This window comes from Epinephelus lanceolatus, chromosome 17 (assembly GCF_041903045.1).
Source record: "Epinephelus lanceolatus isolate andai-2023 chromosome 17, ASM4190304v1, whole genome shotgun sequence".
NCBI lineage: Eukaryota > Metazoa > Chordata > Actinopteri > Perciformes > Serranidae > Epinephelus > Epinephelus lanceolatus.
Window position 1 is genome coordinate 31,675,498 of NC_135750.1, and position 72,089 is coordinate 31,747,586.

General features: G+C 41.4%; 1 protein-coding gene and 1 long non-coding RNA gene across 2 annotated transcripts; one reads left to right on the forward strand and one right to left on the reverse strand.

The window, feature by feature from the left end:
* The first annotated feature begins 10,086 nt into the window (after positions 1 to 10,086).
* hs3st1l1 (heparan sulfate (glucosamine) 3-O-sulfotransferase 1-like1) lies at positions 10,087 to 44,420 on the forward strand. The gene is made up of 2 exons (XM_033612799.2): positions 10,087 to 10,536; positions 42,846 to 44,420. The coding sequence occupies exon 2, from the start codon at positions 43,033 to 43,035 to the stop codon at positions 43,969 to 43,971; it is 939 nt and encodes a 312-aa protein (XP_033468690.1). The 5' UTR covers positions 10,087 to 10,536; positions 42,846 to 43,032; the 3' UTR covers positions 43,972 to 44,420.
* Positions 44,421 to 66,113: 21,693 nt separating this feature from the next.
* LOC117248238 (uncharacterized) lies at positions 66,114 to 67,394 on the reverse strand. Its single transcript, XR_004500885.1, has 3 exons — positions 67,333 to 67,394; positions 67,033 to 67,168; positions 66,114 to 66,246 (listed from the first exon to the last, which is right to left on the reverse strand). It is a non-coding gene; the product is annotated as an uncharacterized LOC117248238 (long non-coding RNA).
* Between the last annotated feature and the right edge of the window lie 4,695 nt (positions 67,395 to 72,089).

Sequence of the window (72,089 nt, forward strand, 5' to 3'; positions counted from 1 at the left end):
CCATGTCGATGACAAAACAGGAGGGCCTAATCTCCAATCAGTCTTTCATGGGTTAAAGATACTAGTTGCCATGGACATAGATGCACTGACTGAGTACATCAGTGGCTGAAAAATAGTTGATCACGATCATAAAGCTGAAAGACTCATAGAAACCTACAAACTATTTTTGGGTTGTTTCAGAGCGATTCAGGCTTTTTATGCATGCAGCAGCACAAGACACTAGAGTAGCCTGACTGCAACATCCAGTCAGTGGCTTTCAAAATAAAATAATTTCTGCGCTCCAGTGCAATCAGTTCTGGAGTGTAAAGCTCTAGTAGTGCGATGGGGGAATACAGTAGCCTACTTACTGCACAAAATAATGTGAAATGACTGGATAGCCTGCCTACGACAGCGACAGCCCGTGCACTAGTTGCTAATTGATAAGGTAAACTTTCAGATATATGGAACCAACTCAAAAGAAATATAGGCATATGGACAGCCATCATTGTGTTCTACTCATTTTTACTCGTTTACAGGCAGAGAATTGGATGTCTAAACGTAAAGAGGAGAGAACAGAAAAGCAGTAGAAGAGGAAGAAGCAGTTTTATTTTCTAAATTAGTACATTTTCACAACAAAAAAGGGGGACAATTGTGCAGACTGTTTCCAGGCTTCATGTTATGTTAAGGTAAGGTCTCCAGGAGCGCATCCATGTTCCCAGTCCCTAAAATAATTTTGGCCCACTCGGCATGTCAATACATCTGACATACCAGACAAAGAGCCATAAATGGATTTAGATGTAAGATTTAAAGTGAGGAGTAAGATTGCGTGTGAATGTTTCGGACTCCCTTTTTTCCTAACCTTAACCTGTTTGGAGATGGGAATAGTTAGTTGTTATGGATATCTCACTTAAACCCTTTTTTATTCCTTAATTTGTTAGTTGATTTTTTTTTCAATTAATTCATTCTTATAATGCTTTAATTTATTGGGTTGCAATTAATTTGGGAACTTTTCTCCTAACAGAAAGAGCAACTATATTTAGACAAATTTTAGCCCCCTGACTTAAACCATGTCATATTAAGCAAACACAGAGCTGGGGAACATCTTTCTCAGGTTCCAATTATGTGTTATATAAAGGTGGGGAACATAGGAATGACCTCTGTCTCCTGGCTATTTAGTGTACATGAGTAAATGAGAGAGGTATCAATCCAATCAGAAGTAAGATTTACAGCACTTTTTTTTAGCTCCTCAAATTTGACGATACAACATAGGCCACAAACATACCTCATAGGTCAACACTTGACTCCCCTTCATGATTCAACTTTGTTCACAGGATAATAAGAGCCCTCTGCATTTTGAATCATCCATAGTGGGTCAATGAGTAGTAGAGTGGGATGTCGCAGCTCTTGATACTGTCATCCAGGAAAATAATGTATTTCATCCCCATGCAAGGAACTGATGGGGCAGCCTCTTCTGTCACCATGGTGATTGAGTCACCTCACGCCCCACGGTGGTTCCCACTTTTAGAGTTGTTCTCTTCATACTCAGCAAGTAGCAGTGAGCAATCACAATGAATGACCTGGAGTGTTGGCTTTTCCTCTCACAGAAAATCAGAGTAAGAACCAAGCCGGGAGTCAGAGACTCTCATAAAGTCACAATGGAGCTGTGAGTCATTTGGAAAGGTTCATGTCCCTTTTTTGAGGGTTTTTTTAGACTGTAGAATATTCTAAAGGTTCAGACTGAACATGGAGCAAATTTTAGAGGTGGTGCAGTTTCATGAAAAGGCAATGGGCATTGGAGAGTTGTACAGTTTCATCTCACAGACCTAAAAACATGAGAGAAAAAAGGACAGAAACTCGCTATGTATGACAAAGAACTGGACTTCGTGGTGGAGTTATGAAACACTTATGATATCAGTCAGTGTGTATGCTGTCATGTAAACACACAGCCACACACAGTCGGTGCGTACTGTGTTACTTTGTTTTTTCCCCGTTAAAGGGTTTTTTTTGGGGAGTTTTTCCTTATCCGCTGCGAGGGTCATAAGGACAGAGGGATGTCGTATGCTGTAAAGCCCTGTGAGGCAAATTGTGATTTGTGATATTGGGCTTTATAAATAAAATTGATTGATTGATTGATTGTTAGCTATGGAATGATAACTTCTGTGCAGTTGGTACATTGGCTGTTTGAGGAAAATAAACACGGACTAGAAAAACACTAAAGCGTAAATTTGCTGATATTGATGCAATTAAATATTAGATTAAACCCCCTTGTGACTAAATCAAATATTTAATTAGAATACCAATTAGAGTTTAAGCACTCCAATGATTGAATACTACATGTTTAAAAAATGACACATGCAAAATCCTTAAATAATCTGGTCTTGTAAATGCTATCAAAAAGCGTTCTCAATTTAAGTGTGGAAATATTGCAGAAATACAATCATGCTGACTTTTACTGACTTGGAGTGTGATGGAAAATATCAGATTGGCCCAGTGTTAACCAAGAGCCTCCTCTGATTTCCAAATGTTTAAATAAACATGAAGCATATGCCTCAGTTGAAAGAAGTTTGGCAAGGCACACTGTGCCAAAAGCAATAGAAAAATTTCATTGTTTCTACTCCCACATTAAAATCTCTGAGTACGTTAGAGGCAATGTAAAAGATGGTCCAACTTTTCAAAAGTATTGGAAAGGACATATGGGAAATAGAGTTACCGGCAGGCTATGATATCTCACTGAACAAATCACCATCTCTGTCGCTGAGCCAAACATGACTCTCAAGCATCTCTACATGTCAGCATTAAATTTTAAACACACGCTTCTGCAAGGATTTCACTAGTAAACACTGCACATCAAGAAGCAATGGGGATGCTTGAATCCCTGCAGTAACAGTTGAGGATGCTTCCCACTATTACTGTCTTTTAGAGAAACCATTGTGAAAATATCGACATTGTGTGCTTCAGCACACTCGCAGAAATGAGAGTTCTGAAAGGGTTCTTCCTTAAAGCAGCTGTGCGGAACTTTGTACCATTAATAAAACTGCCCCTAGTTCGTATCACCCCCCCTTGAAGAGCCGCATATTTATTTGAACCCAACAGCAACAAAAAAGCCTTTCTCTATAAGGCTATTTAGCGTAGCCTCACTCGGGTCGGACACACAGCGGGAGTCAGCAAACCAGAATACGGCACCCGAGGCGGAAGTGATTCTGCTCGCCCGCAGCAGCCCGCAGCCATGAAACCACAGAAGAAGGAGCCGTGTTTACAGAGAGTGTTCTTCGAGTAAGCAGTACACAACGGGCATTGCTGAACACATAACACCTAACAATTTTACCAGAGATGTATCTATGAGGACTTGGTTGTACTTTTGATGTCATGGCGGATAACGAAGGAGCATCATGTAAAATTATCTGTGACTGTGACCATGAACACAAATATACAGCAGGCAGTTGTCCTCAGTTTATAAGAAATTCAGAGCTACACCAGAACATTTATGAACAGGTCTTACTTTACTACTAACTTGTGTAACGTTAGCATGTTAGCATGTTTCCACTAATTACTTGGACTGACCTAACGTTAGCTTTGCAAGTGAAGGCTGCAGGTAACAGCTTTGTTGTGTTAGGATTATGTTATGTCTTCACTGTGTATCTTCACATAAAAGAATACTCCGACGATTTGGGAGTTATGCCCTTTCGCTATCATTTTCATATTGAGACAACATGATCAATATCTTTTTTGTGTCTGTACGTCCAGTGGCTGGGTCTCAGCGGTTAGCATTGTGCTTATAGGGGGTCAGTATGTCCTGCGCTGTGATCCACAGAGGGATACACCGGTGAGCAGGCACAGACGTAGCTTGTAAACAAAACTCAGCTGTTTATTTAGCCTAGCGATTTCTCTGGATTTTAGTAGCTGCAGTGGACGACTTTGAACGCGATTTTGAAGAGTTTCTTGAAGCGGACACAGATCCTGAGCCATACCTGTTTGAGCCAGAGCATACAGATGAGGAACTCCATGTGTTGGATGCTGAGCGGGCGAGAAGAGAGGCTGAATCCTCCGCTCCCATTTTGCTGCACAGAATGGTACTCGGTGCTACCATCGTTGGGGAGATATATCATCAGGAGGAAAAGCGCCGCAGAGAGTGCATCACAAGGAGTGAAAACTTTGCAGCAATCACTAATCCTGGCGTGATTGAAACTTTTTTTCATGTTCCTAAGATGAACTGGAAAAAACGCCCAGGCCTGCAGGAGCTGATGGACAGCTTTCAGTTGGGTGAGTAATATCGTCCGTGTCGTCTCTTTGTTTGCTTTTACCAAGTGACCTAGCATACCTGTCCCAGAGCAGCTGTTGCTCACCGGTGTATCCCTCCACGCAAGATGTACTGACCCCCTACAAGTGCCATGCTAACCACTGTCTCAATATGAAAATGATAGAGAAAGGGCATAACTCCCAAATCGTCAGAGTATTCTTTTCACATAATAATGCGGACTCAGCAGATGACTTGTTAACTGTTTATTCCTCCTTACACCGAATGTACACGGCTGCTTCTCATTGTTTCCAGTAGCACAACAACGGTTACTACATTACCCAGAATAACTTGGCTCACACTACTACGGTAGCTTTAGTAGCTCAAAATACACAACAGATTAGATTAGATCAGAATAGAAACACGACAGGAGAATTTACTGAGTAATTTTGCTGTTTCCACTAATTACTTGGACTGACCTGACGTTAGTTAATCCTCTCGCTCTCCAAAACAAATGCATGCGTTAATAGCCGGCTGCAGTCGGAATTTTACGACACCAGGCTGTGGGTGTCATACCGCTCCGACCACAGGGGCGCTATAATCAACGAAAACGAAAAGTTCCGCACAGCTGCTTTAAAGCTCTACCCAAAACCTTTTGCTTCAGAAGAACCCTTTTTAAGACAGGGTTCCTAAAGGTTTCTTTGTAAGACTAAAGGTTTGATGGAGAACCCATTTCTTTCAAAGAACATTCTGTTGAAGAAAAAGTTCTGCAAAGATTGTTGAAAGCATGGATGATCTTCACCCTCAAATATTTTAATGAGTGTTGCCCGTCGTGCTGGACCACATCAGCCCCGGTTCTTTTGGAGTGTCATGAAGCCCAAGGCTGCAGGAGTTGGTTCTCTTGACCCCAGGATAACCTATTAAACTAAAACCATGATTAGTGGGAGATCTATGGCTAATGTAGTCAATTACTATTTTAGAGTCTCTCCTGGTTGGGTTATAGATGAAACCCTTGGAATACAAAAGGGTTCTTGTTAGAACCCTCTGACTGGGTTATTGTTACCCCTTTAGAAGATAGAAAGGCTGTTTAGGGTTTTTGGAACCTTGGTGCTCTCCACCAGTTTTGAGCAGAACCATCTTAATCAAGAATGCATCATGAGTGGAGGGTTTTGTACAATGCACCGCAGAAGTAAACATTAGTAGCAAGATGGTGGATTGTATTGATTACCTGGGAGCTTTTGTTGTATTATTATAGATATTTGTTTTTTCCAAAAAAACAATCATGGACCAACTATTAATGAGACCACTTTTTTTTCACAATGATTTCTCACTTGACTTCTCCATTGTCGCCGTCACCATCCTCTCTTTCCAATCTGTAGAATATGACACGACCACTGATGGGCTGACTGACGACTGATGGCTGATGACTGTCATCATGGCTGACACCATGGTTCAAAATTATTTGCAGGAACCAGAACTGAACCAGTTTATGTTGGTGGAAAAGTGGTAAGAGAGATGGTTCAGGGTGGAACCATTAGCACCACACCATAGAAGGGTTCTCTGTAGACCCTCTCATACAGGGTTCTGGGTGAAACCTTTCACAGATGCTTCTAGGTAGAACCTTTTATGTGAAAGGATTCCAGGTGGAAGCTCTATAAAAGGTCCTTCCAGGATCCAAATAGGGTTCTCCTATAGGGCTAAGCCAAAGAACCCTATTGGATTCTAGTTAGCACCTTAATTTCTAAGAGTGCAGCAGAATCCTTGTTGGGCATTTCAACAAAAGCTGGTCATCCTGTAGTCACTTCAACCACAGAGCATTGTTGTATTGACAGTTAAAGCACAATAAATTGCCACAATGATCCAAAACTATATCTCAGTCTGCATGTATTCCAAAGCTCCAACACACCCCAAGTAGGATCATCCACAAACAAAACATGTTCCCTCAGCTATCAAGACATCAAATCTGCTCTTAGTGGGTCTTGATAGAACGATATCAGCACAAGCTGATGCAACTCACCAGAGAATTATGAAGCTACGCTCCGCTTCATCTGCTCAATGAAAATTTCATCAGCGGGAGTCTTTTCCAGGCCAGGATGGGACACGTCTGAACAGCACCGGTGCAGCTCTCTGGTTGCACATTGTGTTGTGGAAGCAGATTACACAACACTCAGCAACACAGAACACTCAAATTACACCAAAAGACTGTTGTATTAGAGCTACTGGCAAGCGACTGAATGCCTGTAAGGGTCAGTGTCACAAATAATCCATCGGCAAATGAACGAATGAAAAAAGAACAAGCTGGGTAAAATACCAGTGAAATGAATATGAAAGTCATAAAATCCCTATTCAATAAATAATGGCTTGCACAGCACATTTAATGTAAGATCCTCCCCTGAAAAGTTAACAGTATTAAGGATATGATTTGAAATATTGCCTGTATCAATCTATCAAAATATCATTGAGTCAGCATGAAAAGTTCATTTTGAGCCTGAGACCTCGTGACTCAAGGTGTCTTGCCGGCTGTGGGCTGTAGGTTATCACTGCTGCTTGGAGAACAGGCGCCTGATAAATTATCAAATACATCTGCACGCTGCAAAGTACAGCCCGGAACTATTCCATCTCTTACACCCCAGCAGTCCTCAAAGTAGGGTCAGAAACCCTTGGGGTCCTAGATTTCCCATTTCCCAACATTTTTTTTATCTAGCACAGCATTATATTTTATTAACAAGGGCAGAATTTTAGTTTCCACTCCCCAAACTGTTACCCCATCATTTGAAAGAGCTCTTTTGTGCTCAATTAAAGCTAAAACTGACTTTTTTAAGGATTCCCATGTCAGCCTCGCTGGTGCTGACTAGGCTTCGACTTCTTCATTGGCCCCATTTCTGAGCAATGAGATCTACATGCAGCTGCCATCTTTTGCCGTACAAACACCATACATTTTTAAGTGATCAAATACGATATCTGTCTTTCTCCTTCTCTCTAAAGGTGGACTGGGTTGTTGAAATATAAATGCGCCTTTCGCTTGCCCTTTCTTTGGCTCTCATTTTAAGCATCCGGCCACAACAGTGAGGATTCTGAGACAGTCTCCTGTAGGAAGCAGAGAGCGTAGTCAATGGGGATGTTAGACACACACACACTTCCATTATAAATGGGGATTTTGGATTCACATGTCGCTCCCAGGCATATCTGACCCTTTCTTTGTAAAAGAGCTTTGTCTTTTTCAGACATTATGTCCCACCTGTGAGGTGATGAGTCTTTTTTTAGACTTAGAGACTCAAGCAGATGTTAACAGAGGGAGATAGAGCGGGTAAAGTTTGGTGGTACGTCAATAAGTATGGGTTAAACTTTGAATCAGACTGCTTTAGACAAAGGTAGAGTTAACAATTTCCTTTTTGTTAGGTTCAGGGAAAAAAATCAATAATTTCTGGAGACAAGCATAACATGTGGCGATATCTGTAACGGGCAAAGAATACCACCTACCCACTGCTTTATAATGTCCCGTAGCACACAGGAGCACACATTCCTGTACAAAATATGTACACTAACTACAGACTGGTGATACATTAAAGGAAAACCTGAATAAAGTGGAGCAGTGTAACAGTAATGAATGAAGATGCTTTGAGGTGTGAGAATTTTCCTGACTTTTGTCCCCTCACAGGGGAGGGTCACTGCAAATCAATACAAAGTTATTCTCAGTGATCATCTGTATCCTATGATGAGACATTTGCCGAGGTCTGGCTGGATGATAAATCATATGCTATGGCCGTTACTGTCACCAGGTCCTGACCAAGTTGAACAGAGCAGTGTTTATAGCTGTTGGAATGGCCACACTCAAAGACGTGGTGAAAAGCCCGCTGTCAAACAGAGGTGATAATCTTTTAAATATGGGGATAGCTGTTTCACACTTTCAAATGATCTTTCCTGGGAACCATTCCTTGTGATTAAACACATAGAAATTGACAGATACGGGTATGCAAAAAAAAGGGAAAAAAAGGAGAGAAAAGTTCAAATCCTACTTCACCTCAGGAGTGGAGAGGTGTGTGGGAGGGGGGATTTTAGACGCTGTTCAACCATCTGACAAGCACTTGGGTTGGTCTAGAATGTGTGGGGCTCCATTATCTCTCAATCCCACATTCCCCCTAATGCAACTCACCTGCATCTTTCATTTGACTTCTTCCAAACCACACATAAAGATTTGAATGCAGGCTCAAGCCCAAGCTGTATTAACCCTGATGACACAACCTGATCTCACACCAAACTGGTCAAATACTGTCATTTGGTCAGTGGCCCATGGCATCAGATACTGATACACTGAGGCCCCCCTTTAGCAGAGGTATGAGATGGACGTGATGGTGGCATTATTTGATGCTCCAAGCAACTACTGTAGTGTAAAGAGCAAGAAAGTCCATACAGGCTGGGCGGGAGAACAGTTGAACGGGTCAAACAAACTCTAGACTTTCACCTGTGCGAAAGCTGTTTGTGTCCCTGATGAAAACAAAAGTGTACCAAGTATTTTTTACAATAACACTGTAGTGTGCTAGTATGTGTAATTATGCTAGTGATGTAAGTCATATGAAGATACATTACGATTGTAACAAATGTACTTATTTAAAGCAAAACCATGATGTCTTTTGTGAATATTATCATGTGCTTTTATTGCCTAAACTTCAGTTAGTAAACCTAAAATCATTTTTTTTACCCACGTTCTAAGTTTATTTTGAAAACAGACTATGTATTCAACAAGTGGAAACTGAAACTGCATCCAAAATTATTGCTGGAGGGTACCTGGAGTGTCATGGTTTGATGTGCAGGGGGAATGACAAAGTGTCAGTATTTTATGAGTTGGGAGTACGAATGTCTTGGTACCCATCATCAGGGTTGTCTTACCTTGTGAGGAGTAAACTGAACTTCACATGGTAAGGCCCAGACACACCAAACCAACTTCAGAGAACTGTTGGATTTCCTCATGTTGCTCTGTCTCGGGCAAAAAGTTGCACATGAACACACCGCAAAGACTAACTAGCAGGTGTGTTCTGTGCCTGCATTAGAGGAAATAACTCTCCACACCAGCAGACAGTAGTAATCTGTATTCGTCATTCACAAACGGAAACTGAAAGACTATCTTGATGCTAGTTACCATTTAGCACATTAACAACATAGTCTGATGCTGAAAGAACAGAGCATATTTACAGTGAGCCAGTGAACAACACCACAAACCATCACGAAACATTTCTGCTGAATAGCTCAATGGCTGAAGAAAATTAATCTTACCTCATGTAACAAGTTTAATTGTTTACTTTCCTCACTGAGCTGAACTGCCAACCAGAGTGATGTCACGGCCTCCACCATTGCAAACACCCATTCAACATACTGAATCGGCCAACAACATCAACAGCATGGGACATAACGCACCATCTAGGGCAACAGACACTCACCAACGGCCCAACTTCGTGTGTCAGGGCCTTTAAATTGCTTCAATGCCCCTTCAATTTCTTGTGGCACTAGAGTTTGTTATATTGCTATATTTTTTTACAAAACCTACAGTGGAGTGAGTATTGATGTTCTGATGACCTTGGAATGCTGTTTCTGCTAAAAGTGGCTCTGCAGTTTACCGTATGTCTTGATTTCTCCATGGTGTTAATATACAGTGATATAACACGTCATAGATGTTTCATGTCACTGTTTATTTCATATGGACCAGTTACTCTTTAGGCATATGTGTACTATAGTGTATCTAATGAGTAGATCCAGTAGACTATGAAGCTGAAATAATAAATATTTATCACCTGACCACATGTAGCCTGTAGCCTACTCTCTGCACATGCATAATATAGCCAGTATAAGTGACAGTGTAAGTAGCCTTTCCCGCTGAAAGCAGGTGATTAGATCGGGATTATTGTGTTAAAGTATGGACTGCAGCTCTGCTAAGGCTGGGGATTGCAGAGTATCAGTGAGGAGAACACCTTGCCCTGATCATCTGACGGCAGACGGCTCCTCCCCGCTCCCTCCAGTCTGCTACGCAAAGCAGCGGGCTTGGGCACAACTCTCCCCGCGTTTCTACACACAGGCTCGTCTGCGTGAGTCGGAGACGGAGTCGAGTTATCCGCTCTGAATAAACAAGGACTCCGTCCCCTCCTGGTGTCTGCTTTCAAATTAATCAGTGATGAGAGTGGCCGAGAGGAAAGACGGACGCTTTTCTTCTATGTGGACCGTCAGTGCGCAAAAGTGCGCTCCGCGGCTCAGCATCATCCTCATCCTCCGCTCCTGAGATCAACCCAAACCCGAGAGGCGCGCAGAGATCTTCCCAGAAACCCCCGTGCGAGGTAACCAGATTTCCTTTCCACATTCCCTCTATACTTTCCCTGTGTGAAATGCACCTGTGTGACACGGCGGCTCACACACATGCTTCTCTGCAACACTTGAACCTCCAGCGTTTGACAAAAAGGATGTTTTATGCTTTTGAATTCACGGGCGATTAATTTATCAATTATTAAGCTGGAATAAATCCAGGATCGCCCGGCAGCAAACGGAAGCTCTGACATTTTGAAACATGATCATTCATTCATGTGCAATGAGTTGCCTGTTCCCTGCACATCACATTTAAATCCTCTGTAATAGAGTATTGATCAAACTAATTAAAATGCTACATCCAATAAATTAGCTTTATAAGCCCCCCCAGAGAACAATCTGCACTAGATCCCGTGGGTTACACCATATGACATCAACTCCATATTAACACTTTTAATGCATTAAAAGTTTGGGCTAAATTGTATTAAGTTAGTGTGTTTAAATTAGATTCAGATAACAGCAAGCTCAGACATTTACAGAAGTTCTACTTTTAGTACTGGTGGATAAAAACTGGAAGGTGTCGCTGTGTATGTGATGTGAAGCTCAAGTCAAAGGGTAGACAAATGCAACTAATGGTAATTTCCAATTCTTTCCTGTTCTCGGTGGAAAGACACAATGCACTTCTCCTGTTTCTGCTATCAGACCTGTCTGGTGAAATTCCAGCAGCCATGTACTCACGTCACAGGATGCAAATTGCCACAGGCTGTGCAATTCACCTTTAATTATGAGCATGTGGGTGTTGGCTTATGTGAGCTGGTGCTTCTGGCTGCAGCATTTCTCAAAGGCATACAGCGGTGTTTGCAAATGTGTAAACCCCACAGGAGACGGGGTGACACCGCCCCCACCCTCACATATGTGTAAAAAATGGAAATTTGTAAAGTTTGAAAAGTTAATACTACAAATACAGAAAAATAACACGTGTTTCCAATTTTTTTTACAAAACCTTTTCAAACTGTGTGCCAGGTGTGAACATAAGGATGCAAATAGTATTTTCATGCGTGTGTGTGTGTGTGTGTGTGTGTGTGTGTTTTAGAGTTCTAACTAAACCCCTAACCCGGTTACCCCTACCCTCCACCCATGCCTAAAGATGAAGATTTCGCCCCTGGATGTTTGACTGGAATAAGTTCTCTGATGAAATTCAAATGAAACACACTGTTTCTTAGCAGCAGCTGCATCCCATGTTTAAAAGTGAGCTTTAATTGGTGGGTATTTAAAATAGTGCCATTCTTTTTAAGTCTTTAGGCAGCCCCTAGCAACCCGGCTCCAAAAAGTGAGGGTGTGGGTGTTAATATTCTCACAATTACTATATGGGTGTAGGCCGCTCATTACACTGAGAGGTACTGTATTTAGTGTATGTTAAAGAGTAACACACTGTAGCTATTTTTAAAGAGCACTCAGCAGGCTAAGTTGTTATGAAATTTACTGGAGTAATTGCCTTTTTTATTCTCATTGTGGCACATGATGTTAAAAATCTTGAAAATTAAAGATCCGTGTTAAATATATGTTATATGTGAGCAAAAGTCGTATATGCAATACACTTTTAATCAAAGGGTGGATGTGTTAAAAGTGGCAAATAAATAAATGTAACACAATGAATGCATAAAAGGCAACTCCTGTAGTGAGAAATTAAACTGGACAGAATAGGGGGATACAGACTGACAGCAAAGGGCAAAAGGTCAATATGAAATGAGCGTCGCCTTCATTATTTTCATACCCGACTAATCAACATGAATGGCATGACTGTTTCTCTGTGGCTTAACTGGGACAGATATTGTGTTTGCGTTTGCTTGTCCTGGAACCAAATGTGTGAGTAATGGTGAAGTTAGATAGAAGGCAGCCTGCTGGATGTTCTGTGGGATTTTCCCGAAAGTGTTTATGAGCCTGGCTGTAAAGACAATGGCGGTCCAGGGAAGTGTTATGATTTCTAAATCCCCAAACAAAACTCAAGGTGTCTCAGTGATTTATGACTGAACAAATCTACAGGGTCAGTGGATGTTGTACTATAATGTCAGGAGAGTTTTAATGTGGGAAAGAAAGAACAGGGAAGAAGAGGAGGAGGGAAAAACTGTTTCTTGTGTACAATTTCCTGTTATTATGTTTTGTTTGATGGAGTTTAACCAGTTGGCTCCACTTGAACAAAGATGGGGGGTGGAGGAGAAGAACAACAAAAGTGCATTTTGGAAAATAAGAGAGTGGGCTTGGTATTTGATGAGGGCATGTTTGATGAATTAAAGGATGGTGATTATAAGGGTGATTGCCTTGGTTTAATTTTGTTCTCTTCTCTTCCTGAGAAGTTTTGGGCTGTAAAATGTGCGTAATGCAGTCTCAAGGCCTCAGTTTCTGTTTGAAGGGCCAATTATAATTCAGTTTTGTTGAGAAATCAGATCCCCTGTGTTTGTTTTGACTTGTATGCTTATATGTAGAGATGCCCAGATCGATCAGCTGCCATTCGTTATCATCCAGTATTCAGTAAGAATATAAAAATGCATTGGGAGATCAAGAATAATGCTTTCTAGTTGCAGATTATATGTGTTAGGGAGGGTATCAGCGGCTAGCAAACCAGTGACTACTTGGCTTTTCTATGTGTTTTAACTATTTATAAGAGGTCATTTGGACAATAGCAGAACCAGTAGTCTGTGTGTAAATGCGTAAGGAGTGTGTGATAGAGAAAAAGAGAGTGATCGGAGTAGCTGAGAGTTTAGGTTTTGTGGTGAAGATATCAAGTGAATATGCAGTGCAGTTTAAAGTTTGTGCGCTAATAAATGCTCCTCAACACCAGCACAGTGGAGTGACGTGGTTAGCTCCGCTGTGAGTACAGACTCCCGTCCTGTAAGAAACAAAACATCTCCCCATTCTTTCTGACCGCAGTCTGGAGGCTGAAGCTGGAAAGCGAACAGTAGGTACGCTGTTTTACACATTTCTACAACTAAACTCCCACTCCTGCAGCAAGAGGCAACCTCCTGCTGTCCCCACACATCACACACTGATACGCAAAAGGAGGGATAGAGAGACAACATTACGTATTTCAGTTGTCTTTCTTGATCCACTGCAGGCTACTACGTTGCATTACTCTTCTTTGTACTTGTCTGTTGATTAAATGGATGAAGCACACGCCTGTTGTTGACAGAATAAGAAACCAATGAGACTGACTTTTGGAATTCTTTACTTCATACTGTAGAGCCATAGAAAAAAAAATACTAATTGTATTTCTTTGTGTAGAGCATAGTTTACGCTGCCACCTGGTGGAGATCCCAGTCAAACTGACTGTTACTGTAATAAAACAATACCGGCTGCTATAACAAATCAAAACAACAAAAAAAGAATGGGTATTGGCTGATATGGCTAATAGACAATCGACTGCCAGTATTGTCGGAAAAAAAAGAAACAAAAAATGATTGAGGGCATCTCTACTTATTCGTCAATACTGCAATTACTGTTACTGACACTTATATTTATGTATTTCAGGGGTCGTTCCAGCTTACACAAGCAACACATGCAATATCTGGTAGGCAGGCACCAAAAATAGCTGGTAAAATTGCTGTAACGCAAACAGACACACAGGCACACTTGGGGGTGGGCTGCCTCCCTTGGTGCCACAATGTTAAAAAGAAAACAAAAAAAACAACAACACGTCACCGCAAAAGTGCCCTTTCAGATTCCTCTGTGGTTGATAATGAATGATGAATTGCCCCCTAGGTTGCTCTTCCCGTAGAGAAAGCATGATTCGAATCCCAGAGTAAAATACAGAGTAGGCGTACTGAAGTTACAGGACTGCAGGTTACTGTAGAGTGTTGACAGTCTGGTTGTTGGTCATAATCACTTTCAAACTCATGACAGAAAGACGGCTAATGCTAACTAGCCTAATAATTTTGTATAATATGAGACAAACCAATCACTGAGTATGGGGGAGCTGCCAATGATTCAGCATGTGTTTAAATAATATGAACAAAAAGTTCCGACTTGTGGGAATCAGTGAGAATGTTAGCAAGCTAGACTGTCAAGCTCCTGTTTTCAGACTGGATGTCAATCAGCCTGTCTTGCTCACTTCCACTGTGGGAGTGGAATGTAAATTTTATCACAAAAATTATCATTGAAAAAGTGCATATGTAATGGTTTTGGTCCTTCCGCCCTATCATGGATAACACACACATAGAACACAAAGAGTTTTCTTTAATAGAAGCCAGAGGTGAAGAATGTGGAATCCCACAGGGAAGTTCACTTGGCCCCTTCCTTTTTTCTGTCTTTACTAATGATCTTCAACTTGCAATTGAAAAGGCTTTGTGACCAACACTCAACAAAGAGTTGCAGACAGTGGGTTTCTAGCAAGAAACTTGTCTTCATATATCACATAACATACATCAAAGACAAAGCATCGTATTTTGTAGCTAACAGATTGGTCCTTTAGCTCTAAACCCCACATGAATTTAAAGATAAACAATATAACCATTGAGCAGGTAGAAGAAATAGATCATCTTGGTGTTATGTTTGATTGTAAACTGGACAGGGCATATAGATTCTCTTGTTGTAAAAACTGGGGAGGAAAATGTCTGTTAAAAGAGCCGCTCTGCTTTATTAACACCACACTTGACCACACAAGTACTGCAGACTCTGGTCTTATCTCGGCTGTTGCTTAATGAAATGATCAGGTGCTACAAAGAAGGATCTAGGGAAATTGCAGCTGACTCAGAAAGAAGCAGCTCATCTCGCCCATCAGTACACACCATGGTCCAACATTAACAAAATGCGTGTCAGTCTCTCCTGGTTGGAGGCTGAGGAGAGGCTGGCAGCATCATGCTTTGCTTTTGTCAGAAACATTAGTGTACTGAAAATTCCAAATAGTTTATTCAACTCACATTCAGCTCTACCGCACACACCTACCCCACCAGGCATGCCACTGGAGGTCACCACACAGTTGATAAAACTAGAACACAATCAAAGCAACACACAGTACTGTACTGAGATACGTTTGTGTGAGCTGGAAGTGAGTTCCAGCTCACACTGCTAAAGCACATATTACAGTAAGCTTAAAAGGCCCCCCCATCTATAAACTCCTAACAGTTTAAAACCTACTTTATATTATGTATACTTTATATATACTGTAAACACCATTCACACATAATGAATAAATAAAACCTAACCCAATGACAATAATTAAACCCTAAATAACAGTTACAACAGCAGCAAAACACATTTTGCATTGGGGTCAATACTTGTATCCCTACCTAGACTTAGTAGCCAGACATTTCTCCATCACCTTTTTCGGAGTGGCTGACATTGTCACTACAATGGGAATAACCGGTCCACCTTAACAGTCTACCTTAATTGAGCCTTGTAAGATTCCAATGGGAGGCTAACTTTGCTCACCATCTTTGGGACTAACCCTCTTTACTTTAATCAGCAAGTGACCATGAACTTCGACTACGCTTAACTTCATACTCTCTGCTTCGCCCTCACTGTCACCGTCACTGACTCTGTCTCTCTCTGCTCCCTACTTAGGCGGTTTTTGGGGCAGTGGCAGTGCTCTTATAGTGCCTTTGCAGGAGGTTTAAGGGGATTTAAAGTTGTCATTTGACAGTGTGCCTGTATTAGGGGCCAACAGGGGCCCCTGTTTTCACAGTTTTTTGGGGGAGCCCCAAATGTTTTCGTGGTTTGCCCCTCCTGTTGGTGCACTTTTGCTGTTGTCATGTTTTTTTATGTTTAGTGTGGACCACAGGAAGAGTAGCTGATGTTCTGCATCGGCTAATGAGGATCCTTATAAAATCCTAAATCCTAAACCTAACACCTCGATGAATTGTTCCAAATGATAAGCACTGATAGTGTGTGTGTGTGCTTGTTAAAAACAGGGAAAAAAACCTACAACAGGATTGGCAGCACATCTCATATCGATGCTGGTTCTATGTCAGCACATTCAGAGCCCTGAAGCTGAAACACTTTTTCCATAATTTTGTCCAAAAAAAAGTTTTATCCTCTTTTGAAAAAAAAAAGCAAATTGTGCACAATAGCTGGAGTATTATTATTTTATATTTCCTGACACAAAAAACAGAGGAGAACTAAACTTTCAGTTCAACTTCAGTAACTATCTCTTCTCAGAATGAAGCAGGGCTGCTGACTATGGGACACTGTGAAGGAGTGGCTTCCTGTTGTTACTATAGCGACAGGGTTCAGGAGGACTAGGTATCATCATTTCCTGGGCACCTTGTAAAATATAAGTTGTCAGCTGTCATGTGCTTAGTGATTGACTTTGATCCGAGCTAATGATGGCTCTGTTCGTGTCAGAGTGGCAGGACGTATTCATTACAGTCCTGGCCTGAGCAGAATATGTGTACGACTTCACAACTGAGCTGTTTGACCTCGTGGGTTTTCACTTTTGCTGGCTTCTTGATTTTGGATATTTACACCGCTATGATTAGGTTACGCGAGTACAATTACTCATCCAGCATTATGATGGTAATGTCATACAGAGGCTGATTTTTGTGTGTGTGCCTGTAGAGTTGGCTGGATCTCCTGTCTGCCTCCCCCGTGGACTGATTACTGATCAGACTAGCATTTCATATCAGCCTTGTGGGGGGAAATTGGAGGATTAGCAACAACTTCATGCTTATTCCCCTACGTATCTTCCAGGCTTCCAAATCCGGTGGAAGCCATTGTTATTTTAAGTAGCTTGGCAATTGAGCATGGAAGCAAACTCTAATTCTCCCAAGTCTTCGGAGATGCCGAGTGGCAGAAAGCTAGCGTTTTGAAGCTACCTCCCCTGCTATTCATGCTTTTTCATGATGTGAAAGTGAGCAACTGAGAGAGGGGCCATGAAGCTGGCTGCCAGGACCTCTTCACTCCCATCCTTGCTTCATACATAATAGATAAGTCACTGTAACTTACAGTACAGGGGCATAACTAGGCTAATGCCCAGATTTGCATATTTGTGCCGAATTCCATAATTCATGAGTGTGCAGCAGGAGGCGAACCATGGTGCAAAGAGCCACCTTGGTCCATATGCTGTACGCCATATCTCAGGTGCTGATACACACCTTGTGCACCAACAGCAGAGTATTAAAAAGCAGCATTGAAGCTGTCAGTGCCAGGCACTTGGGAGCTGCGTCTTCATCATCAAAAGCCTCTGAGTCTGAACTTAGCCTCTGGGAAAGCCTTATTAAAGGCAGGAAGAATCTGATGAGAGAATCACACAACAGGCTTTTCCCTGCTTAATTTACCGCCATTCTGAAATAATAGGAGTGCGGGGGACAGAGGGGGCAGCGGGAGTGGCGACACCTTCTAGTGAACACATTTCACGGGCCACCTTCTCATCAAGAGGTTCAAGAAAGCCTGACGCAGCCATCATCGCTGGGTGTTATGAAATAGACTCATCATCAGTTATTTATTCATTACCTTTGTTTTCCACCTGCCTCACATGAGTAGGCACACGTCAGGCACATCCCTCATTATTGGTGATCGTGTGTCATACGTCCTTATGGTTTTTAGATCACACCCATGTCTTGTCATATTTGTCAAATTAATAGTATCTGTCGCTTCAGAGAGATCGCGACCTCGTCATGTGCTGTGAGATTTGTTTTGATTCAGATGCTTCTGCTCCACCATATGTATCAGTTTATTTTGTGTGGGAGTGTGCACCTTTTTTTTTTTTTTTTGAGGCTGAGGAAGCGATAGTGATACGAGATTTCCACTGGTTTCTGATTGTGAAATATCTTAATAATCTTTCTGGTGGCCTGAGAGCAGAATACTTAAGTAACATTTTAATGAAATGATTTCACTGGATCAAGGCCTTTTCCCATTAGCATGGAGATTTTAAGATAATCAGGGATGAAGAGAGACAGCTTTATGAATGTTTTGCATATTGAAACCAACCGCTGGATCCTCATTAAAAAGAGATCAAGTGTTTGTCAGTCATTTGGAAAAGAACTACAGGTAGGGCGATGCTAATTCAGCTTTACTTTACGAGGCCGCTGAAGCCATTTCTCTCTTTTGTCTGCTTTGCCTTCTTTTTTACACATCAATGGTAGTAATTAAAGGAGCAGATGAATACTCATGAGAACAAAATGTCAAGCATTGGTCGCTCCTCCTGGCTCGCGCTCTCGCCACCACCAGGAGCAACGTTTGACATTTTTTCTAAAGGCGAAGATCTGGGTTTGTCCAAATATGAAATTTGATCTTTAGAGACATTGATTTAGATTTATTATGGGAAGGTCACACACCTAACAAAGGCAGCACAGACAATCTGTGCTTTGATTTCCGATTTAAGCTCACGGGAGATGAAAATAACGACCTCACGGTGTCCTTCAGATCAAATCTTTCAGCCCTCGTTATGCCTTTAACGAAAATTAACCATTGCTGAAGCAGTGTACAAAAATGTGTTTTACAAATAGATGCTTTGCTTGAAGTTAGTAAGAATTTAACAAAGACCCCGCCCACACACATGGATAAGTGCTAGGCACAGAGTAGTCTCCACAGAAAGCTATCTGACCAGTGTTAATGATGTCTCAGTCATGCTTACTGTGGAAGGGTTTAGCAGCCGTCTCCTGAGGCTGTGCAGGGAGCTGTCCATGGTGCTGAATGAGACTGTTCATCTTGGTTTCTGGGAGGGAGAATGCCCAGACGAGCTCCTCTCTTTTTCCCATCTCATGGGGGAATACTGCTTATCTGAAACTTGAAATTGAACTTTGAAATATGCCATTCTTCTGTCTTAGATTTCCTCCTTTTTGGTTACAGTTAGAGAGCTGACACATAGCACGGTTACTGAATTATATATGTGTGTTAAAAGTCTGATCTTAAGATAGTCAGCGTTAAAACTGCACCTTAAAATCAAGGGTTTGCTCCATGTAATGATGTGTGTTATAGGATAAACCATCAAGGGTAACATTGTTAGTGACCACATTTCACACAAACGCTTCTGCTTCCTGGTACAAAGAGGATAGTGCTGCTTATCACATCCCATCCTCACACTCGAGTGTCACCTTACTGAAGAGAATAAAACATGAATCTTTCCTCCCTCTGCCATTTCCAGGAACTCCATGACCTCTTTTCCTGTTTTAGTAACTATTTTACTTTTCATAAAGTGATTCAGCAGATATCCAGGGTTACACAAAGAGTGAACAGAGACGCAGTACACTGTCATGCACACTGTCATAAAACCCTGGCACAAACACCGCCCTACCACTATTAAAGCTGACCTGCATCAGAGAGGTGGTCACTGAAAATTATTAAGCAACTATTTTGATAATTATAATTCCTCTTAAATTATCAAGCAACTATTTTGATAATTATAATTCCTGTGAAATTATTTAGCAACTATTTTGATCATTTTAATTAATCATTTTGTGAGTAAAAATGTCAAACAAATACTGGTCCCATTTCTCAGATTTGTTTTCTTTGTCATATAGTATGATTGCAAATTAAATATTTTGACGTTTTGGACTGCTGGTCTCATCATGTGCTTTAGGAAACTGGGACAGGCATTGTTCAGTTTTAAGTTGCAGCCCAACAGCACTATGCGATGCAAAACTAATATACTGTCATAAATATCATACTAAATACTAAATACCAACCATGACAGTAGGGATGATATTGGTTTCACCTTGTGAGTCTGTGTGTGTATGTCAAAATGTGGTCATGCAGACACCTATTGTAGTGAGAGGCAGTTTTGAATACTTGTCTGTAGACAGATTTTTGTCATCATGATAGTGTCGCAACTGTGCAAGATGAGGTACAGATACAACTTAAGAGGTGAGTAGGTCCAACAAAGTACATGCTTTAATTTTTATATATACATATATACTTTATTAATCCCCTGAGGGGAAATTAAATTTTTTCACTCCGTTGTCAATTACACACACGCACAAACTGGACCTATACATGCACTAAGTGGAGAGGTGTCAGAGTGAGGGGGCTGCCCATGACAGGCGCTCCGAGCGGTTGGGGGGTTCGGTGCCTTGCTCAGGGGCACCTCGGCAGTGCCCAGGAGGTGAACTGGCGCCTCTCCAGCTAACATTACCAGTCCATGCTCCATATTTGGTCCGGATGGGGACTTGAACAGGCGACCCTCCGGTTCCCAACCCAAGTCCCTATGGACTAAACTACTGCTGCACCCTTTATGCCTGTGACCCTCATTTGTTTCTCGTGGCTGGTGTGATCCCGTAGCAGGATGGTCTCCAATTGTATTTAGGGCTAGGCTAGATATTGGTATTATATAGATATCATGGTATGAGACTACATACTGTCTTAGACTTTGGATCCTGTAATACCCTAAGTGTCTTTCCCTGGTTTTAAAGGCTGTGTTACAGTAAGGTGATGTCATTTTCTGAACTTACCAGACTGTTCTATTACTTGCCTTTTCTCACTTAGTCATTGTATCCACATTTCTGATGATTATTTCTCAAAAATTTTATCCTGTAAATAGACAGTAGTCAACACTACAATTCTGTAGCAATATTTAATGTTGATGTATTTGGTCAGAAATATCTAATATTTGATTTTCTCCACATCACACAGCCCTAGTTGTAAATGCAACAAATACAACAATGTGTCATAGCTGTTCATTGAACGCTATGGTTATTTTTTCTGCTCAAGTAACCAGCACTGTATTAGAATACAATATAGTGAAATCTGTTTTGTCCACTAAGGGGTGGGGGGATCAATACAACATAATATCCCGATATTTCTGTGTGGCAATATATCGTCTCACAGTGCCATGTATGTTTTTTTTATATTTATATAAATAATTAATATTACAAATACAAATTAAACTTTAGATAGCCTACTAGAATAATATAATGTGCCACTAGATACATTTTGCGGCAACAGCAAAAAAAAATGGCTGAATGAGATGAACAGACTGAAAACTTATTAGATAAACAGATGTTGCCAAAGTTTTCCTTTGAGGACAGATTTTACAGTTGAAAAAGTAATAAATCAACATATATCGCAATATATTTTATCGCAATACTCAGCATATTGCATAATATTTAAAATTGCATTATATCATCATTTAAGTATGGTGTTAATACTGTATTGTGGATCCTATATACAGTATGTGAAGAAGCACGAAATTTCAACAACAACAACTTACAATATAATATTGAGTTTAACTGGATTATTTATCCAGATAATAATCATTTATTGGATTAGTGAGTTTTCTGTTTCAATCTTCTCAAATGTGATCATTTGTTCTTTTCTTTGTCATGATAGTGAAAGTTATATTTTGGGGGTTTGGTGTGAAGTGCAGCGTAGATGCCTGTTCTCTAATGAGACGGCCCCGTCATTTGACCTACATTCCATTATCACAGAGTTTTAATAACTGATTAATGATACTTTTTGTGCTTGTTTTTGTGTATCACATTTGTTATGGGTGTGATAGTCTGCTCTGTATTACTTACTGAAGTGTTTGTGACAGCGCGCTGTATTATTGTCTGGGGATATAAAGATATAATCAGCATGGATGTGGTAATGAAACCATAATTTGAAACTCAGTCAGATATTGGAGACATTTAGATTAGCTTCCTTTTGATTCATTCATGTTATTTTTTTTTTTTCAGATTTGTTTATTTCTTTCTCATTTCAGTTGATAGCATATTTGTTTACTCACTCTAATCTTGTAATTATATCATTGGTTGTTGCCACAAATCTACAGTATGTGTGTAGCAGATGTTCAGCATGTTTAGCATCGAGTGTTTATTGTTTGACCAGTTAATAATTATGAGCAGCGATAAATTGGGTGTAAGAGGATAACGATGAATATTTTCATGTTTGCTTTTAGTTTTTTTATCAACCAGGCAAACAAGCCAAAAAAGCTACATTATCTCCTAATTGAGATTTAAGCAAATGCCAGTGAATAATACGCAGTCTAAAATGATGTGGAAACAATTTGTATTTAAAAAGCTCAAAGGTTTCTCTCTGTGTTGTTCCCAGTATGTTGAATTAGAACAGGATGATTCATTTACAATGCATTTGTTCAAACCTTTGCTCCTCTATTCATGTATCACTGCAGATTACTCACTAGTCCTTTCTGTGTCAGGTCAATACTTCATGCACACAAAACACATGTTCAATTTATGTGTGCATGCATATTCCATTATTTGAAATACCTTTGCTACTGGGGCTTTGCTACATATTTGCTCATATCTAAGTGTCACGGGGCAGTTTTTACACTCTATCTTTATATTTGATGAGATCTTTTTGTTGGTTCAAAGAGTGGGAGTGTGATAAAGACTGTCCCAGTTAAAAAGATAACTCGGGGAAAGCTCACCCTGCTAAGAATCGGACAGATTTTGGCCCTCACCTTCAGAATGAGTTTTCATCACCCGGCTTCCTCTTTACATCATATCCCCTTAATAAACTGCAATAGGATTACAAGGCAGATCAAGTGGGCTGTGATCTGCTCCAGAGGTCTGGAGCACAGTGGGGATTAGGTATGGCATTTGATGTCAGCTCCCGAGGTTTCAAAGAATAATACACCGTCCTCATTTCATCACTATATGTAAAAGTACAGAGAAGGTGGTTTTGGCCATTGTGTCCGCGATAGCACTGAAAGTGAGCTCAGGTTTCCTGGCTTATAGCTTTGATAGGAAGTACACAAGTGAGAGTAAATGGTTACATAAAAGCTCACATGAAATATATTAAGAGCAGAAACAATTAGGTGATGAATCGATTCATTTATTGACAGAAAATTAGCATTTTAATACATGTTATTCATTATGATATGATATAAGCAAATATGATAAAAGTTCACTGGTTCCAGTTTCTTAAATGTGAATATTTTTCTGGCTTTTTTGTCTTCCATGCTAAAATGTAATATTATTGGGCTTCAGGCAATAATCAGATTAATCAAATACAGATAGAAGGCAAATTGTGATTTGTGATACTGGGCTGTATAATTAAAATTGAATTGAACTGACAATTTATTTGAAAAATCTAGCACTTGAACTACCATAAAAGCTTTGCCTCAATTCAAATTAAAGGGATACCCTGCTGATTTTCAACCAGCTTTTCGTCATTACAATGTGGGTAGTTATGATTATTCTAATTGATCATGAAACCACAGCAATTTAAGGAGAATTCAACACAATAATTTAACACCACATAACAGTTACAGTTCTAAGAACTGCAAAATAAAATTTGAGTTGGAATCAATAATTGTCTCCTTAAATCAGGAGATACTCAGCAGTCAGACATGTCTCCTTTATATGTTAGAGCAGCTGAGATTGTCACAACAATGAGAAAAGCTGATCCACCTTAACAGTCCACCTTAAGTTAGCTGAGTTAGATTCCAATGGGAGGCTTACTTAGCTCGCTAACTTCAGGGCTCACTCCCATCACTTTAATCAGCAGGTGGCAAGCAAGACATGGGAACTGGTAATGGATGAACGATATTGGATTTTTTGCTGATATCCAATATGCAGATATTTAACAACTTATTTGGACGTTAACTGATAACCAATACCAATATCAATGTATCCACTTTTTTCCTTACCAAATTGTGTGACCATTGAGTCTCCTCTGCAGTGGAATTAACATTATATTATACATGCATGCTCTTATCGTGATGGCCCACCTGCAGATAGAGGCGTGAAATACAATGCTTTTCAATGTATGCAATATTCATTCACTGTGCAAAATAGAAAAAATCATGTTGAGCAATTCTGATAGTTCATTTTAAAGTTGATATTGGCTGATACCAATGATGGACTTATAGTATCAGCATGTTGGCCAATTCCGATCAATTCCGTCAATTTTAAAGCTAATATCGTCCGATAGTGATGATGTGCCGATCCAAGAACTTGTCTTTTTGTCTTGAGGAGTTGTTTATCTTCATTTTCACTGCTGAGGTCACTGCAGCCTCACTGTCACCACCACAGACACACACATATTTGCTCTCCCTGCTCTCACTTGCACTCTCTCTCTCTCTCTCTCTCTCTCTCTCTCTCTCTCTCTCTCTCTCTCTCTCTCACTACACACCTAAATGAGACACCAAAATCTGCGTTATGATTCAGTCCGGTAAGTACCGCTCATATAGAAATTGGTGCCTTAGGTCCCATTTATACGACAACGATTTCGACGGAAAACGATAAACTTTAGTTGCGTTTTGGCCGATCGTTTACACGACAGCAGCGTTTTGAAAAGTCGGTTTGAGAAAGTCGACCATCACAACAATGGCGGACTCCCGAGCTCTGCTTGTGCTGCTCACCCTACTGAATTTATCAACGCTTCCCCATCATAGTGTAGATTTACTGTAGCAACTCCACCTCGTCGTCCGTCCAGATAAACATTCGTGCGATTGCCATTTTGTTTCTTTATACATCGCCGCTCTGTAGAAGGAAGCATAAGCGTGTGTGCAGCGCTGTGTGCACGGCGATTGTTATCCAAACGTTGTCGTCTAAACGCGGAACTTTTTTCAAAAGGAAAATGAGAAACAATTCTGTTTTCAGTGGATCGTTTTCGTGTAAACATGGCCTTATTGGCAACCCTACTTCTTACTAGTTCTATCCACAAAGTTTCAAAACAACCAGAGAGGGGATATGTTGTGACTCACTGTTTTGTGCTCGCGCTGAAACTTCTGTTTGGAGTTTCAGGGGATGGGCTGAGCACATTGGCTGGGAAGGCGTGCACTTGATTTACAAAATAAAAGACAAAACGGTAGCAACGTTGGTGGACAACACAAAATCATTTGATCTCAATAACCTCAAATGAAATCAAGGGAAGCCAAAATCTCAATTGAAAAAAATCTAATTGATCACCCAGCCCTAAAATTAAGTATGGGAAACTTTCCTCCATCTTACCAGCCGCCAGATCTCCCAGCTTTTTTGTAATTGTAAACGTGATACAAGATTGTTTGTCACCAGCTGCCTGTCATATTGTCTCCTGTGTCAAAACGGCCAAGCTACATTATGTCACCCACCAGCGGGAGCATCTATTGGTCCAATGCGGCAGTGCATTCTAGAACTTGTAGGTTTTCTACCTCTTGAGCAAAAGTGAAATCCACTGCCCTTTTCTCTGTTTTCTTTGATCATGTAGCACCAATGTCAAAAGTATGTGCGTCTTTCTACTGCATAGACAGCCTAGTTTGATGAAAAGATCACCTTTCCTGCAGTGAAATACTTCTTAAAGTATAACATTTTATATAATATAATGTATAGAAATGTAAATATAGTCTGCCCCAACAGTCCCAGTTCCTGTTCCTGAGTTTCAGTGTTCAGCAGATGAGTTGGGGATGTATTGCTGTGTTTGTGTCAAACGCAAAAAAGTCGTTGTTGTGTCTACTTTGCTGCTTTTTAAACCCCTGGTACTCTGTAAGGTATGTTTGATTTTTTTTCTCAAATGGGTAAAGTCACCAGAGAGGTACTGTGAATTGTCTTCTGCGCAGAGAAGTTTGTGCTGCTGTATTTGTGCATCGGTGGTTCCCAGAGCAACAGATGCAGTTGCATCGCCCTGTGATTTAATGCAAGGAGCACTCCACATGGGAAAACTCATTGCCCAGCAAATTAAACCATTACCTCCCCAGTTGGAGTTAAATACGGAGAAATGACTCATTTAATGTCTGATTACTCCCTAATACAGCCATCAAAACAATGGCAACCACTCATTCCCACAAGTAAATTCTGCTTCTTTGCAAAATAAGGGCAGCAATTGGTTGTCAGGGTCACAGTAAAGTTTTATTAAAAGATGCACGCTAAGAACGCAAAAGAAGTCATCTGTTGCGATTTATTATGAGATGGCTCTCTAGTCTGAAGATTCGTCTTCATTATCCAGCCAAGCACCAGGCAGATAACGCTGCCTCATTTGCTTCCCGAGCCTCAATTTTCCCTGAACGATAATGCGGCTTCTCTTTTGTGTGGTTGTGGTAAAGACAAGCAAGCCATTTTCAATATGCACGCAGGATTACAAAGGTTAATCATCAATTTAAAGCTAATCTTTGTTAAATACCAATAGAAGCATGCTGTGTGCTCGAGACAGATATAATCAGGCAAACCCCAAAACAATCCTCTATCTGAATGAAGTGAAAGATGGTTAATCTAGGCTTTACAGCGGGGGTTGATTAGCGAGGAAGGGGAGTATGGCATCACACTTCTCAACTAATGTTCCAGCGTTCCACTTTGTGCTATATTTAGTTGTCGAATCTTTTGGGCTAACCTCAGGAACTGTACCACTCCTCACCGTGCTTTTAAGCAGAATTAGGTTGAGAAGGTCCCCAGCAAAGCATTTTCTCAACGAGGTGAAGTGAGTTCAGTCTCAACCTGCTTCAACTTTGAGGAGTCTGCTGGAGGAAACTCATACGTATCTACCCTTGCCACACTGTTGCATTGGAGTTGAGATAATTATGGAGTTTTAAAATTATGCAAGGATGAGATCCATCTTCCCAGTCTGGGAAAATGAGTAATTAATTTTCTGCTTTTTTCTCAGTTAATATGCAGGCGACTGGGAACACAGGATCCCAGTCATTATCTGGTCTGGTCTGGTGCAACATGTCTGCCAAGTTGGTTGATAAAAATTGAGCTAGTTTCCTTCCATCACACCTTGTCCATATTTGTCAAATGTGGCGCTGTATGATACCAGAACGAAATGACAAAAGGCAGTTGGTGATTGGTGTTTAACATGGGGGACGGACCCGGATTGTTTCATGGACCACCTTCTTCACATCCCAATATGAAATAAATAAAGTCTCATATGAAACTCTTTTTGTCAAATTCTCATGACAAATACAATTTTGAAGCTAGTAAAGGCATGATGACACAACCCCGTGTCACTCCGAAGTCGTCAAATAGCGGTGCTTGGGCAGTGACTTCCAGCATCAGGTACCAAAGACAAAAGCTGTCCTTTAACGTCGGCATGATACACTGTCGCCATTATTGTGTAACAGCGCCTGGCAGCATCAAGGGGAAACGCAGCGGGACAGCAACGTAAGTTAAGTGGCAAATGTTCAAGTAGGGCGGGTGGGAGGGGTGGTGGATCGGTCCAGCAGCCACTGACTTTCACCCAGGAGGCCAATGTCTGCTTCCTGTATGATTGTAAAGCCAAACCCAGTTCTTTTTTTCTAAACCCAACCATGTGCTTTTGTTGCCTAAACCCAACCACATGAGTATGTTGGCCAAACGTAACCATGTGTGTTTGTTGGAAAATGTCCTGTAAAGACAGAAGTGTATTTTGAAAGCAGTGCATCTAACAGGCTGAAGTTAACATGGCATCTCAGAACATCGACCACCAACGCACCCAGGGTACCTTGCACGTCGTATGTGGACGAGAAAAATCCATGACCAACGTCAATATGTGACGGGGTTGGGGTGAGAATGTGTTGGATGACAAGCTAGCAGCGAACACTTCTCGACTGTACTCTGGTCATAAACATTCTCTACAATTTGATCCCTCAGTCCAATGTAAGGAAACCATCAGCAACCAAATATAATTTATTCAGAATTACTAGCGCGGAAAAAGTAGTGACTCCCTACCAGTCCTTAAGTCCAAATATGTGTCCGTTTCTCAACAATTTATATTCATTTACTATGCAAGTATCCACTGATCAAAATATTCAAAGGTCTTTTTTTTCCTTTTAATCAGATTTGTGGATATTGTCACATGGAGTTCATTGCTAACTGTAGGCTAACTTCATTCGTCTAACGGGCCGCAGTTCTTCTGATATGAACCATATTTTCTCGTCTTCCTGCACCATGTTGTATGGTATGCTTGTTTTTGTTACCTTGTTGGCTACAAAATAAAAGTGTCTCCAAGCTTTTTGTGTATTTCTTACCTCTGGGAGAGCCCTTGGAATACAGCATGTGCTCCCAGTTTAAGAGGGGAGTGAGCTCTTTGTGGCCACCGTATAACACACTTTTGAAGGCCTTTTTCCTCAAACTCATGGCTCAGTGTCCTTATGTAGTGTGACATATTTTCATTGCAAAGAAGGTGAATGGTGTCCCCCCTCCAGTCACCTACTGACATAAAAAGTTCTTTTGGTTTCAAAGTATAGGAGATAAAAGTAAAGTTTTATATTATATTTGACAAACTTGTTGACTCCTAAAATAATCTCCGGACAAAACATTGCAGTTCCTATTAACCTAAGCCATTTAAGTCTCCTGGGCAGGAACTTACAATAATGGGAAATAGAATCAGCTCACCTTAATGGCCGAGGCAGTAATTCCATTGACAAGGTAGGCTCCTTTAATAAAGATAAGCCCCTGAGAAAATCAATAACCTGAACTAATTTCGAAAGGACTCGGACTCGTCTAGACAAATACAGCATTCACACCTAACCAAACAAGCCCCACAAACCCGTCTTTAAAAAGCCTTTTCATTGATATTGCTTTGAGAACAAACCAAGGCTGTTTTCTCATCTTCGCTACAAGACACAGTAACAAAGCAGGCCAACAAGCAATCCTGCAGATGCCCTTTTGGTGATTCATTTTATTCACCCATTAGGCCTCTGATGCTGGGTCCACAAACTTCTCTAATTAAGAATTCGTCTTCAGCAAATTCACCCATAAAATGGCCCTCGCTGCAGAACGTGGGGTGATAAAAGGAGTTATTGGGCCTGCGACCTCCTTTGCCTCTTATCTCCCATAAACACTTCAGTTGGTTCTACAGGGCCATGGAGGCGGCAGAATGAGCAATAAGCCAAAGGGGAATAGTGGGGGACTGATGACTTATTCATGAAGAACGGCGCAACATGAGGGCACAGATGAAATTGACAGTGAGAAGTCCTCATACTATAAGTTGTTATGTAGTTCTGATAAGACTTGTCTTGTGCTTGAAGTTGATTAATCTTCGGCCTGGGTTTCATTTCAGCAAGCACTATAGTGATGTTTTGAAGGATAAAATACACAGTGCTTGTGCTCTCTTGTGGGAGATATAAAATAATACTGCATACTCATTAGCCTTAGCAGGGCTCTAACATTAGCTTTTGGGCTCACACAAGCAGAGATGAAGCCCTGCTCTGCTACGAAAGTCACCCTGCTGAAGTGACATGATGTTTTATTCCCTCTATCTTCTTAACCTGATTCTGTCACATCCCCAGAACCGCACATGCACGGATATTGTCATTAAGTCCCAGACAGGTCTTTCCAGCTATTTAAATGAGCCTGAATTCTTCACATGCATCTCACCTAACAATTCTGTTTTCCTTTCCATGTGCATTAAATTCAGTTTAAGGCAGGAGTAATTTTTCTTTTTCTTTTCTTTTTTTTATTCACACTTCATCTCAGTTTGTGCGTGCTCTAGTGATTCAAACTGATGGCAAATCCCACCTTGCTATGCAGGCAGAACACAAGAAGTGTACGCTAGGATTGCATTCAACCTGCTGCTGGTGTTACGTTTGCCAGAAAGAACAAAGGAGAAAGTGTAAAGTAACACAGAGTGCCAATACTTGTGGTTAGCCTTCCTTGAAAATGTGTAAACAGAGCCTTGCTGGTTGTGGAAAGTCGTCTTAAAAGCAGATGTAAAGCCCAGCTGGCACAAGAGTTTTCATTTCCTGTCAGGCAACGGGAAATTTTGCACTGAGGTAACACCGACTATAGCTGCCCAGTGCTACACAGGCAATGGCGTGAAGCAGGCAAATGCTGTAAACAATGTAATGATAGAGTGTACGACAGCCGTGTGGAGCTGTGATGGCGTACATCCTCCCCCATCTCTGCCCAGTCAGTCCTCTGAAGCACTCCCTGCCAGAGAGGCAGAGACTAGGCATGAGGAAATGGAGCTGGAGATTGTTATTATAGATAAACACTTCCCTTACGATCTAGTTTGCCCTGCAAGTAGGAAATTACAAGGATGTTGCTCAAAGTTGGGCACGGAGGCAACTGATTTTATTTGCCTCTGAGGTGCCAGTGTGCGCAGTCACAAACTGGGCTCAGCCTGTCAGCAAATGATGCTGAGCACAGTTTGTGTCCTATCGATGGTCATTGTGAGACTACACTTATTTGTTGAGCTGAAACAAACAGGTTCATAATTTTTTATAAAAAGTATTTTATAGATTAATTAATAGTTAAATGGTAACAAATGTTTGCCTGATATTTGTCTAAATGTACTATGATTTGCACTCGCTGTCTTTTAAAGAATCGGTTTGCAATTTTAAAGTCTTTCAAAAAACAAATGCTGGGTGCCCATATTAATATTAAAACAGGTTTTGCTTGCATAATAATTCCTCTGGTTCATACTGAATGAAAGCCACTGTCCTCATTACAGTCATTTGTGCAAAATGTCATCTTTGTGTTTCCCTGGGCAGCGTTTCCCTCTTGAGCTGCAATGGAAGGATAGTAACAAAAGACATCTGTAGTAAAAAGTCAATAAGTTTGGAAGATAGCCACTTGATTTGCCTTACTAAGTGCTGAGGCCTCATATTCAGGGCTTGACATTAGCACCCACCCGCCCACCCACCCAACAAATCCAAATGATCTCGACAGTGGCTTGTAACACAGTCATTCTCTCTAGCCACTTTTTAAAATGCATCTGAAATGATAAACCTATTGTAATGTGACATTGCAGTCCTACAATTCCCATGAGCACTTACTGCACACAGTGTTTGCTCATTCATTTTATTTGTCCATTTGTGTTAGGCTTATTGCTTTGTGCAGCAGTGACTGACGACCTGAACTAGAAGCACAGCCAATGACGTTTGAGGACTGTAGTCTGTATGTCTGGTAGTCTTTAGTCTGTCTAAATGGCTAGTAACTTTGGAAAACCCATGGCTACAATGGCTGGCAAGCAAAAATGTTAATATTAAGCTCTGCTCGTATTAACTGACTGCTGTTCATCTCCCATCACTTACACTGGACGTACATTAAAAAGAGATCTCTTAAACACATACTTCATCCACAAAATGACCATTTGTATATCAATTAGGCTACTTACCGTGTGTAATCATGATTTGTTATGGAAACTGCTTTTCATACAAGCCTCCATGGTGAACCAAGAATCCAAAAATGGCAAACAGTCTTGAAATAAAGTAATCATGGTCTGCATCAAACAAAAGCAAAACTATATTAAAGCATCCATTTGCAAACTCTTACAAAAGCTTGTTTAGTATAACCCAAGTCTCATTTATCCAGTCATATGCTTAGTACTTCCCAAACACAAGCAACCTTATAATTAAAAACACTTCATGCACGTATGAGTAGCGTGCCTGGGTACACTCAGGGCATGCTTCTGGTAGGTTTTATATTGTAACTTTTTGGGGACAATGCACATGTTTAGGAAGTACCAAGGATACGACTGGATAAATGAGACTTGGATTATACTGCACATGATGTGTGAGAGTTTGTCAACAGACGTTCCCTATTACTTCAGTTCATGAAGAATGTTTGCCCTTTTTGGATACTCCGTTCACCGCTCAGGCGTGCGAGAAAAACAAAGTTTTCCTCATAAATTCAAGGAAACACGCTGTGAGTAACTGATAAACAAATTGTCATTTTATGGTTGATGTGTTCCTTTAATGGCCAATATGAAAAGGAGGAAAGAGCCAGCAAAACCTGTTTCAGCATTAAAATGACTCTTTATTGTTGTCGATAAATTGTGGACCCATCCTTAATGACATGTTGTGGAATGACTTTGCAAGTTTCAAACTCCTGCACTGATAAATGACTGAGGCCACTTCAAGCTAAGCGGTCGGATCCCTCTGATCATGTTACAATCAATGACCAGCATGTGAGGCGACAACTTGAATTACTTATGCAGATGAGGTAGCTCGATACTGTGAAAGTTCCAGTTCAAGGTCATTTGCTGTGGCAAAATGACGTTCCTGAGAGTGCGTGTGCTGTCTGTGTCAGTCTGACACTCTTTCCATTTCGGATCTTCACATCTCACAGTTACGCTTGACTGATTTGTCATTCGCACGTACTGCACAAACAAATTAAGCTAATTGTGGCCCTGCACTAATGTCATAGTCAGGTCATGTACACTGAGGGTCAGTCACTGCAGCCTGACTTTCTCCAACTGCATCTCACTTTTCTGATTGTCAGTAAGAAACTATAGTTTTGTTACAGTTTCTCTCTGCTCGCTGTGTGTCTGGCCACATAGTGTGCTCCCTCTTGTGTGTGTACTGTATGTGTGCCGGTGATATCCCGCTGCAGCAGCAGGGAGCACCATAACCACTACTGACACATCTAACTGTATAATGCTTTGACCTCTGATGCGAGCAAACACAGGACGCCCCTGTGGGAAACGGCTTTAAGTTGAATGCATTATTATCAGCTTGCTAACTGCAGCCTGGTGTTGAATCACTTCAGCACTTGGCAGCCAACAGCACATCACAGAAGGTCCAAATACTAAACCTCCGAGTTCTGCAGTGCTGAATACATATTTGTGATGGCAGGAAAACACTGGCTGTGATCTGTGGCGCGCGCCTACCAATAGGATGCTGTTGTGCCAGAGCGAGAGAGGTTTTCCAAGTAGAACAGCACACACCAGCTGTAGTTTGGGGAAATAAATACGAGATATCTTCGTTGACCTCCTAGAAGAAAATACCAAGCCCCCAGTGTACATATACCTTAGTTAATATGTATCACATGCTTCGCCCTGGAGTACAGCTTGCACAGTGCATATCTCAAGACTTGGCTAAGGTGGGATTACACTAGATGTATTACTTAATGCTGTTTACGAGCTGTAAGATTGATGCTATTTAATGAACAACACTACAAGATCATAAAACTCTCTAAACATTACGCATTTTTCTGCGCTTTACTCATCAGAGCTGTGATGTCTCTGTCAGCACCCAGCAGGCCTTACCATAGTTTTTCTCATTAAACTATTCATCAGATAGGCCTCATCAAAGATTAAGAGTACTCTCACAGTTCATTACAAGATGCCCTGCTTTTTATTTGATGAAGTAATTCATCCATAATGTATGTGTATATTGCAGTTTTGCAGGATGCCTGCGAGACTGGAGAACAGCATCAGCTTTCCAAAAGCTTAGACCCAAGAAGAACGAGAAAAGTTGGCACTTTTGTTTTGATTAAATTGGCATTTTCAGAGTGTTCCCTCTGCGATGAACTGTAAAGCAATTACTTTACATGGAGAAGATCAGACTCATTGTGAGAGAAGGTTTGATGGGAAGAGCTTGATAAGAATTACAGTAGCATTAAACTGGCAGAGCAGAATTAGCTTTATCTTAGTGCCAGTGATGAGGAGGCTGTTGCGGTGGGGAGATCTCGATGCTGTGAAAAGCATAGGTGCTTTATCAGAAGTGGCAGCCTGAATGAGGATCATCAGGCCACTCTCTGATTGAATTCCTTCTCATGTCTGTTGTTGTTTCTGACCGACCACGGAACACTTCCCTGAGTGAGTCAGCGTCCCTGGGATTGGTTGCCTCCACTCATCCAAGGGTGATGAGCAAGTCAGCCTATTTTATCTGCGAAAATGCCTCCTGGGAATTCAGACAATGTCAGTTGATGCTTGAAATAAATCTCTGAGCATTGACAAATGTCAAAGCTAAACTGGAGGAAGCCAGGGCCTGGGTATGCAGCAGGGTAACAGAGAGTGCTAAAGCGATCTGGTGTCACTTGAACAATAGTGATGTTTTTTAGGCTGGGTAACTGGAGGGGCAATGCCATGGCGGAATGACACTTTGTGGTCGGATGCAGAATCGTTTGACCTCTGCAATTTCTGCACAAATCATGAAAACCAAGAACATTTCCTTTGTTTCCTTTGTTGATACAGAGCTTCCTGCAGATTTTGCCAGTATAGCATAAACATATATTTGTTCATGAGGCACAGGCCTTCATCAAGTCGGGTAGCTCATGTTCTACTTGTGCACAGATGGCAGTGGGCAGAAGGATCGGTAATTGGAAGAGACTGTGTTGCACACTGAACCACTCTGCAGGAAAAAAAGAGCTGAAAAGAGCATTACACTGTGAAAGTTTAACTCAACGTATAGAAGATCACAGTTAAAACACTGTAATTAGTGCCTGGGGCAACATGCGTCTGGGTGTACTAGCAAATGACAGATCACCTCCCCTTGAAGTCCGTAATGAATGCCTCTGCTGGCATGTGGGTGTGGATTAGGTCATTGTGTTACTCATGAGCTCCCGAAATAGCCATCTATTGCTTACCATCAGAGCTGCAGTGTAATTTCTGTTCAAAACAAGGAAATGTGTGAAATGCCAGCCTGTTCTCATCCCCAGGTCGTCAAATACCAAAGCTCATCATCCCCCTCAGCATGTGGTACGGCCACCGAAAGCACCCTTTGGCATCATCTCTTCAACACATTCTCATCGCAAGTCGTCACATATTGCCGCTTTGTCAGTGGACTTTCACATGTACATATTACACACTCCTGCATCTGCTGTTAACATTTGTGGATGCTGCAACCAATGCTGGGACGTCAACAAAAGCATGTGGTTAAGTTTAGGAAAAAAACATTATGGTTTGGCTCTACAATCATACAGACACTGGGCCTCTGGGTGAAAGTCCAAGGTTTGTTGGACCCATCAACCATCCTTCCCACTGGCCCTATAGGGACTATTCAGCTCCTCATTTTGCGTCATCACCAGCAGTGGCTGAACCTGATGCCATCCAGCGGTGTATCATACCACTGTGACAGGTGCCATCTGGCTGTGTTATGAACTGACGCCACTCATCCTCATCCACATAACATACTACCGCAAAAGATGGCTTTTGGCATCAGTGTCTAACTCCAAATCACTGAGTGAGAAAAGACTGCTCTATGAGATGCACCAGTCTTTCAACTATCTCCAATGCAAACCCATCCACAGCAATATTTGACAGTGAGAGCAATGCATGTAGTATAAAGAGCAAGACAGTCCACATAGGGCGGGAAGGAGGGAACTTGGATGGGTCAAACAAAGACAGGACTTTCACCCGGGAGACCAATATTTTTGTTCTGTGTGAAACCAAAGGTCAGTGCTGTTTTAACATAATGTTATGTAACTTGTCTGTCACTTACTTATTTCGCACAGGTGACGTATTTAATCATGTTATATATATATTTTCCCCAAAACATGATGTTTTTTCTAAACTTAACCAAGTAGTTTTGTTGCCTGATTGTTTGACAACGTTTATCACATGCTAGAAGGTGTTTCACCCAGGAGACAACTGTGCGTCACATACAGGCACTAAAGGGTACATCTTATAGAGAGAAAGCATCAGTATTTGACAACCTGAGATGAGAACGTGTTGAAAATGCTGCTAAGGTGCCACATAAGATCTTCTTTTTATTTTCAGCAAACACCTGTCCTAATTTCTCAGACTTCTCAGACTCAAGGTTTAAAGTCTACTGCACCTTTCCACCTTTATCCGATTTATAATAAGTCCTATCAGACCCATCAGACAATGAAAAGTTAGTAGACCAAGCCACTTATGTGTAAGGGTGGGATGCAAATTGGGGATTCATGTACGAGGGGATGAACAGAGAATCAAATGTGGGTCTGGGGATCGATGATGGATCAGGGCGTGTCGCAGTGAGGAACTCAGTGAGTGAGACTCCAGATAGGGGCACGTCTCAGTGAGGCTCCACAGCTTAATGGCCCCCCCTCCCTGTGGTTCCTGTAATGAGAGAGAGGGATGAGAGGAGGCAGCTGTGAGATAAACGAGACAGAAAGGGGTTAAACACACCTTCAGAGGTAGACACATGAAACTTAGAGTGCAGTGTGATCTATGTATGTTCCTGAACCGAAGAAAAACTGAAAAAGATTTATACACTTATGTGATGATAAGAATTGAATTATATACCTCTATCACTCCAGTAAAAAAAAAAAAAAAAAAAGTTGATGACGTAAGTGCAGAAAGTGCTAAAATTCTATAAAATTAGTCTGATCCACCAGGTGGCCCCAGAGGAGAGTAGGTTCCAGTGGCATTGCAGTACAAACAGTTGCCAGTTTATTAGGTACACCGAGCTAAAACTAATGCAGTCCTCCCTTTATGAAGGTTATAATGTTTGTTTTTTGTTGAAATTGTTGTAGACACGTGTTGATTCCACTTCATGATCATTTTTGAGGATGTACTTTGTGGTCTACATACAAACACAGCCAACTTTTTTAGGTCATGCTCACCATCACAGTATCACAAGACCTCTGGGTCTTTATTCAGAGAAAGTTGATGATGCTCTCAGGAGCTTTCGCTTTTTTATCGTGGGAAGTTGCAGGTTAAATGCCTTGCTAACAGGCAACTAAGTCAAGGTCACCACAGTTTTCTAGGGAGGCGAGAACATTACTCATTCTCCAACTGCATGTTTATTTGACCAGTCTGGAGATTGAAAGTGGCAGCTCTCTGTTCTCCAGCTACCACAGCCTCTAACTTATATACTCACCAGTAAGTGGCTGTGATTTACCAGTAATGTAAATAGATGAGGATTAGGACTCATTATTTCTTCACATCATGGTCAATCTAGCGTGGTTGGAGGATTGAAATGCTCAGCAGTGCTCAAGGTGTCCCTTTAAAATCCCTTGCATGCTGATTTCCTCAGTGCTTTCGACACTTACTGGTTTTGTTCTGGAGTGCACATAATATGCCCCAAAAGTTAAACATGTGAATAGAGTGTCTTTTGGTTATGAGACATATGATTATGTCTCTAAGGTAAAGGTTAAGAAGGGAAGAGACGATCATCTCTATGTGTTGAGTAGCTAAAGTCTTGTAGCAGAAATTAATAAATCGAGCCAGGAATCCCACTGTGAACCAAAATGCATTCATAATTTAAAACCCATCCTGGACGTGGGAGTAGTTTCAGAGTTACAGTTGGATGTGTGTGGGTGGATAATATATTGTACTGGTTTTTTGAGGGCCTGTTGGAAAGAATGGCTGAGGAAAAGAAGAAGGAGCAAAGGGGAAAGTGCAGAAGAAAACAGAGTGAAGGTGAGTGTGTCTCTGCGTCCCGAGTGATAGTTTGTTTTTGGAGGGGAGGTCACTGTATCTTACAAGAGATCATCTAAACAATGCTGTGAGCTACTGAAACAGAGATACAAGAGGCTGAGATGGAAAAAGAAAAAAAAAACAGGAGATAAGGAGGTTTGTCTCTGCACTTCATGTTACTTCAGATTACATATTTTTCTGCTGAGAATAAAATAATATCCAACTTTTATAGTCGCTGATTTTGTGCATTTGTGTATAATATGAATAGTAACAATGATTAATACTTTTAACTTCCACACTTGAAATCAGACCATTTAATAGCACAAAAGCCAGCCTTTGTAATCAAGCTTTATTGCAGTAATAATGATTTTGTACTAACGTGTCTAATGAGGGCCCATTAGAAAAACAAAGCTGCCCTGTGCAATACCTGCTGCCCGCCACAGTTAATGGCAGGGGGCCCTGCTGAATATGAATGAGGGTTTGTTCTGTAGACGTATAGAGGCTGCTGTTTGGGTTAATTAGTGGGAACCTGGTTTTTCTGTGGCACTGAGAACCTGTGGAGCCCTTCTCTTAGCCTGGTGGGATATAATGAACGGCGTAGATCTGTCGGCTGTGCTGTCAGCTCAGGCGGTGGGCAGCACTTTTGCTCTAGTGAAAGACAAGTTTTAAAGCCCAGATAATGGTCGGCAAGTGCAGCTCTTGTGTGGCGAGGCTCGGCATCATGGGTTCAAGTGGGAATAGGTTCGATTTTGTTATATAAGCGATCATGCCTTTGTCTGCACCGAGTTCCATTTTCATTCTGACTTATTCATAGTCATACATCAAGAAGCATTTCCCAGTGTGAAAGGCAGGGAGACATCTCGAGCATCTCACCAGCCAAGAAGAATTAATGAATTTATTAAGTGAAAGTGTTTTCAAACCAGAATTAACTTCCTGTCGATTTAATTGACAACAGGGGCATGACCCATTTGCTTCCTGTCTCGCATTGATTCCCTCTCATTTCCAAACTGATTGAACTTGAACTTGGTCAGTAGCCCTTAGAGTTAGATAACAATGCACTAAGGCAGCCTTTATGGTATGAGACACACTGGGCAGTAGCATTTTTTGATGCTCCGAGTGACTGCTGTAGTGTAAAGAGGAAGTCTGCATAGGGTGATTAGGAGAGGAGATGCATGGGTCAAATAAACTCCAGACTTTCAGCCAAACTTGTTGTTGCCATGGGTAACAGTATCACGTCAATGTGTCAAAAAGTCTGAAATATTGTGACTGTCACAATATGAATTTTTCACATCAGATTAAAAATTATGCTGGTATTATTGTGAATTGTATGTGTAGTATACTGTGCTAGGGACGAAATGTCAAGTCATGTATGTGATGTATGTCACATGACATAACATCACGCTACTAAAAAACATACTTATTTTAAACCAAACCAAAACCAAACCAAAGGGACTAAACCTGAAAACAAAGTTTTCTAACCTATCCTGGAATGCAAAATCTGTTGCCTCACTGTGACTGGGCACATTTTTATTTAAGCTAACATGAAATTGCTGTGGCATTAAAAACTGAGTCGTCAGCCTGCTGTGACTAAAAGAATGCGAGTGATTGCAAAAATCTTTTAATGACACTGACAAAGATACCTGATCAGCCTAATGAGGTGAGCGTTGGCAGCCAGTGTGTAAGGTAATAAAAAAAAAAGTATTTGACAAAATGGTGTAAACGCTTCAACTTGCTGACCACTCTGTCCCTAGCATAGCCAGTTTCGTCCGCATTTCACCACAGCTAAAAGTCACCTTGCCAGCTCTGGTATGCCCGCACCGTCATGTTCACACCTGCAGGGGATTAAGATGGTTCTCCTCCACAGTCCCTGAAGGAAATGCTCAGAAGCAAAACATGTAAACAGCATATGCAAAAAAGTGACCAGAGCCAAGATTTGAATCCAGACTGTCTTGCTGTGAAGCAGCAGTGCTCACACTGAGCCCCCACACACAGATGCTGTATCCTACTCCTCGACTCAGTGAGGCCATAGTTCTTCCCTGCCAACCTGCACTGTATAACCCTCCACTGGCCCCACAGTGTTCAGTGGAAATAGTCTTGGTTAAGTGGTCTGCCGGATAGCGTGACTGCCATGTGCCGAATGAAAAGCTGGAAAGATATGCATCAAGTGCTGAATAAAGCAATAAGGCCCAGTGGAATGTGAAACAATGGCTCCTTCCAGGTGGTGGTGTGCTGTGAGAGGAGTGGGGGGAATTGGATGAGACAGAAAGCTCGTCTGGCTGCCTGGCTGTTAGCATTGGACTTGGCAGCTCTCTGCCAGGGAAACGCTGACAGGCAGGCGCGCCTGTCACAGCACATAAGTGCCTCCTTGCACAACCCCAGGCCCTGTAGGGCAGGTCAGCTCTCCTGCACTCAGCTCACAGGCCCAGTCCCACACTCAAGCCACGGATCGTAGTGTGAAGCGAGGGCATGTGTCACAGCCTTTATATGGTTGAAAGACTCTGAAAGGTGAGAGAAAGGCCACTGGTGACATTGTAGAGATGTGTTGTTCACATTGGTAGTTTTACTTCTCACGTACTCTGCTTAATTAGAGGGAGCTCTGTGATTAAACTGTACTCGAGGTAGAGTATTTCTGCGAGCGGAGACATAATTAATAGTAGCAGTTGGTCACTAAAAACAACTGAAGTGCACAGATTTCAGCTAAGTTATTTTTTACATGCTTCATAAATCAATTATCCTCTTCAAATATAATTTACTGACAGTGTCTAAACAATAAAATTACTTATTACTTTCATATCAGTTGGAAATGAGTTTGTCTCAAAATCTGTCTCGTATTATTTTTTAATTACATTTTATTTGATTTATTATCTCCGCCAGGCATAGGGGCTCAGGCGTGTGCGTATCCATCTGTCCACAATTAGTCTCGCAAACTACTGGACCAATCGGCATATAATTTTGTGTTCACATTCATGACTACATGCTCTAGGATCCTTAGTGGTTGCAGTGATTCATAATTGCTGAAAAACCTGTTTTAATGACTGTTTCAAACTGTCATCAACTGCTAACATCTCACTCCTCTAAACCAGCAGGTAGGGGCCGCAAATTTTATTTAAATTGGCTCAACTTAAAACAACACGCCTTACCGTCTGTTGCATGCTGCATTTTGGCCTTTGTTATGCATTCGTCAGCAATCCAAAGAAAAGTTTGGTCTCAGTAGAACAGGAGCATCTGCTGATTAATTCCATACCTGATATGTTAGGGTCCACTAAAGTTAGGTAGGAAACTAGATGAATAAATCACAGTTTTTGTTATCTTTTCTGCCATCTTGACTGTAAGGGAGCTGGAAAGGACAATTTCACCAGGTGCGGCCCTCCACAGTCAGGGTACAACCCAGTTTTGTTCCATTTGCTGCAGTGCGTCATACCACACTGGGAGTGGTGGAGCATTTTGCATGCACAATTATATAGACGTGCAGATTTTGTTGATTTGGTCATTTTTGCTTGTTATTTGTGCTCGTGCTAAGCAAGTAAGCAGGCTACATAGTTAAATATTTTTTTTGTTCTGTTTTTATTGTGTTTATTGTTGTTATTTTCTACTATATTGTGCTGTAGCATCCAAAGTCCACTTATGAGCGACATGGATCATAGATCTGTGTAGCATAGCTGTGTTTTAGTTATCAAAAACTCATCATCACTCATCATCATAATTACATTGAATCTGTATTTCATACACAGTGTCTGTTAGCAGAACTCAATCTGCTCTGTGTAATGCATTAGGCAAAAATAGAGGCATGTGTTTTTATTAGTTTCTGGGATGCTTTGGAAACATGAATTACAAGAACTGTCTAGAGTGGCTGCGGTCAGATTGGGAGCATGTGGCCAGCTGGCGGGGATCTACACTCTACTGAGTAACCTTTTTTTAAATTTATTTTATTACAGTTTTTAGAACCAAACTTTTTAGCCTTACTTTGGTATTTTATTGTACAAACTTACTGAGGATAAGGAACATGGAAATGTCAAAAGATGATATTTCATCAGCCTCCATTTATAAAAAGGAAACAGAACAAGCTTTCTATATTTTTTTTTACCAGGAAAAGTGGATAGAAAAAACTACAAAGAAAAAAAGTTCGGAAAAGTGCAGCCTCCCCGCTGCTATAAAAGCCACGCAGTTTCACATTGCTTTAATAATTTAGCATTTTAAACCCCAATAGATGTAATTACAGTAAATGCCATCTACAGAGAGTGACGCAGGAACTCAGCATCTGTATGGGGAAGATCACCTCCTGCATGCTAAAACCTTATCACAGTGTGTTGAAGGGAACTCTATACAAGAAGACCAGGTTTGAAAATCTATTCAAAATGATCTGTAACCCATTTTTAGCCTACAATATAAGTGATGAGTAATATGTGCTGAACACACAATCTGTCTGCCGTATGTATCCAGAACAGCACTCTGAACTTGTGTGTGCGTGTGTGTGTCTGGCAGTCTGTTCCCAGCCAGGGAATATCTGCGTTTGTTTAGATTACCTTACCGTGACCTTTGCTGTTGGAGCTGGATGTTTGCATAGCCCGGCCCCGTTGCTTTGACTAGCACAGTGTAAGCAACAGCACTCTGAGCTTGTTTTCCTCATGAAGGTATCTGAAGACTTTTGTTTATTTTAAATTAATTCCATGACATTTAAAAAAAAATGTGTTCTGCTATTTCAGCTCATGGCTTCTTGCTACAGAGCAGGGGAACATTTTTACATATGCTGTTTCTTGGTTAATAGAAGGCAAAGCATTTGACAAGAAGAAGAAATAATAAAATACAATCCTTGTAATAAAAGATAAAACAAAAAAAATCTGAAAGAGACAAGACAGCAAATTTTAATTTTCCCATGGTTGTGAGGGGCCCTTCAGCCACACTGTAAGTCTGATTTAATGCTCTAAATCCCTCTCCTTGTGTTTGCTGAATTTCATTGCCCTAGTATTGATCTTTTTTGACATGTATTGAAAATCAAAGTCACCTAGAAGTGGGAACTCTGATTTCCCGCAATAAATTTGTCTTTATAAGTCTCCAGATGCTTTGATTTCGACGCTGCAGAGAGGTATCGATTCAGGTGTGGATCTTGACATGGCAAAAGAAAGACGGAGCACTCTGGCCTCATCTCCTGGCCTTCAGCCACACTTGCATATCTCGGACACATTTTCTAACGAGCTGTCTGGCTAAATGTTTTTCAGCCAGAGAAATTACAGTATCAATTGAAAGTGACTTTATAGAGTTAGAGGAGAAAGCAGATGGGAAGAGGGAAGATGAAAAGAGACTCAAAGAAAGATGAATTGAGATTATCCTTTTGAGATGATATACTTATAACAGACATGGATTGTATTTATGGCTCGATTGCTTTTTCAGGGGAATGAGGAAAGTGCCATTTCAGTGTAATACAGACATTCATTCTGCTTTGTATGCCTGAAATCTGAAAGCCTTTTCTTCTTCTTTTTGTCTTTGTTCTTCCCTACAGATGTGCTGTGGACTGCCGATGATTTCTCCTCCTCCTCCGGTTCAAATTCAATGGCAGACAAAGACTGCACTTCTCCCTGCTCTTGTTATCACTGAGCTCAGAAAGACAGATCTGGTCCACAGCTAAACCATTGTCTGCTTTTCTTGCTCCTGTCTCATTGCCAATCTCTGCTCTTCATACCATCACCATGGCTTGTTTCCTGGCATCTGCCTTTCTTCTGGTTCTCCAGACATACGCTGCACCACCCGAGCTTGTCCAGGCCGGATTTGGCATTACACTGGACCCCATGGACCTCGATGCTGGGCTTGTCAATGTCTCTGGAGATATAACCTCATCTCCACCCCTAGGGACTAGTAAAAGAGCCCCACACAGTATCATTATTGGGGTACGCAAGGGGGGCACACGAGCACTGTTGGAGATGCTGGACATACACCCTGAGGTTGCTGCTGCTGCCACCGAGGTGCACTTCTTTGATTGGGATGAGAACTATGCCAAGGGCTTTGAGTGGTACCGTGAGTTGATGCCCTACTCATACCCTCACCAGATCACAGTGGAGAAAACTCCAGGTTACTTTACATCAGCTCTTGCACCAGAACGCATCTGTGCCATGAACTCATCCATAAAGCTGCTGCTGATCTTACGAGACCCATGCGAGCGGGTTATCTCCGACTACACCCAGGTGTACTTCAACCGGCTGGAGAACCACAAGCCAGTACAAGCCATTGAGAACCTCCTAGTGCGCAACGGAGCCCTGAATATCCGATACAAGGCCATTCAGAGGAGCCTGTACGACGTCCACATGCGCAATTGGCTGCGCCACTTCCCACTGGAGCAGATACACATCGTAGATGGGGATGCTCTGATCCGTGACCCCTTGCCAGAGCTTCAGAAGGTGGAGCGCTTCCTCAACTTGCCTCCAAGGATAGTATCCTCCAACTTCTACTTCAACCAGACCAAGGGGTTTTACTGTATCAGAAGTGACGGCCGAGAGCGCTGTCTGCATGAGTCTAAGGGACGTCCTCACCCGGCTGTCAACAGCACTGTCCTCCAGCAGCTCCGCTCTTACCTACGGGAACACAACCGAACCTTCTTCAGGCTGGTGAAGCGCACCTTCGACTGGCAATAAGGATCCCAGATCACAAATCGGACTCAAGGGAGCCACTACCTTGTCTGTGATGAGGACAAAAAGGGGCATAAAGCACTTTACAGAACTGACATTTAAAAACCCCTTTGAATAGCCTCTTAATAACTACTGTTGTGGTCTCTGGTTTCAGCAGAGCAGTTCTATATTTACACAATAAGGCAAAAAAAAAAAAGAAGAAAAACTGTAACTAGAGGCGTAAGATTAAATGGAAGAATCTCCAAGCTTAATAAGTCATTCTCTCTGTGCTGAAGGCGTTTAAGTGATCAAATTGCAGCGAAAACAAGTTTATGAAACTGATGAACTTTTTTTCCTCTCTCTTGTTTGATATTCTTGTTCTTGATAATAAATTGTTCTGCTTTCAAATGTAACAGAAAAGTGGCCTGTTTCTGTTTCTCTCCATTTTCATTTAGGCCATCAAAAACCTCTGAGCCCTCTCACCTGTGTTATTTAGGGAGTATACCAAGATAGGCAGAGGCATTAGAATAAGCCTTTGATTTGCTGTGGTGGAAGGTAGACATTAATGCAAGGAAATGGGTACCCTGGAGCAGCGCTTTAGTAGTACAGGAATCACTAATGGCTTTGGACATTGAAGGTAGCCTGTGCCTGCAGCTAAATCAGTCAAATCTCCATAGTCAGCAAGCTGAAATCCAGGGAGCTGCTGTTGCATTTTGCTGCTGCTCTCCTCAACAATTTGCTCAGGTGTTAAATGCAGTCATTAAATCATGTGCTGTAAAACATTTACAAATGATACTGTATCTGCTTTTTCCTGCCACATATTATCTTTTTCCTTAATCATACTTCACATGCAGTTTTCCCAGAAACATCTTGTCACCCCATACACAACAGATAGTCATGGGTCATGTTTCTTTCATTGATTAGGCTTTAAACAGCAGCCAAAGCTACAGCTCCACTGGGATCTGATATTCATGTGATCTCCCAGCTCTGTCTGCTGGAATAAGCACTATAACTCTCCCGAGGCATGTAGTCGTTGATGCTACATTGGATCTATATCCAGAACAGAACAGGGGAGGAGGGCATATAGCTGTGGGCTGCATAGAAAAATGCTGAATATTTATATGAATAACGTAGTACACTGGTGACCTGGGGTTTTAAATTATAATTAGACTGGAAAATTGTATGATTTTCATGTGTGTACACAAGTACTGTGTGATGGCAAAGGCAGTGCTAAATCCCCCAGAACTCTTCTTGCTCAGGGACTTTTCTCCCGTCTGCTCACCAGGGGGCACTTGGACTCCAGAGTAACTCATGAGGGAACAGCGTGAGGGAAATGTGTCTAGATGTGCTCTTTCTAGGATCCCCTCTGTCGGTGCACACACAGGTGAAGGGCCTGTGACAGTTACCTCCTGACCCTGGCCGCCGCCTGTCTGCTCTGGTACGTATCACCCAGCCGCTCATCTGGAAGAGAACGACGCGGCACTAGCAGCCTCATTTCACTGCCACATCAGACACACACACATATACACACACTTTACCAATCATTCCCAAGGTGTTACATTGGTGCAGCACAGTGTTTCCATTAAGCAGGTGGGCAGGAAGGACAAAAGGGCATGTTTTGCTTACAATATGAGAGCACACACTGAACAAATTCCCATTTATAGCCTTTATTTATTTGAGGCAAAGTTGACTGAGTATGCTTGCTGTTGTGCAGAAACACTGGGAGCTGCACAGTGTATCTGTAGCTGTCTAATGTTGGGCTCAGAGGAACTGCAGTCAGCAATGGGTTGTTTAAGGCTAAGGATTTTTTTTTATCAGCAAATCCCCTGAAGCCCATATCATTGCAACAAATGCAGTGATATGACTCCTTTATGTTTCTCTGTAGCTAAGCTTTAATACAGGATTCAAGCTGTGACTACAGCAGCTTTTTTGTAGGATAATCTGATGTTGGTTTGTTCATGGCATTGTTGATGATGATAAAATGCTAAAAATAATAATACTGTCATAGCAAATGTATCCTTGTTTTATTCCTAATGTGGTAAAAACACAGTGGGGATTTAGGTCTGTATTGTGTTATCCTTAAACAAGAGTCTACAGCAGGGATGCTCAACTTGCTTTGCTTGGGGGCCACTTTTGCAAAATAACAGGAGGCCAGGAGCCAGTTTCTGCACTTTGAGAACATTTGGGAATCCTCCTCTGGCCCTGTTTTATAAACAGGCTCTATTTTGATGTGTCTCTGTGCACCCCTGCACTTAAGTACAAAAAATAAATAAATAAATAAAAAAAAGAAAAAATCCCAGTGTAAATCAATTTACTCTCATGTGAATTAAAAAATGGTTGACAGCCACCCAGCACCCTATCACAGGCCAGAATGGGCCCACGGGCTGCAAGTTGAGTATTATTGGTCTACAGCAATGCCAGTGGCTCTGTCAGTATGTTTCCATGCACAGTTAAGTCGTGCTACGGTTATAGCTCGAATAGGCCATTTAATTGGACTACTGTCCTTGTCCCAGTATACAAGCATGGGCGGGAAATCGATTTATTGACTGAAGTATGTCCGACTCTGCTGCAATAGATGGTGATATGCCCCGTTTCAGCTTGTTAGTATTTTACCCTTTTCTGGTTGACCTATTATGCCATGTACCAAACAACCGACAAACAAGTTAGCTACAATTAGCTAGCAGCAAACTGGTACCATGGTGGACAACATTACAGCATTGTACCATCCATCTATCTGAAAATGCAATGGCTCTGGATTTAGATTTTGCCATGTTGTTACCAGCTTCTTCTTTTTCTGTTTCGCATTTAATGCTTTCAGTGACACACTGTGAAGAGGCAATCCTTATCCCGAAGTTACGGATCTGATTTGCCGACTTCCCTTAACTACCTTGATCTAACATGCCAGGGGCTGTTCACTTTGACACCGTGTCAAAGCCCGGGGTGGAGTCTGTGGAGCATGCGCCGAGCGCCTCAGCCAGTTTAGGTCTGATTGACTGTATACATGCAGGAGTAATTCGACTCCCAATCACATTTTCTGGATGTGTTAGTCCGACTTTGAGAAATTCAATTTGGTACAATTTGAGTCGCACTAACATGGTTACATGTATTTCAAAAGTCTGGTTTTAGTTGGACTAACACCATAAATCTATTTTCTCTAATGTCATGTAAATATACTGTGTGAGGCTGCACAGGGTGCCAGTGCTAAATGCTAACAGCATGCTAACATGCTTACAATGCTAAAAGGCTGATGTTTAGTGCGTATAATGTTTACAATGTTCAGTATTGGAGTTTAACAGGGCAGCATGCATTCGTTTAGTTTAGCTTAGCATGCTAAAATTAGCTAATTAGCACTAAAGACTGTACATCTGAGGCTGATGAATGGGGCCTGTATGTCATTTGCTGTTACAAGAGTAAACAATTCGACAAACTAAAATTTTGTTCCAATGATGGCACCATATGGAAAGTTAAGGGCGCACCAAAGCTGTAACAAGACGGGGGAATAAAATTTCTGCACCAAATTTTATGGTTAGCATCTAGCATCTAGCATCTCATCAAATTTAACTCAATAACACAAATGTCAACCTCATATTGGCACTGTAGGAGAAAAGTCACGGGATTCCCAGAGTCAGTTAAGATTCATCTTCTGGGGACCATACATGTCAGAATGTAAAAACTGTTATGGCAATCCATCCAAACCCTATTGAGATAATTTAGTTTAAAACCCGCAGTAGATCTTTGGGAACCAGTGGGTGGACAGTTCACCTACAGTACAGGCCAAAAGTTTGGACACACCTTCTCATTCAATGCGTTTTCTTTATTTTCATGACTATTTACATTGTAGATTCTCACTGAAGGCATCAAAACTATGAATGAACACATGTGGAGTTATGTACTTAACAAAAAAAGGTGAAATAACTGAAAACATGTTTTATATTCTAGTTTCTTCAAAATAGCCACCCTTTGCTCTGATTACTGCTTTGCACACTCTTGGCATTCTCTCCATGAGCTTCAAGAGGTAGTCACCTGAAATGGTTTTCCAACAGTCTTGAAGGAGTTCCCAGAGGTGTTTAGCACTTGTTGGCCCCTTTGCCTTCACTCTGTGGTCCAGCTCACCCCAAACCATCTCGATTGGGTTCAGGTCCGGTGACTGTGGAGGCCAGGTCATCTGCCGCAGCACTCCATCACTCTCCTTCTTGGTCAAATAGCCCTTACACAGCCTGGAGATGTGTTTGGGGTCATTGTCCTGTTGAAAAATAAATGATCGTCCAACTAAACGCAAACCGGCTGGGATGGCATGTCGCTGCAGGATGCTGTGGTAGCCATGCTGGTTCAGCGTGCCTTCAATTTTGAATAAATCCCCAACAGTGTCACCAGCAAAACACCCCCACACCATCACACCTCCTCCTCCATGCTTCACAGTGGGAACCAGGCATGTGGAATCCATCCGTTCACCTTTTCTGCGTCTCACAAAGACACGGCGGTTGGAACCAAAGATCTCAAATTTGGACTCATCAGACCAAAGCACAGATTTCCACTGGTCTAATGTCCATTCCTTGTGTTTCTTGGCCCAAACAAATCTCTTCTGCTTGTTGCCTCTCCTTAGCAGTGGTTTCCTAGCAGCTATTTGACCATGAAGGCCTGATTGGCGCAGTCTCCTCTTAACAGTTGTTCTAGAGATGGGTCTGCTGCTAGAACTCTGTGTGGCATTCATCTGGTCTCTGATCTGAGCTGCTGTTAACTTGCGATTTCTGAGGCTGGTGACTCGGATGAACTTATCCTCAGAAGCAGAGGTGACTCTTGGTCTTCCTTTCCTGGGTCGGTCCTCATGTGTGCCAGTTTCGTTGTAGCGCTTGATGGTTTTTGCGACTCCACTTGGGGACACATTTAAAGTTTTTGCAATTTTCCGGACTGACTGACCTTCATTTCTTAAAGTAATGATGGCCACTCGTTTTTCTTTAGTTAGCTGATTGGTTCTTGCCATAATATGAATTTTAACAGTTGTCCAATAGGGCTGTCGGCTGTGTATTAACCTGACTTCTGCACAACACAACTGATGGTCCCAACCCCATTGATAAAGCAAGAAATTCCACTAATTAACCCTGATAAGGCACACCTGTGAAGTGGAAACCATTTCAGGTGACTACCTCTTGAAGCTCATGGAGAGAATGCCAAGAGTGTGCAAAGCAGTAATCAGAGCAAAGGGTGGCTATTTTGAAGAAACTAGAATATAAAACATGTTTTCAGTTATTTCACCTTTTTTTGTTAAGTACATAACTCCACATGTGTTCATTCATAGTTTTGATGCCTTCAGTGAGAATCTACAATGTAAATAGTCATGAAAATAAAGAAAACGCATTGAATGAGAAGGTGTGTCCAAACTTTTGGCCTGTACTGTATATTTCAAGTATTTCAGGCCTCTGTGTGTAAAATAACAAATAAATACAAAAAAGAAATGTAATTGTAGAACACAGTTGTGGACAGACCAAAAACAAACTGAGATATAAACTTTTTGTCAACTAAACTAAACTGAAGCCAGCATTATCTTCATCATGTTGTTTTAAGTACCTTACTTAAAAACATGTTGACAGGGGATACAATCCAACAACCATCTGGTTTCACAGTCTGCCACTTAAATCTGAGGCCGAAAACAGCTGAATTAGAGCTCTTATTAAAAACCGCAATGTGTTGTGCAGCACAGTTTGCTCAAAGGCCTACAGCGTTTTCAGTTCTACCTCTGCTACACAGAAAAAAGCACATGTTGCTTTGCTCCTGACATACTATATTGCAAGGCAAGTCATTTAAAAAACCCTTGACACTAACAAGTTGCTTTAACTAATGGCTACTATTGAGTGAGTCACTTATCACTGTGTGTCTTTGATAACTGCCAACCTCGGGTGCAATTAAAGGTTTGAGGGGTGGTCTGGAGCAATCTGCTGTAGATGTTTTGGCTGGTCTTGTCATCCTAGAAGCCTCTAATGATCTGTCTGGGATTGTGATTGATGAAGCACTTAGCAACGAATCAAAGCACAAGGAACGCTCGCTGCTTGCTAAGCTGTTTGCAAACTAACAGCCACTGTATTTGCGTGATACAAGTCTATTACAGAGGTGTCCTTGATGTGAATTAATGACCTCCGTGTCAACATTAGAAGGAGAGCCTAATGCACATTAAGAGTCGACTGACATGGCTCAGCAGGTATACATAAGCTATAAACAGCATGGGTCAGTGACTTGGGTTACAGCTCGATAAGATGCAGGAGTTGGTTTCTTCTTTTTTTTTTAAATTCATGAACACTGCAGCATCTGCAGTTTCTCTACAAGTAATTAATTACACACTGAATGGTTAACTGTTTTAATGATGATAGAGTCCTTTTATAGGATTTCAAAGATAACCTTATTGCCAGCTGAATGAGTATCTTTGTGTTTATTTCTCTATTAAATACACAGCTATTCCACACAGCTGTGCACACAGGTGCGACCATCTGGTTGATGCCTCTGAGCTCTCACCACTATGAAGCTATTTCTAAAACATCAAGGTGGCGCCTTTGCAGGATAAAAAAAAAACAAAAAACACTTTCATTCAATTCTTGCAGCCAAGACATCATCCAGCAGCAACGGAGTGTTTTTAGCTCTATGTTGCTGGCTCAAATGCAAGAAGCCTGTGGGGAGTGATGCATACAATATAGCCAACAATACCGCACACAAATCCAACGCACTGAGGCCTTTTTACATCTTGCTTGATCAGAAAAAGAACAATGAACATAAATCGAATGAGATCAGGGACCCGGAAACAGACATGTTTCCCAAAATACACGTTGGATTATCACAAACACAAAAGGCTCAGAAACACAAGAATCATTCAGATAAATGGCTTTTTTCACACATATTTTACAGGCTCCTGTTTTTTCTCCCTCTGTGATTACTTATTCATTTGTTTGTTGATTTATTTTTCATTGCCTCGGGTGCAGAGGGCATGTGTTTGATGCGCTCTCATGGCAGTCGTTACAAAAGAGGAAGGAAAGCTGCTGCTGCATTCAGGTCAAAGGGAGGAGAAAGAGATATGTCTGCTTATTCGCGGCTGCATTATAAGAGCCTCTGATTAATCCTTTGAGGCGGTGAAAAGAAAATGATATAAAAAACCTCAGGTGAGATCAGGGCTACAAATGCAGAGCTCATTGTAAAATCTGTCTGTGTAGGCATGTGTGAGTGGTATCAACAATGAAGCACTACTTCCACGTGCTAGCTGACCGCTTATTGCTGTTCTGCAGGAGACATGATGTCAATAGAGAGTTACTGGTGCAGCGTTTTAGAGCTTCTGTGAAGCTTTTGCTCAGCAAAAATGCCCTATCAAGTGAAAACATTTTAGTTAGTAGCTTTATTTTGCTTGAACCAAGCAAACTAAGATTGGTAAGTAAGTGATTTTCACTTGAAAAAGTTTCTTGAAATAAGTCAGGATGACTTCAAACAGGCAAAAACCTACAGGACCTTACCCAACCAGTTTTGGATGCTACAGTCTTCAAGTTGGGGGATGTGCGCTGAATATTGAGCCACTATGCTAACTAACTACAGGTGCACATTGATGGCAATATTGATCAGTGTTCCAGACTCAACAATTTCATGAACTGGTGGATTGCCATGAATTTTGTAGTTTCCAGTACTATCATGAGATTAAGCTTTTCACAGTCAAAAAGGAATTTGACTCTCAATGTACTTAAACAGAAACAAACATAGAGCTAAAACAAGGACAACAAAGTTGAAAAATATAAACATAAACATTTTGCTACTATGCACAGATATGAATATGTATATAAAAGTGTATATACATATAGATATATTTACGGTATTGCAAGCAACAAGAACAATGAAATTGGACAACAGTTGCAAAGGACAACAGTGCAAAGGATGCTGGAAAAAAATGAATTGTTCATTATTATAGGTTGCTTAAGTTCACATGCATGAGGTATCGTGGATATCACAGAACAACATACTTAGATTAATCTTGCTTAGATCATATTTAAATGTTAAAAAAGTGTGTATTTAAACAGTATACAGGTAAGGTGGATGTAAGTGTAACAGTGTTATGGCACAAAAATTGCGCCCTACACTATAGATGTTTTCGGACTTGAGGAACTTTATCATAGTTCTATGAACCTCCCACCTTTTTGTTGTGTCTGCACCACAGGAATTAGGAATGATCTTCGTTTTTGAAGGCTGTTTTGAGGGACTTTTTAGCTCCTATTTCAGATACCCTTCCAGCACAACAGGAGTCATGAGTTACATAAGTGTACAGTGATCAGTCCAGATGTCATAAGTATACACTGATTGGTTAAACACAGCCAAAGCAAAACGGGAAGCCGCAATTTTTCAAACCCTTCGGCCTTGTGAAGAACAAACAACAAAAAACACAACCAGCTACTAATGAAAAAAGTCCTGGCTTTACTGGACATATATGTGACAATGGAAATACAACACAATTTTGACTTGTCAAAGAGAAGATCATGTTACTGTGCCGACTGCCGGTGTTCCTATTGATGGTGCAAATGCAAACAGAAAACAAAAAAGCCCCTGAAGGTGTGGAGGACTCGCAGAAGCTCCCCATCGGACAGTTCCTCTCGGGAAGTCCCCAGAACTGTTCTGTTTGAAAATGCCTTGTGTGACTGGTTTAAAGTGCTTTAAGTGTTCTTTTCAGTTTTGAATGGAATGGTTTGCCAACTACAGGATGGATTGCCATGACGTTTGGCGCAGATACTCATGGTCCCTAGAGGACGAATCTCGATGACTTCATCAGGATGACCATGACCGTCATCAGGGCAAATTTTCTCTTTGTCCAGTACTTTGGGTTTATGACCAAATACTTGCAAAACTAGTGACATTAATAATGACAATAACATTCATCAGGGTTTGTTGTACTTTGTGTTTAGTACTAATTAGCATTTATCTCAAAGCACCTTTGTTCAGCCTCACAGGTCTGCCAGAAAATACAAAATACTAAGACTAAAACTTGATGTAGATATTTTTTTGTCTTCAAACTTCAGAGCTTAAAATAAGTGTCTGAGATCTTGTAAGAGATATGTGCCTTGTGTCTAGCTGAACATTACCCCAAATAAGATAAAAATTAACTGACATTTACTTGAATGAAATCCAAAAGCCTTGCATAGTCAGCACTAGACAATCCAATATGTATTCAAAACATGTCAGAATAGATGGAAGAAACATATTTGCATTAGAGAAAAATGTGTTCATACATTTTTCAACTTCTCTCTAACTCAGCATTTTACCAGTGAAGAAATGGTTTACCCATTTATTTTCTCCATCCACAACATGAGGTGAGTGACAGCATTTCTACAGCTGAGAAGGGCATGGAACTCTTCGTGCTGAATTATCAGTACAAAGGATGAACAACGTGGAAAATATCTGGTAAAAGGTCAAAGGTGTTAGCCTGTTTACATGGAAACATAATGTTAACTACGACTCCAAACATCTGAACACAAAGCTTAAAATTCTGTTATCTGTGGCATTATTGGCAGGTGGAAGCAGAAGATTGCTATGTTCAGAGAGCTGAAAACAATCTGCACCTCAGATAAATTCAATTTTGGCCTCAGGGTCAATTCAGGGTGATTGAGCAACTTTGAAGATGTACTTTGTTCTCAACTGCAACAACAAAGTGATACGAATTTGCTACTCCTCAGACTTTTGCCTCTGACCGGCTTCTTGTCCTCTGCAACGCTGGTCAGTGGCCATAACACAAAGGGCTCTAGTTTCCTGGCGCAGCGCAGGTGGCGCAGGGTGGCGAACCCCGCGCAGAGCTAGTTTCGAGCAGCGCAACCCGAGGCGCGCTCAGTTTGGTAGTTTGGCAGACCGAGGTGCGCAGAGATGGGTGTGTTGGCGCAGCAGGGGGAGGTGTCGACAGCTTGGCGCAGTGACAGTTTTGTGCCAAAAGGCTTCGCCGAAGGTGCGCTAAATGCTCGCCAGCTGAAACCACGTCTACTGTCAGCGCAGGCGGAGCGCAGCCGGTGTAAGCCGAAGTTTGGCTGACTGGCGGACAGTGCGCACACGTCACCAAAACCTCACAGGCAGGTTTCCAGAATATCAGGCACATTAACAATGCAATAAATAGACACAAAACCACTATTCAATGCAACTATTTGCAATCAGCACATAAATGTATCTCTATATCGACTGTCCCGTCACATCTGATGTCAGATCAAAGGGGATTGGCACCGTTTGGCACGTTTGGCACGTGTAATTGAAACCCAACCTGATTTGATTAACACAGCTGCTCTCAGCCAACCACAAACAGCCACAGCATCAGATAGGGAGTATATATTCAGCATCTGTCATCTTAGAAAAGTCAAAAGAAAAGAAACAGAGTGAGACTGCGAGAGAGAAAGAGAGCGCGCGCGCGCACGAGAGAAACGCAACATTGATTTACAATTGTGGTGACCTCCTCCCAGGCTACCTTTGCATCATCAGCCCGTGGAGGTCTGCTCGCAGTTCCGTATATTCGGACACTGCGAGCTTGGACCTCCCGGACCAAAACATCAGTTTCCTCCTGGGAGGAGTTTGGCCGTCTGACACTGCTGCTCTCTTCTGCCATGGCGAATTGAGTAAACTCTCATTACACCTTCGCGCGGCGCATTGAAGGGCGAGGAGAGGGGCTCATTTGATTGGTGTGATGTGTTTAAAACCCACTCCACGCCTTCTCTCCTCCCTCTTTCCGACTTGCGCCGGTAGGAGGGACGGAGGTGGGATAGAGGAGTAGCTGCAACAGCGCGCACGGTGTGCCAAACTTACAAAATCCGCCTGGCCACACCTAGTTAGTGAAGCGCAGGTGCGCTGCGCCCCCGCCGCACCCGGTCTGTGAAACTAGAGCCCAATGTCTTGTTACATTATCCAGGGTCATTATATGTGTGGTACTTTATAGCTACGACCTAACAAGGCAGCTCAGGCCACATCCACACTTAAATTCTTTTGCTGTAAAATGTTCTCTATGCATATGAGCATTTTATCACAGTTTCAGAAATAATCGCCACCTAAAAACACATATCACAACCATTCACATACAGTACACTGGACAAACAACAACTGTCAATACCACTGAGATGTCGAGAAAAAAAAAAACCAGATAAAAAAAAATGACACTGCAAACACGGCAACATACTTGAGCAGTAGCATGATCCAGCGCCAGAGGAAGTCATGGCAATGGGAAAATAGGACTCACAAAAGGTATCAATCAAAAGGTATGTAGACCTAGGTATAATGTTTTAAAAGTAAAGTTACGTAGGCTGGGTTTAGGTAAGTTATTTGGGTTAGGTTCAGGAAAAGAAACATGGTCAGGGGTGTTTAGGTTCAGGTAACTTAAGTTACATAGGTTAGGTTTAGGAAGATAAACACGGTGACAATGTAGTTTAAAGAAACTCAAAGTTCAGTTGGTTTCACACGGTTCCAGTCCTTTGTTTTTCATGATATTATGATATCTTACAAAAACACACAAACAAAGAATCAAATGATCAAAAGAATTAGCACCCTATGTTTGACGTTAATGTACTTATTAAGTTACATAGGTTAGGTTTAGGAGGATGAACACGGTGACAACGTACTTTAGAGAAACTCAAAGTTCAGTTGCATTCATATTGTTCCAAACACTAGTCTTATGAGGTAGACGTGTTTTGTGACCCCTCCACCGCCCCAACCTGCCTCCTGACTGGACCGCTTTCTACTTGACTCCCGTCAGCACATTCGTCATATGATCAAAGCCTTTCTGTTTACATAAGTCAGACATGAATTACTGACTCATGATTAAAGGAATTATGTATGAATTGTGGTGCATTACCATTTTAAGGTGTACTTACAAACAGTGCATGAGAACAATGTGTTTGACGATAGGCATAAACAAGGGATGGGCATTTTAAGTAAAGTGCTGGCATTAAATTATTGTGGAGTACTTGAAAAAAAAAATCTGATGTTATTGGGAATGTAAGTAAAACAACGTAAAACAATTCCAATCTGAAATCTATTTATTTAACAACCAGGCACCAATACATATATTAACCATAAATTCAAAGTTGACATGAGAAAAATCAACAAACTTTCTGACGCTGTCGTCAGCATTACACAAGTTAAACACAGTAATGAGGGAACGTATCTGTGCCGCTATCCTCTTGGTCAGTTCAATATCTGCTCAGCTGGCAAAAGCTGACACACAGCTGATGCCAAGCCATTTAAAGGTCCAAACAAACTCACTCTGAAATGCTCAACGCTCAACTCTGTCATTAAACCTATCTCCCCAACTGGTGTGGAGCTCTCATGCTGCTTATGATAAACAGAGAGAAAGAGAGTGACAGCGGAGCAGGGAGGTGCTGAACAAAGCAATACAATGCATACAGGTCTACAATGAAATAAGAGTTTACCCTTCTTAAATAATAAATATATATAAGTCATGTTCACATGTGGGAGGGGCAGCACTGAGTACTCTATAGATTGAACGAATACTGACGTCTAAATGACTATTCAAGTAGTCATGCCCATCCCTAGTGTAAACATAGCAACAGTTATGCATTTTAAAGTGAAAAAAACCTCTTAGTGAGGATGTAGCTGTAGTGTCGCTTCACAGTCAGCACTCTGTTTCTCCATATGTCTGGGTGCTGATACAGCATCTAGACTTTGTGTCTGTTTTTTAGGATCCAGTCACTTCTGTCCCCCGGCCTCTTTTATCCCTCAATCCTCCCCAGCAGCTCTTGTCTATTCAAATCAAGGGCTGGCGGAACAGTGCCAGAAGGCATTTCACTCTGGAATATGAAATCTACTCTCCTTTGGGTGTACAGTAGAGCCCTGAGTCCCCGCTCTGATCCCTCCACAGCCAAACAACAACAACAGTAGAAGTGCGCAGCCATGGCAAAAAGCATCACATTTCATTGCTGGCTTATAGCAGCCTGGGCCCCCCGGAGCCAAGTGTCACACATTTGCTATTTCCAGCCATCGCAGAAAGGGGCGAGAGGGACCAGACAAAGGCAAGAAGGTCTCTCTGAGCTCCCTTGAAGTCTGTCAGTCTTTTTGCCTTGCTCTCTCCCCGTCAGCTGGGATCGCAGCTAGTGTTGGATTCTTAGCACCTCTTTCGTTCATTCATCTTCTGTTTCTGTACTTTTTTTTATGGTTGCCTGGTTGCAGCACTTCAGGGGGGAAGGTGACATTTTGACTCCACTAATTTTTCAATGTCATCCCTCATCACTGTCTGGATTTCATTGTTTCAAGCTCACGGTGAGCCCGCTCAAAGGATGGATGAGGTCCTTATTTTTAGAACATTAATTTATGTTATACAAATTAAGTATGCTTCACAAGTGACTCGGGCACCTTCCTATTGCTAATTCATTTCAAAGCAGCCCTTGTGTGTTGCTCCATTTGCCGGCGAGTGCAGAGATGTGAAGATAAAGTGTGTTCAAAGAGATAGCACAGACTTCAGAGGAAACGATAACATCAGCTCAGTTCCCCTGAAGTCCTCTGTAAAGTGAACAACTTACCCCTTGGGGTGCTTGCTAATCCAGCAGCCTTGTGGCAGCTGAAACAGGTAAATAAGCCAAATGGAAGGGCAGGAAGGAAAGAAAAAAGGGGAAAAAACAACCTCTCATCTTCACTTTTTGAAAATATTCCCCAAAATGTGTTTTTATTTTTAACACTTGCATCTGTTTCAGAATTATTAAAAATGATGATTCTTGTATATTTAGCACATCAGCAGTATGCTGATGTATTACTGAGCAGTATGTGTCTACAGCACACAGAGGTGGTCAGCTAATTTTACATTGTTGTGTCAAATACCCAGAGTGTTTTACTGCTTAATCAACATGCAGTAGAAGAAATTGTTATCCAAGAAATACCCAGAGTGTTGTATGAATGCAGAGGAGGTTAATTTAGTCACTAAAATGACACTAAGTGTCATAAAAGCGTGCAATTATTTGAATTTAATACATTGCTACTAATGAAACCTGCATGAGGCAAGCTACTTACCCCTGTCTTATCAGACTGTGCCACAAAGTGAGGCTGCAACAGGGAAGAGAGTCCCATCATCACCCTCCATTGGTGGTGCACATTTATGGTATTTGCCAAAATGAAATTCCAGAGTCAGTTGTGGTGACTGGTGTGAAATCTCTCTCTGCCTGCTGGAAAGGAAGTATTAAAACTTCACAGTGAAATACAGAAAGCCGGACTCACCAATGTTAGACTGTCTGCCTTGCAGTCCCTTTGGTATCATTTGGTATCATAAAGTGTCTCAGAGCAGCCAGGTCGTGTTGTGTACTGCGGGATTTGGGGGGTATTGAAGTTCAAACACTTTTCATACTTTTATTTGTTGATGCCCCTTGGGGCTGCTAATGTGGAAAGTTGCAGCTATATAGTATGTTATGGGTGCTGCAAATAGTGCAGGTTTTACGATTGTGTAGTTTAAAGTAAGAATATGTAACTTAAAAGATTAATAAGGTCATTCATCCTACAAATGAAAATGTGAATTTATCAGGAATGAGACACTCTGTTTACAGTCAGTATAGTTCACTCTGGAGATTTGCCCAACATCCAAGGCTGAAAATAAAGCCAATCAGGAAGTGCCAAAACCTGCAGTTCATTGAATGGCCACTTGAGGCTGGCTCCAAAACAGAGTAATAGACTCCCATGTTATTAAAATGATGATACAAAATGAATAAATAAATAAATAAATGGTTTGGTCTCTATAGTTAATTTAATAAAAACTGTACAAGCAGTGAATTGTTTTATAACTCCCCCATCCACATTTTATTGAGGCCCAAAGCTATGAGAATTTAAGGACAGGGCTGCTCCAGTGACAGGCTGTCTACCAAAAGCGTCCTCGGCTTCTCAGTCAGATCAGCCCCACACTCCTCTACAGCGCCAGCCTCTTGACCAGATATGGTCATTTCTGGTTCCAAAAACCCAAGATGACGACAATTAAGATGCTGAACTTGAGGCAGTCCATAAACCAATGGGTGACATTATGGTAGCTACAACAGTTATTTATACAGTCTATAGTTTAGCCACAGCCTCGTTTAGTGGTATGACCAGAAGCTCATGGTGGCCAAAGTAAGCTAATGTGAGCAAAGTTAACAGATTGCTGTTTAACTGAGTCAGTTCATTCACTTTATGACTCCTCTCTACTTGTGCTTACTCTTCTATCAGCATTTAGCATTAACCCATCACAGGCATCACAAAAGTCATAATGCTTTTAGCTAAAGATACTCACAGAATTCAAAGGCTGTTCAGGTAAGGCAGATTCTTTTCTTTGGACTTTAACTTTTGTCACTAAATCTAATCAAGGCCTATCTATTCATAATTGAGTTATGAAACCTTAACTCAATAAGTCAATAGGAATTGTTTCAAGAAATACAGAAAATAATTCTTGAAACAAGAAACAATGCAGACCGCTGCTGCTGGAATTAAATTTACCCCACCCCCCACTTCAGGAACTCAGTTGTCATCACCACTGCCATATTTCTGACCTTGAGTAAACACTTTTTCTGTCAAATTACTGTGCCAAGGTCAGCAATTAACTTTCACACTCAAATTGAAGTCAGGCTTTTTATTTAAGAAAATGAAACTGTAAGGAACTCGAAAAGGAACAAAAATGGTTTAATGATATCTTTACAGTGCAGTCTCAAGTGTGGGTCATTTTTTGCATAGGTGGTTACCCACCATAATAATTTATAACATCAACAAACTAAATGTTCTGATGAATCACCATCTTTAAAGGTCTACTGTGTAGGATTCAGTGACATCTAGTGGTGAGGTTGCACATTGCAACTCAACACCAACTGAAACTTCTCCCACATGCAAAGCATGTACAGTAGGAGACCTATGGTGGCTGATGTGAAAACGTTAATGGCCCTATCCATAGACAACAGCCCTTTTTTACGCTGCCTGATCAGGGTGGGATTTTCGCACCGTTATTCTTCCTCACCATTCTCTATATAAGGTACGATCATGGAATTAAAGGACAGTCATCTGGCATTTCAGTCAGCAGCGGAGGTAGTAACAGTGCCGAGACAATTTCTTTGTAAAAGGGACAGCCAGCGGAACGGGACCATGGAAGGAATGGGTCTGATGTTTTGACGATATTATTAGCGTGACCCAGCTAACTCAAAGAAAACAAATAAAAAACAAAAATCTACACAAATTAAGAAGATGGCGAGGTCCACGAGCTCCCTACACTTTAAGCAGAGAGCAAAAGCAGCTGTTGTTATTGCCATGCTATGCCATTGTTACTGTTAATAAAGCTCTCCTGATGCGTATCTGTCACACTGGAAGACGACATTGTCGTGTTACACATCATGCCTGTCACACCTCTTTTAATTCTGTGATGCCGGCATGCTGTCTAAAATCACACACTGGAGTGGCAACATGGTGCCGTTGTTTGGTTCTGTGTAGAAGTGCAAAGGCTGCATGAAGAAGGGACTTTGTAGTGACCATATAGTGAGATCTCTGTAGCCCTTCTTAAATAGGAATTGTGCAAATTTGCAGGAAAGCCCAATCAGTCTTCTTTCAGCATTGGCAGTATAAAAACAAAATCAGGGAGCGCAGCAAAATGTCGCCTGTGTCACACCGCGGTGAGGTTTGTCTTGTCTTGGGAATTTGGTCTTGTCATTTCCTGTTTTATTTTGAAGGCCTTACTCTCCTCTCGTTTCAGAGCACTTGCCCTTCCTCATGTGTCGCCTGTGTGTCTACCCTGATTACCAATTGTCTCCACCTGTTCCCCATTACCTCCGTGTGTTTAAATAGTCTGTGTCTCCCTTGTCTTGTGCCAGAGTGTCTTCGTCTGATCACCCGAGCTCATCTCCAAGCCTTGTTCCACAGCCAGTGTTGCCTCACATAAGCCGTTGTTCCTCTAAACGAGTGATTTTTTTGTTTGTAACTTTTATATCTTAGTTTCTTGCCTTAGCTCAGGATTATTTTTCATAGCCGTTTGTTTTCCTCCTTTGGAGCGATTTTCAGTGTTGCTTCACGTAAGCCGTTGTTCCTCTAAAACGAGTGATTTTTTGTTTGTAACTTTTATATCTTAGTTTCTTGCCTTAGCTCAGGATTATTTTTCATAGCCGTTTGTTTTCCTCCTTTGGAGCGATTTTGATTTTGTTGTCCATAGTTTACCTTAGGTCCTCCGTTTTTTAGGAGTGAGCTTATTTTGAGTCTAGTCTGGGTTTCCTCCTGTCGGAGCTTTTTTGTTAAGTCTTCACATAGCCTTTTGTTTGCCTCCTCTGGGAGTGATTTTTAATTTGTTATTTTTCCTAGCCACTGGTCTATAGTTATTTCCTCCATTTGGAGCGTTTTTTTGTTACCTTCCTTTTTTTTAAAAAAAAACAACCTCTAGATAAATTTCATAGTCACTGTTTGTTTTGTCTCTTGGTATAGAGAACGTTGGTTTTGAAAATAAAGTCAATTTAAACCAAGTCATCTCTGCGTCTGAGTCCTGCCTTGAGTCCCAGCCTGACAGCCTGCCTACTTTTGTTCATACAGAATGTGCCTTTTTCGGGGCAATGGGGGGCGTGAGCAAGTAACAAAACGTGTAGCTGAGTGTGTGACGCAAACAGTGACATACTTAAAGGGAAGCCGTGGCTGGTCAGTCCTTCGGCAATTCTCTCATAAGTCGGCCCGTTCTTCACCATCCCCGTCACTTGACGGTTAATGCCCTCTTCATTTGCGAGGACAAGGAGGGCATGCAATTCTTTGTCTCTCCAGTTGCTCATCTTTACTGTAGTGTCTGTCAGGTTTGCATTTCCCTCTTGCTACTAGTACTAGCTGCTCATTCCTGCTATCAGCTGTTTCCTGTTTATCCACCACCAGTGGGTTGCACATGCGGCGTCATCAACAGCTCCTTCCACAGGTCATCAACAGCCCCTCCCGTGGCGGAAGGGCGCCTCGTTGTTTTTAAACCAAAAAGTTTCCGCCAATATGTCTACCCTACGAGGCGGAAAACTGGGCACCTCAGATCAACTCGCCAATCCAGCTCCGTGTCTAAACACTTGCAGTTTGCCGGCAAAACGGCCCAACATTCGCCAAAAATCTGGCAGTGTAAAAGGGGCTTGTGTAAAAAGGGCTGGTGTTTGGTTTGTCCTTTCTGCAGAAACATGGTGAACACCATGGAAGAGGACCTGCTCAGTATATAGACATAAATGGCTCATTCTGAGTTAACAAAAACACAATAATTCTTTATCGCAGGTGATTATACACCAATGAAAACATAGTTATGAATACCATATTCCATTTGTACCAATATATCGCCCTAAATCCTATACACTGGACCTTTAAACTAATAATCTGAGGAATTTACATTTGAAATGTTAATGTTTATTGTATGCCCATGTAATATAAAACGGTAGTATACACCCAGTAAATGAAAGTCATTATATTTACTGTTCTAACCACCCAGTGTTTGGTTACTGTTGCAAATTATGCTCCTGGTGAGAGTTCTCACTAGGACTTTATTACAATGGCTTGAAATCATTTGGCACAAATCCACCCAAGAGGGTGTTTTCATCTCAGTCAGAATATATTATGTAGTTTGACCTCCCCTGACAGAAACCGAGGGGGTCGGCATTATCATGCATATAACATGTTGTTCATTTATGCTCCTCTGCACATAGCTCATTGATTCAGAAATTGGGAGCATTTTACGCATACACACACACAATTTTAATGAGTTTTCTACCTCAGCCAATAGGACAAGTGCATGTGTGTGTGAGTGGTGGCCGGTAATGAAGGGGTGTAGCTGGTCAACTTGAACACAGCCTTGTTAAAAAGTCAATTAAAGAGAAACAAAGACGGGGAAAAGAACTGTTTCTCCTCGCAGCTGTTTTCGCTTGCAAGGCAGCAAGCAGCCTTAGCGAATGAGTGCAAGGATTATTTATAGGCAAAGCCTGGCTCTCTGAAGGGAGTCTGGGTCCAAGATTATGACTTTCTTTTCTGTGGAATTCAACATCAAACCCAGCTGTCGCAATTTACAATTTCACACTTGCTCTCCAATCTCCCTCAGTCCTCATGAGGAACGAGTTTATAAGTGTACCAAAATTACTAAACTGTGTCAGGTTTTTAAAATTGTATAATCTAAAACAAACATACACTTTATGTCTGCCATACGCAACAAAACTGTGAAGACTTTGAAGACAGAAGTCTAGCATCCTGTCACATCAAAAGAAAAAGTGAGTCATTATTCACATATTCTAAGATTTTGCAAAGACTGGGGATCTTGCAGGGCCTCTATAGGCAAGACTACAACAAGAGAGATAATCTGCCATACTTCTCCTGGTGGAAAATATCACACCATCTCCCTTTAAGAAATATGAGGTATTAACAATTCCTTACATGTCACATAAAAACGTAACTCTAGAAACACAAAATAAAAAGGCATCAAATGTTGACAGTATTCTTGTCAATCAATATAATCTATAAAGACAACCTGTATTTCGATTTTGTTGCCTCAACTTGCTACCAGCCTCCATTAGCTATACTATTTTACTGGGAGAAGACTGGAAATGAGGGAAGAACCATTTAAGAAATAAAGTTTTTGCACTAAAAAAAAGTGCTGGTTGGTGGATCAGATACATGCAGAATCAAACACGGACACTTGTTCCCTCCAAAACACCACCAGTTTCTCCTACAAACCAAACAACGATGGCGTCATCCTGCTCCAGTGTGTAATTTTAGACTGAATGCCTGCATCGCAGAAGCAAAAGAGGTGTGATGGGCATGATGTTTGACGCAAGAGTGACAGTCTGTAGTGTGACATATACTGTAACACAGCCTACGAACATACACTATAAACAATAATGGCATTGCAAGAACAATCATTTACCATCCCTGTTATGTGGTGGCTGATCTCATCCTATGCCCAGAGGGTAGAAGCTCTCAGACCTCATTGTTTTCCAATTTGCTAATATTTCGGCCACTGTTCTTCTTCTTTGAGTTAGCTGCTAACTGCTGCTAGCTGCTTTTGAAATCTCCCGCAGTGGGTCGCATACATAACACATTGTTAAAATATCACAGCCATCTTGTCCATGGTCCTGTCCTGCAGGCTGTCCCTTTTACACATACACCGTTTTATGGCTGTTACTATCTCCACTGCCAGCTTAAAGATGAGACAACTCTATCCTCCTTTCAGTGATCGTACCTTCTATACAGAACGGTGAGACAGCATAACAGTACATTTTTCCTACTTTGATCAGGTAGTATTAAAAAGGCTCAGGAGAACCCAGACCTATAGACATTTTTACGCCCCCCTGAAGTTCCCTCCCTGTTTACTGTCTATTTGGTTTGCTGCTTGCCGTTGGGTGCTGGAGAGAGTACACCTAGTGGCCTATTGACAATGTTCATGTCATTGAACTTCACTATTTGCATGAGCTTAAACTAAAAATGTACGATAATATTAAACATGATTGATTTTACCCAGTCCCTTCTCATTTGCAGGGCGTCAGATACCCTCACTTTGTCACACACCTCGACGTGCGATATAGACGCTAAAGGCACCTTTTAGATGCACCAGGCTTTTTACTACTGTAACTTCAATGTAAACCCATCCACGGTAATACTTGACACTGAAACTGATGTGGCAGTAGAGTGAGATAGTCTGTATAAGCTAGAGGGGAAGTGGATGGGTCAAACAATTCCCACCCACACCCAGGAGATTGCAGTTTGTGTCCAGTGCGAAACCAAATGTTGATTGAACCTGACATTACATCACTTAGGTACCTGCGGCTCGTGTGCAACCAAAAGTTGATGTTTCAATGTAAAGTTATGCAATTTAAGTACGGTCATTGTGCACATGACTGCGACCATTTTACCACGTGTTACCATGTGTTTCACCTGTGCATCATACAGATAAGCTAAAGTTGCCCTCTGCATTACTATGAGATGCAGAGGGCATGACAATTCATCGATATCTGAATTTTATGACCAACTTACACCAAATGATGAATCACGGAAGGGCGCCACAACTCTAGCAAAACTCTCATGATTTTATTCTTTGGAAATTTTTCTGTGACAAGGAAATAACTTGAAACATTGTTAAGTGTTGAAGCTGTGTGCACTGCTCTTTCAAGTCAATCAAGCAGTGGCATCTACAGACTCTTTATGTGCAGGACCTATTAGAAAGGGCAACTCAGACAGCGTGAACTAACAGGCTATAAATCTGTCAAATGTCTTCCTCAGTCAGAAAATAAAAATGACGTGTGAGAAGAGAAAAAGTGCTTTTTGCTCCATGTGTTATCTTGCAAACTTACATTTCTAATGACACAGCAATAATACTCAATTATTTGCCAATATGTTGCCATTTCTTTCTCTCAAAAAAATCAGTATTTGAACTGTGTAGAAAATCCATGTCCAGTGCGACCAAAACAAAAGTGGATTCATCCAAACTCTGCTGCTGTTTCCTTCTGCCAGCTGTCCACTGTTTGTTCTTTAATCCTCTGTCCTCTCAGACTTCACCACCGACGGGTCGAAGAAAAAGGGAAGCAGCGAACAGCCAGGCTTAGCTGTAATTACTGGCCTGTGGATGTATACAGGGAGGCTGCTCCTCTTTATGGGCATAGAGGCCACTGGCAAGACACTTTTGTTTATCACACCACTGCTCAGTGCCGCGTACTCAGTGAGACTCTCTAAGTTATTCTGCTTTGATGTTTTGATTACATGGGACAGTCTGAAGCGTCTGACCCAATTGTAATTTTGCAGACTATAAAATATTGCCAGGCAAGAAAACAGTAAAACTTATAAAACCAAGTTTATTTGTTGATCTGAACTTTTTACGACGAAGATAAAAGTAATCTCAGGACACCCTCTTTGCAAAACCCACAGAATGGAAGATTTTAAAGTGGAATCTTTTAGGATGCCCTCATCCTTGTCCCTGTCAAGGTTGTTTAGACAGAGCCACAACATTACAGGAGAAGTTAGTGAAAAGCCACCTATCTGTCTTGGCTTTAGCTTTGGAAGGGTATATAAATGTGGCTTTTTGTAGCATTGTGGGGTAGCATTGTTAGCATTGTTATGTAGCACTTGTAGCACCTATATAAGCTGTTTTGTGATTTGACAGCTGAAAGCATCAATAAAGAATATAACATCTGTGACAACATTTGTTGTGTACCTTGTTTCTTGCTCAAGTTATTAAAGAAAGTCTGTCTCCAAATAAGACTAAAGCTGTTTATTCATATGAACTCCAGACAATGTCCAAAGAATCAGGTTCTGACACTGGCCAGAGTTTCTCTTTCACACTTGTACCACACAACAGGAGACTGTCCATGTCGGAGGTGTTCACTACTGGAGTGGCGCCTGCAGAAAGCAACACATGATATGGATTACATCATGGTCATGTAGCCAGTTTGTAATTTGGTCATAAACAACAGAGTCTCTTGCCATCCCTTGAATTTGTCTGAAGATTTTGGCTTCAGCCCTTACACACAGAAGTTCTTGAATCTCTTTATCTCTCCAGTCAGACGTTTTTGTCTGCTCTGTTTCACCGCATGATAGAAATGTCATCAGTACGCCCACTTGCTTACTGCAATTCTCTGACCTGTTCTATTTACACATCTGCTCAGTCGGACATTACATGGATTTTGTACGAGGGGGCTCGCAGGGTAGCGTCAATGTGATGTCCGGTCCAACTGATTTGGACCTTTGCGTTCTCACATACAGGTCCTTCGAGTGATGTCGAGATATTTTCAGTTTTGCAGTGTATGTTTGAATGGGACTTACAAGTCTAAAGTCATGCTAGCAGCTCTGTGAGGCTGTACTTTGACACAGACCTCGCTTTGGGATAAATGCTAACGTCAGTGTGCTAGCATGCTCACAATATCAATGCTAACATGCTAGCAGGGATAATGTCTACCGTGTTCACCACCTAAGTTTAGTGTGCTTCATGCTAACATCTTCTCAGTAGCACTAAACACAAAGTGCAATTGAGGTTGATGGGAATGTCATTAGTTTTGTAGATATTTGGTCATGAATTTTGACCTGATGATGTCACTATATGAAAAGTCAGAGGATCACCAAGGTTATTAAAAATCAAGTGATAATGAATGTCAGTACCAAATAAGGTTTGCAAGAAATTGCACTCACATCTGCGAATTTCAATCTCATGGTGGCGTTGTAGGAAGTCAGATGCAAGTCAGATGATTACCATGAGAATTCATCGTCTGGTTACCATGGATGTCTGCACAGAATCCTATGGTAATTCATCCAGTATTGGTTGAGTCTGGACCAAAGTAGTAAACCAATCAAACGATGTTGCCATCCAAAAGCCACATGCTGGCTGAAAATATACTGAATCATGTTTGAAGAGGGCTTTCTTGTTCTGAACATTTTCAGATATTCTTGTTGTGCTGAAATTCAAATCTCTTTTAAAGAGTAACTGCATACCAGGCTGAAATGCGGTGATCCTGCCCTCCCTGGGTGAAAGCTTTAATCCAGTTGCACCTGTGAACTCACCCAGCAGTGATGTCACTGTGCACTGACACACCCTGAGCCACACTTCAGTGTCATTGCAGCATAGTGAAAACATCAACCACTGGAGGTCAGCAAGTTTTTCAGATGCTGTTCCACTGCTATTTTTTTTTTCTTGTGTTGTACATAACATAGCCATTTGCACCGGTCACATAATTCAGGTTCATTGAATTATCTGTATAATTTTGCTGAGTAAAATGAGCTGTAAAAACCACTCCTTAATAACTTCATCCAGATGACCTGATGATCCTGCTTTCAGAGGCAAGACCCTGGTGGTCAGACTTTTGAAAAACCCCTTGTGATGTCATCCATTTTCTCACTCAGGTGTTTGGGAATACTTGGCCAGTTCTAAAAACAAATGTGACTTTATTAAGGCTGTTATTGTTGCTGTATGTGTTATTAATATTTCCATCATGTAGTTTTGCCAACTTGCCAAACTGCACCTTAGCTGACAATATTTTTTGTGTTTTTTGAATTAGAGGATGGTTGTGAAGTGGATATTCAGAATTTGAATATTAAAAAGGCTTTTTGGCATGAGCAAGCTGTACTATTCAATCTGTTAATGAATAAGAGATAATTAATGCACTATAATTACAAACTCAGATTTTGGCCCACAATTTAAATTAATTGAATAGATTAAGAATTAACCCTAACCTTGGTAGGAGATGACTTGAAAAGAAAGTTAATGAAGACAGATGGAGAAAAAAAAGCAAGAAATAGATTTAGTATCAGTGCTGAAGATGAGAATAGGCGCATTTTAATTGAAATACAGATAATGACACGGGGAGCTACTTCAATAGGAAGAGTACGGCACTGCCTCTTCTAGTGTAAGCTGTTTACTCTCCACTGGGACCACTGGAGACGTTTGAACTCATCCTTCTGTGAAGGGGTTGGATGAAATTGCAAAAGAACCTTCACTTTTTTGACGGCTGGTTATTATGATAAAATCTTCTCCAGTGCCGTTACACTATTTATAAATCATACAAATTCATCCACAATGTCTTCACAGTGAGAGGCATCCCAGAGGGTCGGGGTTATGCAACACATTGCACATTCCTCCTGAATTTGACTGAAATATGAGTCCATGAGGCTCTTAAAAAACTCCTCATCCTCGTTTATGCCTCTTTTTGGCCTCTTTCAGCCTTTATATTTGCATATCCTAAATGCACTTCTGTGTCTAACATTAATCTTTTGAAAGCTAATATGTATGTCAAGTTGTTATCTTAAAGACCCCCTTAACACAATGCATTAAAATGCATTTTGGATGATCAGATAATTGGATTGTGCTCGACCACATAAAAGTACACGTGTAGGCTAAATGCACCCAAAATATGTTGAGGATGGTGATCCGATGGGCCAAACCACCTCCAGAGGTGGTCAGGGAAACATTGTGACTGAATTGAACACTAATGTAAATGTAGTTGCATTTTCAGTTCACATATAACAACTATATGGGTGAAAATATGTAATCGTGGGCGACTGTTTCAAACCAGTGAGGTAGCAGACATTAACCAGTGTTAAAACTGGTGAACCAGGAGAGAATGGACTCAAACGCACGACTCAAGAGGCAGTTCAGGTAAGTAAAAAGTCTTTACTGGACAAAATAGGTTTAGGTACACACAGGGAGATCAGCAGAGGCAAAAGTATCCAAAAAGGGACAAGGCAGAGGCAGAGTCAAAAAACAGGCTAAGTCCAAAAAACCAACAAAGAGGCACAGGGAATCAAAAAGCTGGAACGTCGACACACAAGGAGCTAAGACAAACTGGCACAGAGAGAAAACAAGGCACACACTAAATACTGTGGTGAGGGGAAGGATAACAAGGCACAGGTGAGACTAATCAGGGCGGGACAGACAATCAGACACAGGTGAAGCCATCAAAAGGGAGGGAAAACACACAGGGGCAGGAAGTGAAGTGATCTGAAATGAGAGGAGATGTGAGTTTCAAAGTAAAACAGGAAACAACATAACTGAATAAAAACAACCTAAGAAACCTGAGCTGTGACAGCCAGTTAGTGAGCTAAGCTATAAGCACGAAAGCAGCAGGATGTATATAGGTTTGACACCCAGTCTTCATCTGTAAAGTTACCATCATTATCATCTCCCACCATTCTTGACAGCGTCCGTCCTAATACTCACACTTCCCCTCAAAATTGGCCCTAGCCCTTGTTTTTGCACATTCCCATGAAGGACTAGGGTGTTACAAACTTTAGGGAAGTGCTTTTCAGCCCTTAAAATCCCCACTTAATTTGAAGGGCCGTGTGATGCACGTTTACGAACCCATCTCAACTGAGGGGAAGACTGAATTCCCCAGGATGCATTGTGAAACTATCCAGCCAGGTGAGTTTTCCAGGGAGATGGCAGCCTCCATGAGAATGCCATCGCACAATTCTAAGTACTATTTTCAAAAATAAGCATCTTCTATTTGTTGCATTTCTTCTCTGTTGATTTGTTAAACGAAGAAGGATGAAGACAGCCAACGCAATAGGCAATACAACCACTGGAGCCGAGTGCAAGAAGTCTACGTCGTCGATACACGTGACGTAGGTGAACACGTCTGTTATGCTAATTTGCATGAAGTGGCGTCCCAATTCGTAGGTAAAATTCCCTACCCCTCAACACTACCCCTTCGTCGCCGAGGGCAATCTATCTGGCGAGTGCACTTGAAACCAACGGGTAAGGTTAAGGGAAGAGAATTGGAGTTGGCCTTACGTCCATTCAATAGCTAATGTAAAAGTACATCATGCTGTGTGGGATAGGGTGCCATCTTTTAAGGTACGCACTCTGTTACTAAAGTGCACGTACTATGTCCAAAATCAAGATAAACTGACAATATCCAGGTATGTGAGTGGAGACAGGGCATCAAGGTCTGTAATACAGTCTTGGGCCGCCAAGTCATACGGATCTGTGCTACTTATCATGATTAGTTAGTCCAAATATCATAGCTTGACCACTGTAGCTCACAAGATGGCTTCCCGCTCCAAACTTTTTAATATGGCGTGATGTCAGTCTCACATTCTCTATAGCGCAGCCTCACAAATGGTTACATCTTTTGTTTGTCTCGTGCAAACAAGGAGTTTGGTTGAGCTGGACAGAGTAATCAGATCTCAATGCGAACACCACACCCATATTAATACAATGTGTAAATGTAATCAGGTTAAATCATATCTCTTATATATATCTTTGCCTCTTGGATGCTTTTATTGTGAAGCAATGGCAGTAGGGCATTTGGATTAGCATTAGCTGTAAATCTATTTACCTCTGATACAGTGATATGATGATCAGTCAACAGTAAAGCTGAGATATGACTTGAAATTATGCTGCATTGTTCAACTGTGAATCCCTCATGCATTAAACCCAGCACGGGAATGATGGACTTTGCCACTACCAATAAAAACTACTATATAGAGAGTTAAATACTGAATATAAATACATTGAATGGCTACTGCAGAGAAAGAGTTGATCATAAATAGCATCTAAAATGGGGTTTCATTTCATAGAGGAGTAAAACTTTAATTAATGCAGTTTTCATTTTCATCTACTCCTTTTTTTATCCCTGAGGCCTGGAGCATAGTTTTTGGTCAAGACATGAGTATTACATAGCAGTGCCAAGAGGATTATCTCTAAGCTCTATACTGTTGTCAAAGTTACAGTTTATGGGCGATGGACATATTGTTGGAAAATGGTTTCTCTCTTATCTCACAGGAAGAAGTCAGGTCTGTGATGTTGACGGGACTATATGTCATTAATGAGCACGCTCCTGAATATTTGTGTCCACGGGTAACACTGGTCCATACAACAGCAGGCGTTCATGTAAATGCCTTGAGCAAACAACATAGCCAGAGGCTGTCTTTATAATGGTGTTGGTGTGAAACAGTCTGCCATTAAATATTAACTTGACAAAATGAAAGGGACTTTAAAGGTCATGTTAGAGACTTGTGGAGTAAGGTGACAGTTTATTGTTGTATTTTACTGAAGCTATTAGTGGGCTCTTATTTTATGTAAGTACATTAATGTTTAGCTTGCACCGATGTAGTTTTTAAGATTTTATTGTTCAAATTTATAACATCTTGGAACCATGGTGAAAATAAGTGTTCTTAAATTGTCATGTTGTCCTTTGGATTTATGGGCTCATGAATCAAATCAGTCTTGTTTTTACCTTTTGATAGCTAAAATATTCTAATTATTATCCACTTTTTTCTTTTATGCCCCAGGGCAGGAGCACATTTTTCAACAGGAATATTAAATTGTATCACCAAGGGGATTTTCTTTATGCTGCAGCCTCCACAGTGCTGATCTAAGACCAGTGAACATCCCCACACCCTTCTACCCATTTACACTTGTCCTCATCATCTTGATATTTCACACAGACTGGACAGCTATTAGCTGAAAAGTGGGTCCTTAAGTTTAGGCTGCACCTCTCCAGACCGCAATCTAACACCTCCTCTGTAGTGATGGGCTGATAAATATATCACATCTGTCTTCTCCCACATCCGCCTATATGTGCATGTGTATATGTGTGTGCCTGTGTGCATGAGGCATCCCGATTGGGGGGGAGGGTGTATGTATGACAGGCCCAGCAACACCTGGCCTCTCCAGCAGGAAGCCGTGTATCTAATAATGAGAGAAAGTGTCAGGGACACACAAGGTGCATCCAGCAGAGAGAGGTGCACAA

What these genes read in the sequence shown, in the direction of transcription:
- hs3st1l1 (XM_033612799.2), top strand. Translation starts at nt 43,033, where the DNA reads ATGGCTTGTTTCCTGGCATCTGCCTTTCTTCTGGTTCTCCAGACATAC.